The 72,089-nt window shown below is 46.8% G+C and overlaps 1 long non-coding RNA gene across 1 annotated transcript; it reads left to right on the forward strand.

Moving 5' to 3' along the window:
- Positions 1 to 18,242: 18,242 nt before the first annotated feature.
- Positions 18,243 to 55,462, forward strand: LOC142295763 (uncharacterized). Its single transcript, XR_012751546.1, has 3 exons — positions 18,243 to 18,311; positions 21,503 to 21,603; positions 55,403 to 55,462. It is a non-coding gene; the product is annotated as an uncharacterized LOC142295763 (long non-coding RNA).
- The last annotated feature ends 16,627 nt before the right edge of the window (positions 55,463 to 72,089 follow it).

Consider the following 72,089-nt stretch of genomic DNA (forward strand, 5'->3'; position numbering starts at 1 on the left):
ATCGCGGATTTGACGCGGATTTTGACGCGGATTTAGCGCGGATTTGCCGAAAATCTGCAGCACAGCTACTCCCCAGCCATTTCAATGGCATTTTGGAAATGCTGTGCCCATGCTGCGGATTTTTCCGCTGCGGATTTTGCCGCGGATTTTGATGCGGAACAAACTGCAGCATGTCAATTGTTTGGTGCGGATTTGGTGCGGATTTTCTGTTTTGAATGGGGAAAAAAAAATAAATAAAATCCGCATCAAAATCCGCGGCAAATCCGCGGTAAATCCGCGGTAAATCCGCGGCAAATCCGCGGGTGCGGATTTGCCGCGAAAGTTGCGGATTTTCAGGCAAAAAAATCCGCAGGGACCTTTTACTGTGGACACATAGCCTAATAGAAGCCTGCAGATGTCACTCTGCATAGGTTATTGTCACTGCTATCTGCAGGAGATAAGTGCTGATTGCACGGTCTCCTCAGCTTCCTGACTCCCCGTGTGTCTGCAGCAGTGAGAAGCCGCACACGGGGAGTCAGAGAACAGCTGCAGACAAACGCAGGCTCCGGGACTGGGGGGGTCGGCTCTGGTGCAGGGGGGGGGGGGGGGGCTCTGCTGCAGGGGGGTCGCTCTGGTGCAGGGGGGGTCGCTCTGCTGCAGGGGGTGATTCATACCTCAGCAGCAGTCACAGGAGTAGGTGCGCGCTCGGCTCTGTAATGAATAGTAGAAGGGAGAAACAGCGAGGCGGGGCTACAGTGGGTGGGTGGAGCCGGGATAAACAGCCTCACGGGCGGGACCCGGGATCAAAGGCTCAGAAGAGGGACTGTCCCGCTGTATCCGGGACGGTTGGGAGGTATGTGGAGGTGATATTGTGAGGTGACTGCAGCCTCCAGTGTAGACGGCTCTGTACTGAGGGGACTAGAATGGAGGTGATATTGTGAGGTGACTGCAGTCTCCAGTATAGACGGCTCTGTACTGAGGGGGCTAGAATGGAGGTGATATTGTGAGGTGACTGCAGCCTCCAGTGTAGACGGCTCTGTACTGAGGGGACTAGAATGGAGGTGATATTGTGAGGTGACTGCAGTCTCCAGTATAGACGGCTCTGTACTGAGGGGTCTAGAATGGAGGTGATATTGTGAGGTGACTGCAGCCTCCAGTGTAGACGGCTCTGTACTGAGGGGACTAGAATGGAGGTGATATTGTGAGATGACTGCAGTCTCCAGTGTAGACGGCTCTGTACTGAGGGGACTAGAATGGAGGTGATATTGTGAGGTGACTGCAGTCTCCAGTGTAGACGGCTCTGTACTGAGGAGACTAGAATGGAGGTGATATTGTGAGGTGACTGTGACTCGCCCACCCCAGGGCTCTGGGACACCCGGTGCCGGGCCGGACTAGTCCGGTGGTAGTCAGGGGTGGCTGGGCCCGGCTCCGTGGCCCTGGTGGGTGTCAGTAGAATATGTGGCTTGCTTGTTAATGGTTGTGTTCGTGACGCCACCTGTGGTATGCGGCTATTAAGCCGCCGCTGCTGTGTGAGGCCTCCGGGATGATGTTATGGCAGCAATGGTAGTACTGCTCCCCACAGGTGGAGCAATGCCCGGGGCACAGTTGGTGCTTGTGAGTGTCTATGCAGATGAAATAACAGAGGCGACTCCAAGGGTGCAGTTCAAGTTCTTTACTCACAGTTCTTGTCACAGCTGTAGGGACCCTCAGACTGCTGGGACCACTGTCAGGGACCTCCGCCGTTTCTGGGTGAATCTGAGAGTGAAAGCCGGTGCCCTTCTCTTGGTGTCTCTTTCTTCTGCTGTCTCCCTTAGCCTTGCCTTTGTTAGGGTGGACCTAGCTTGGCCTCCACTACAGCCTCCAGGCTGGGGGGTCACCTGTCGGCTGATTACCCCTTTTCTGAAGGTCTGCTATGGGTTCTGGCCCTGGGAGTTTACAACATTCCCTGGGCCTCGGTTTTTACTGTTTGGAGATTGTCTTTGCACTCCTCCAGTCTCTAGGGACCGTCCCCTGTCGCAGCTTAATCACTCCACCGATGTTAATGTGGAACAGGCCACCGCAGCCTGCAACTACCCGTGGCGCCTCTAGGCCCTCTCTTCGGTACCTAACAAGGACTGCTCGTGGTACCTCCAGGACTACCCGTGGCCCTGCGACTCCTTCTGTCTCTGCGTGGTGTCACCTGGACCTCTGGGTCCCAGGTTCTTCACCAGGAAGCGTCTCCTTCAGTTCCTCTGCTCCTGACTGACTTGGAGCCTTTCTTTCCTTCTTTCTTTCTTTCTTTCTTTTCTCCTCCTTGCCTGCCTCCAGCAGGCCTCCTCCTCCCTCCTTGCTCTCGTTCTTCTTCTCCAACTACATGCTGGCTCCTCACTCTTTCACTCCCTGAGGTAAAACTGAAACTAACTTGACCTTCCTTTCTCTATCCACTCTCTGGTGGCTCCTCCCACCTCCCCAGTTGCTAAGCTACCAGCCTATGGAAGCAGGGATGGGTCTTACAGCCCCTCTCAGCATGCAGCATGGGAGGGTTGCCTGCCACTTTCCCTGGTCCTGTGTGTCCCTAGCAATGGGTGTAGTGTGGATTTACCAGGGGACCGGAGTTCACTCTCTTCCTCTCCCAGAATGGGGCATCACACCGCTGATGGGGTGCAATGACCTGTGGCGACGGAAGCCTCAGGGGCGCCACAACTGCAGTCTCCAGTGTAGACGGCTCTGTACTGAGGGGACTAGAATGGAGGTGATATTGTGAGGTGACTGCAGTCTCCAGTGTAGACGGCTCTGTACTGAGGGGGCTAGAATGGAGGTGATATTGTGAGGTGACTGCAGTCTCCAGTGTAGACGGCTCTGTACTGAGGGGACTAGAATGGAGGTGATATTGTGAGGTGATTGCAGTCTCCAGTGTAGACGGCTCTGTACTGAGGGGACTAGAATGGAGGTGATATTGTGAGGTGACTGCAGTCTCCAGTGTAGACGGCTCTGTACTGAGGGGACTAGAATGGAGGTGATATTGTGAGGTGACTGCAGTCTCCAGTGTAGACGGCTCTGTACTGAGGGGGCTAGAATGGAGGTGATATTGTGAGGTGACTGCAGTCTCCAGTGTAGACGGCTCTGTACTGAGGGGACTAGAATGGAGGTGATATTGTGAGGTGATTGCAGTCTCCAGTGTAGACGGCTCTGTACTGAGGGGACTAGAATGGAGGTGATATTGTGAGGTGACTGCAGTCTCCAGTGTAGACGGCTCTGTACTGAGGGGACTAGAATGGAGGTGATATTGTGAGGTGACTGCAGTCTCCAGTGTAGACGGCTCTGTACTGAGGGGACTAGAATGGAGGTGATATTGTGAGGTGACTGCAGTCTCCAGTGTAGACGGCTCTGTACTGAGGGGACTAGAATGGAGGTGATATTGTGAGGTGATTGCAGTCTCCAGTGTAGACGGCTCTGTACTGAGGGGACTAGAATGGAGGTGATATTGTGAGGTGACTGCAGTCTCCAGTGTAGACGGCTCTGTACTGAGGGGACTAGAATGGAGGTGATATATTGAGGATCTCCCTCCATCAAAGAATCACCTCCAATCTAGACAGCGCCTCATAGACACCACTAGAGTGGAGTTTATTCCAGGAGATAGACACACACACACATACATACATATTATACATATATATATATATATATATATATATATATATATATATGTATATATATATATATATATATATATATATATATATATATATATATATATATATATATATATATATATATATATGTGTGTATATATTGTGAGACTGTTACCGGGGTTGTCTATGACGGCCGGTACGTCTCGCCCCGGTTGTGCTCCCTCCATGTATAGAAAGCAACTCCACTCCAGGGTTTATTGCTGTTTCCCTGCAGACTGAAAGGAGGGTTAAAAGTAAACAGGAACCTGGGTGTGGGGCCTAGTGTGAGGGAGTGAATACAACTCCCTAAGCTTCTGCCGAAGAAGCACATGTGAACCATTTCTGGAATCTGGCTTGTTGGTTCTGGAGGAGGATATTCCGGAACACGTGTTGTGTGCTGTTTTGGATTTTTGTTTGGACAATAAACCGCGTGCTGTGACCATTGGTGCCTGGAACCCGTGTCTTCTGCCGCGCAGCCGATCACGCTACCTCACATATGGTGGAGAACGTGGGCAGTCCAGCCCGGTGAGGTGTAGCATCCATCCCTGGTGACCCAGTAGCGCATGTCCTTGATTCGAGCGGCTACACTACAGCCCAAACCCGGCGGCACCATGGAGGACATACTAAAGCAGCTGGCTCAGGCTAATGCACAGCAACAACAGACCAATGCACACCTGCTCCGGTCGTTGGATCGTCAGCACCAACAGCACCAGCACTCCTTGCAATTGCAGGAACAAAGGCACCAAGAACAGATGGTCCTCCTGACCAAGTCGATCCATGCCGGACCGGCAGCCACAACCCCGGGACCGGGTGACGACAGCAGCGTCCGGAAGGCGGTAAGACAGGCGTTGCAAAAGATGACCCCGGGGGATGATGTGGAAGCGTTCCTGGCTGTCTTTGAGCGGGTGCCGAGCTGGAGAAGCTGCCGACTCCCCAGTGGGCTGAGGTATTGTCGCCCTATCTGACGGGGAAGCCCCAAAAAGCGTACCTGGACCTCTGTACCGAGGACGCCATAGAATGAGACCGTGAAAGCCGAAATCCTTGCTCGGTTGGGGGTGAATACTTATGTACGCGCTCAGCGGGTAAATCAGTGGTTCTATGAGGAAGTCAAACCCGTACGCTCCCAGGCCTATGACTTGTTGCATCTGGTAAAGAAGTGGTTGCAGCCTGACACTCTGACCCCTGCGCAAATGGTGGAGAGGGTAGTGGTTGATCGCTTTGTGCGCACTTTACCCGTCACCATTCAACGGTGGGTAGACAGGGCGACCCAAGTACCCTGGACCAATTAGTGTGCCTGGTGGAGCGGCATGTGGCTACGCAGGACTTGATACGGGACACTGAGACTTTGCATGCCGCCCGTCGGTCCGGCCCCTCCAAGCCTCGGGCCAAGGACCCACCGCTGCCACTGGTGCGGGAGTCCGCTACCGTCCCGCCTGAGGCCGCGCCCACCGTCCCTGAAGTCCGGAAGACTATGTACCTGTAAAATAGTGAGTTTATGGAGATTTGATTCATAAACTTGAATATACATATATTCATAAAATATGTGTATTTCGCCATTGCCTTTAAGGATGCCTGTGAGTTGGAAAATGCTAACCAAGGTTTTTGACATTGTAGAACCAAAGTCATCTGCTATTGTTCATCAAAGCTGTCAAAGAAGGGCTATATTCTGTTTGGAATTTTGGGCTAAGAACTGAAATAGCTATGAGAAACTTCTTTCTGTTACACTAAGGTCAAAGTTCAGCGAGCTTCAAAAGGGTTATATATAAGTTGAAGTAGGTCTAGTTACAAGTCTCTACTGCGCAAGTCACTTATTTCGCGGGGAAAACGAACCACGTGACATGACATAATGCTGGACTAAAATAAGGATAGTTACTTCTTGTAATACCATGTAAAGAGATAAGGACAATCAGGAGGAGGGGTTTGGGTTATAAAAGCAGACCAGACTTCAAAGGGTGAGCAGAAGGAGGGAGGAGAAAGACGGACTCACCAAACCCGACCAGACCATCCAGAGAGAGAGAGACGGCTTACACACACCACAGCGATGTAAGACAAATGAACTGTTATTTTTTCTCTCTGCTTATCTGTCTATCCATCTATTAACTCAAGCCAAGACAGTTACTTTTCTTTAATGACTGTAACTTCAAACTCTTATCTGAATAAATCCATAATATGTTTTTGCACCTATTCTCGCTCCAATCATTATATACTGGCTTTGCAGTTGTCGCCTTAAACCGGTTTTTTAACATTTGGCGAGCATCAGCCTGAATGATTGAGAGGCACAGCTGTTTTCTGTGAGAGGTGATTTTTTTCACGCTGCCTATTCACAGCGATTAGGACTCTTTTTTTCTCACGTCATTCCCTGCCCTTTGTCCGAGAAGGGGGGTCTGTGAGTTTTGTGAGTAATTTCTGTCCAAGCTGCAGGCAAACGACGATACACTGTGTCCACATCAGAACCTAAGAGAGGTTTAACGTGACAAAGCTGCACGGAGGTCGTATGTGTCAAAGCCATTCCAGGACCATCCATCCATAAGACGGTTGGAGCCATTCCAGGACCATCCATCCATAAGACGGTTGGAGCCATTCCAGGACCATCCATCCATAGACGGTTGGAGCCATTCGAGGACAAGCATCACATATTGGTGAGAAATGGATTTTATTCATGATTATTCTAGTAACTGTCATGTAGAGTATTCTTTTGACCATACACATAGTGACGCACAGTTATGGTCAAATCTGTACCGGCAATGTGAACTTGAGAATGCCAAGTTAGATAAGAAGTTTTTTACTGTGAATCGGTTACAGAAAAAGATACAGAATGTATTGGGTATGGTATATACTTACAACTCCATGGTGGGTGGGGCACAGCCATATGCACACACTATCTGCATGGTGACTGACACACCCATAACAACAGACACGCCCAATACAACAGACACACACGTCACAGATGCAGAAACAACAGATTGTCCAAATTGTTCGATATTAGCAGAACATATCGAACATCTGGAGGATCAGTTAGAAACAAGAGCAGATTTAATATCAAAACTACGGAAAGATATTAAATATGTATCTGTTATTACGAGACAGAACAAGACAGATGCTTCCCCGTCACATGCTTCAGGTTCAGACGTACCGGACGGGCTGAATACGGCCGAGGACGAGACTCTGAATGAGGAGGAACTTCGGAAAAAGAAGTTACATGATAAGGCCGCCCGTCTTAACATTAAAATCCATGACCAATTAATGAAAATCATTAAAGACATACCCAAATATGATGATAAAATGGACGCCTTCCATAATGCGGACATTTTTGAGTCACATTCCGATAAATATAATCTAACAAATGAACAGAGAAACAAGATTTTCAGGGTATGGCTTCCCTCCCACATGGCAAAAAGGTTACAAGCAACACCTAGGACAGACGAACACAATGACCTGATCCATGACACAAAGGAAGATAGGCTGAGACAGTTAATTCTCTTTACCACAGGAGAGTCTACCCCAACAGTCGAATTGTTAGAAAACCTTAAGACACACATACAGGAGGATCCATTTGTCTTCTTAGTCAAATTCGAACAGGCCTACAGAATGGTACTGGAAATCGGATCTGATCAAGAACCGCCTTCCATGGTCAAGGCCTTTGTTAAAAAGTTTAAATATTTGGACCCTGCTTCATTCGAAATAGCTTCTAGAATGGAAAATCTACAAGAGGCCACGTCATTTATTGATAGAATACGTAGACGAATGAAGCAAAATCAGGTAAAATCAAAAATAGCCATGATAGAAGGGAACACTGACACATTAGTATCCCAGGAAAAACAGATCAAAAACAACAAAAGACCGGTGTTGAATTCTAAAAACAAGAATTCAGGGGGGGTAACAGAAAGAGCACAATTCACTGCTTTTTCTGCGGCCTACCCGGACACCTGAAGTGGGAATGCAAGAAATTCCTGAGGGCGGGAGCTGAGGAAAGGCTGGGTAAGGAAAATGGACTGATGCCAAACACATCCAGTGCACCTCCCCCATCTTCAGCACCTCCACCTTCATATGCGCCCACTCATACTGACAACAGAAATAACCAATCACCATATACGCCCACTCATACTGACAACAGAAATAACCAATCACCATATGCACCTCTGACCAGACAGATAAGGGAAATGACCATACAGGGATTGGATGGAAGAGGCAAGACACCTGCTGCTCTTCTCCCTTCTCCATCCTCCTGACTGGCAAAGCCGGTCCCCAGGCTGCATCCACTGGAATTTGTCACTCGAGTTTCAATGGATAGCTGTGGTCGACCATTTTTAAAGGTAAATCTTGAAGGTCAGGAAGTAACATTTCTCCTTGATACAGGTGCGCAATTGAGTGTCACAAATGTTGATTTACATTTAAAGCCAGATTCCCCTGTATGTACAATTGTTGGTTTCAGTGGTAAAAATGGAACAAAGGTGACTTTAGCGCAGGATGTCTCTTTGGAAATACCTGGTTTTTTGAAAACGAAAATGGATATTTGGTGTTGTCAGGATACTGAGAATATAATTGGCACTGATTTTATGGAAAAGCATGGCTGGATTATTGATTTGGGTAACAAAACAGTTTGGAAAGACTCTAACGGTTGTAAGGCGGTAGTTATTGATCCAAATGAGTATAGTCATGTCGGGACCATTTGTTTGACCGATGTAGTGTCAGCAGATCATTTGTGGCCTGAAACTGGTGATGATGAAGTATTGACTGAGTTAGTACAGCGGTTTCCTTCTTTATGGGCTCAGTACAGGAATAAGGTTGGAACAATGAAGGATGTTGTTGTCAAAATTGAAGGCCGAGACCCACCTCCACAGCGTCAGTATAAGTTGCCTCCGGAGTCAGTTGCTCCGATGTCTAAGATTATACAGGAATTGTTGGCTCAAGGTGTGATACGTAAGGCAAATTCTGTCTGTAACAATCCATTGTGGTGTGTTCTGAAAAGCGATGGTAGCTATCGGATGTTGTTGGACTTGAGGATGTTCAATAAGTTTACTCCCAATGTTGCACCGATTGTAGCTGATACACATGACATGATGTCGAGATTGGATGCTAAGGCAAGGTATTTCTCAGTATTGGATATCAGTAATGGTTTTTTCAGTATACCGATTGAGCAAAGTTGCCAATATAGATTTGCATTCAACCACCTGGATCAACAATATGTATGCTGTAGGCTTCCTCAGGGGGCTAGTATGTCGCCAAGCATTTTTCATCAGGCGCTAGCGAACGTTTTGTCGAAATTTTCTCGTCCGGAATGTTTATTGCAATATGTGGACGATATCTTGTTGAGTACGGAGGATGAGAATTTGCATATTTCTCTACTGGCAGAATTGTTTGAGCTGCTGCATGATGCAGGTTTAAAACTGAATACCAAAAAGGTCAAGCTGATGCAGACTGAGGTCAGGTTTTTAGGAGTTCTGCTAAGTCCAGGTACACGGCGACCCCTACAGGACAGAATAGAGGCAATTGCATTTTTATTATTATTATTATTATTATTTATTTATAGAGCACCATTGATTCCATGGTGCTGTACATGAGAAGGGGGTTACATACAAAATACATGTACAAGTTACAGTAGACAGACTGGTACAGAGGGAAGAGGGCCCTGCCCTTGCGGGCTTACATTCTATAGGATTATGGGGAGGAGACAGTAGGTGGGGTGTAGGTGGGGCGGCAGCTCCGCACGGTGGTGGGGCGGCAGCTCCGCACGGTGGTGGGGCGGCAGCTCCGCACGGTGGTGGGGCGGCAGCTCCGCACGGTGGTGGGGCGGCAGCTCCGCACGGTGGTGGGGCGGCAGCTCCGCACGGTGGTGGGGCAGTGAGGTCATTCAAGGTTATAGGCATTTCTGAACAGATGAGTCTTTAGGTTCCGTTTGAAGTTTGCAAGTGTAGTAGCATCTCTTCCAATTCCAACATCACACAAGGCACTAAGACATTTTTTAGGACTTGTAAATTACTCAAGGGATTTCATTGAAAATTTTGCTGACAAAGCCAGACCTTTGTATGATCTTTTAAAAGGTGACAATGATGATTATTTTGGTCCCTGGTGTGTCGAACAGGAACAAGCCTTCACACAATTGAAACATGATCTACAACACGCACCTGCGTTAAGTATGGTGGAAAAGAACGCACCTTTTGCGCTTCAAGCACACACTTCAGAGACAAGTGTCTCTGTGGTTTTGCTGCAGCTGCAAGGGGGGGAATGGAGAATCTTGGGGTACTTCTCTAAGCTTCTCTCACCTGTTGAGAGGGGGTTTGAGGTGTGCGCAAGACACCTGGTGGGAGTGTATTTTGCGATAAAAATCACTCAACACATCATCGGGTTCCAAAAGGTTATTCTCCAAACGCCACATTCCACACTGAAACTTCTCTTTGAGAAAAATATCCCAGGTGTGTCAAATCAGAGATTTGCCCATTGGTTGCTCTCATTGTCTCCAAATCAAATTGAGGTAGATTATAAGGCCAAATATGTTCTTCCTCAATTGATGCAGTATGAAGGACAAACCCATGATTGCATAGAAACGTTCCATGAACCAAGTCCATCTCTCTTCAGACGACAGTCGGAAGACGCAGATGAACCTGTGTTTGTAGACGGTTCTAGATTTTTTCTGGAAGGACACTATCACACAGGATATGGAATTTTCTATTCCAAGCGAGGACAAGTGGTAAAACACAAGTTACCGAGTCATTTCTCAGCTCAAAGGGCAGAGATAGAAGCGGTAAGAATGGTCCTTCAGCTGAATGAAGCTGATGATCAAACTCCAATGGTAATCTACAGTGATAGCTCCTATGTTGTCAGATCCCTAACCGATTACCTGCCTGTTTGGGAAAGGAGAGGCTATGTGGACTCGTCCAACAAAGCCTTGCTGCACCGCGAAACTCTAGAATCAATTTTTGAGATGGCATCTAGGGCCCCAAATAGATTTGCTATAGTGAAAGTCGCTGCACATCAAAGATCTGATGATGAGTTATCTGTAGGAAATGCAACCGCAGATGCTCTAGCCAAAGAAGCTGCCCTGACAGGAGAGGAAGTGTTTGACTCTGAACCTTCTGAGATGTCAGCGGTTCAAAGAGCAGACACGTACATACCTTCATTTGCAGAAGAACAGAGAAAAGATCCTTCTCTTGTTACTTCTCTGGATGATCCAAAACCTCCTTTTATCTGTGAAAATGGGGTTTTGTGTCACAGTTCAAATGGAGAATTGCGTCCAGTTGTACCAAAACATCTACAGGTAGAATTCACTCGATACAACCATGAGAGTTTAGGTCACTTGGGACAACAGAAATTGTTAGTCATTCTCAAGGAGAAATTTTATTGGGAAAAAATGGACGAAACAGTTCAAAGTGTTGTACTATCATGTCTCATTTGTGCCCAAATAAATCCAAGACCTAAAGGACAGAAGCCACCACTTCTACGAATCGCACCTGCAGATGGTCCATGGTCTACACTGCAGATAGACTATATTGGTCCTTTACCCTCAGGTAAACATGGTCTCAGGTATGCATTGATTGTGGTAGATGTGTTCTCAAAATGGGTAGAAATATTACCTGTTAGGAAAGATGATGCTTTGTCCACAGCAAGGGAATTGGTACAACATGTTTTTTGTACTTGGGGGATCCCAAGGATGATTACCTCCGATCGAGGTAGCCACTTCACAGGTAAAATCATGCAAACTGCTTGTGCTATTCTAGGGGCACGACAGCAATTTCATGTCCCCTATCATCCACAATCTGCGGGAATTGTGGAAAGAATGAATAGAACAATCAAGTCCAGAATTGCAAAGATGCTTTTGGACAAAGGTAACACTTGGGTTGACAAGGTACCTTTCATACTCATGAGTATAAGAGGTTCAATCTCTTCTACAACTCAATTCACTCCGTTTGAGTTGATGACGGGAAGAAAAATGCCATTGTGGTTTCCACATGAGCCATTTTTATCCACTCCACAAAAAGATGCTATCTCAAGGTCCCAATGGTTGAGATCGCTACAGGAGAACCTGAAAGCGATTCTGCCATATGCGGCATCGAGAATGCAGAAAATGGAGCCACCCTATGAGTCCAAATTCAAGAAAGGTGCTCTAGTGATGATCAAAACCTTTCGCAAGAGTGGTCCATGGGAGTGTAATTGGGAAGGTCCTTTTGAAGTCCTTGAGACTATGGGACAAGTCATGATTCTTGTGCACCGAGTGTCAAATGTGGTAAAAAAGACCCGGAAAACACAAAAAGTGTGGGTTCACGTTGACCAGTGCAAAATATTTGTGACAAAATAATGATACTGCATTTCTTTCCAGGAAGAAATGGATTCCGATAAGAACTGGAATAAAGAACCTGAAGACTTTGAAGGAAAGATGACATCAAGCCTTCTGGAGAAAGAACATCTTCCCAAGCTCAAGACAAGCTTCTACGTGATGGGATCTACTTTCCTGCTGCTTTGCTTTATTTTCGTCATTGTTTACATGTTACATCAAGGAACAATCGCCAATGATGTGAATGAGCGGACCAGAGAGATTCAACATTCACGAAGACCGAGAGGATCAGAGACACGGAACTTACTGACAGAGAACATCACGGATGATTCTGTGGAGATAACAGGAAATATCTGCATGGGATATGGAACAAAATGTTGCATTGAATTACATTTCGTACACGACACAGACATAATATTACATGCGATTGCAGGACCTAAAACTAGATTCACACAATTACAAGGAGAATATGTACACAATAATAAAACGGGTACATGGGAATGTTCTCCTACAGATGTACTATACTGGAACATAGAGATCAGAGGTGATGAACCTGCTGTATGGTCCGGTGATATTACAAATGACATGATTGCAAAGGGAAAGTTTGGAAGATCCAAAACAGAAATTTTGTTAAAAACTCAGGTTTTTGGGAAAATTCTGGATCCTTCTTTACTCTCCATTACAGAAGGAGATAAAGATTGGGTCAAAACATGGAATTTCCAGATAACACGGGAACCTGTGCAAGTTCAGGTATCTGTAGTGTTTACCGTTACTAACACTATAGTTCCGGAAATAAGGGTTTCACCACAGACAGTACATAACAAAGTAAATACATTACCCATAATGTTAAAATGTAACACAAGGTTGAAATTGCCTTCTGAGTCTTTGTTGACATGGACCAAAAATTCATCATTTTTGGGAAGTTTTTTCAGGTCAGATTGGTAATATCAGATGGATGATAATTTCATTTTTTCCATAGAGAATCCATCTTCCAGGGACTCTGGAATTTACCAGTGTTGCGTTGAAACAAAGACACATTACAGACATTGTAAAGACGTTAGTGTGAATATTTGGTCAGCAGCAGATAGTGCATGCACAGACACGAGGTTCATGCCGTCTACTCCTTTCCAAATTAATCAATTTCAGTCCAAGTCCTTATTAAGGGATGGAGAATTTATGACAATGGTGTGGACTTTCAATATGTCTCATTGGAAGATCTCTACTAGGTTTCCTCAGTGTCAATCACATCTCATAAACATGGAGATGGGGATAGAACAATGGTTTGGGAAAAGAACAGCTCAGACTAGGAGTAAGAGAGGAGTGTTAGAAGGAATTCTGGGAGGAATTGGGACAGTGGGAAGTCTGACTAATGCCATGAATATACAGACACTTAAGTCAGATTTGGATAATATTGGTTTTATTGGAGGAAAAGGTGTAAAGGTTCAGAAGAGTCTGAATCAACTTCTTGAAAAGATGGTAATGAATACAGCTGCTGTACTAGGCTCTTCCGTGTCACATCTACAGGATGCTACATTAGCTCTCGTGGAAAGCACACACGAAACACAAGTAGCTAAAGCGTGCCTGGAGATACAGGTAGAGTACTCTTCTAATTTGAAGCTGATTGCACAAGCTTTACAGAGTGGAATTACTCCACTGGGAATACTGCGAAATTTACCTGTAGAGTATGATTTTGCATTGAATCATACGGATTTGTGGGTAAATAAGTGGTTAGGATGTGAACGAAACATTTGTGTTGGCACATCACTAATCCCGGTGATTGGAAGAGAGGGGACTATTGTTCCTGTTACAGTTTTGGGTATACCTGTGAGTAACACACAACAAGTGTTCTATCAACTGCAGTACACAGATTTTGCATTTGATGGAGTGAACACTGAACAAGTAGACATTTCTTCATGTTTGCATTTTGTTTCTAAGGTGATGTGTTTACCTGGACAGGATAAGGTGATTTATCATTCATGTTTTCATAATCATTCTTCTTGTCATGCGAGAATAGAGACTGTACAGACACTACATGATCTGGTGACTCCAGTAAGTCCAACTAAGATTTGTTTTCAGGTCATGTCTGAGACAGAGAAGGTTTCTGTTTTCTATTCTACTTGTGTACATAAGGAAAACCTACCTATGGGTTTGTATTGTATAGAAGGAAATGTGAGATCTCTTTCAAAGAAGGAAGGAAGTTTTAATATCACTTCTATAGGAAAGAGAAACTTAACGGCATTTCCCATACAATTCAATTTATCACAGATAAATGATTTTCCTTGGGATATGTGGACAAGTGAAATAAAGAAAGATAAGGGTTTGTTAGATTTATTAACGAAACAGTTAAAGGAAGCAGAAATTATATTCAGACATGAACAAGGTGAATTAAGTGATATTGAACACGAATGGAATGGAATGTCAGGTAGAACTTGGTGGAAGAGTTTTAGCAAATCGGTACATACCTGGTCTCAGTCATCTTTTCAGTCAGCGGTTGGAAATGTTTTATTTAATCCCATCATAATCATATTTGTATTAGTTTTGATGTGTATTATATATCAAGTTTTTGTGATGTGTAGAATTCAGAAGATATATAGGAACATAAAAATAGAAATGAAAAAGGAAGATAACATTCTTAGGGGAATGTTAAATCGCAAGATGACTTTCTGACAGAAAGTTGCAGATTGGTTTATCAAGTCAAATATTGGTCTAGAATTTCCAACAAGAATGTATGTGATACGAATGATGACACGATTGAGTTAGGGTTTCCCGGGGTTCATCAAACTTCCATATAAGGGGGAACTGTAAAATAGTGAGTTTATGGAGATTTGATTCATAAACTTGAATATACATATATTCATAAAATATGTGTATTTCGCCATCCCCTTTAAGAGTGTCTTTGTGAGCTGGAAATACTGACCAAGAGTCTGACATGGTAGAACCAAGGCCATCTGCCATTGTTCATCAAAGCTGTCAGCATACTGCTATATTCTGTTTGGAATTTTGGGCTAAGAACTGAAATAGCTTTGAGAATGCTCTTTTTGTTACACTAAGGTCAGAGTAAAGCGAGCTTCAAAGGAGTTATATATGTTTTACATTCTATGTAAGTGGTCTAGTTACAAGTCTCTACTGCGCAAGTCATTTATTTTCGCGGGTAAAACGAACCACGTGACATGACATAATGCTAGGACTAAAATAGGGATAGTTACTTTTTGTAATACCATGTAAAGAGATAAGGACAATCAGGAGGAGGGGTTTGGAAGCCCACACTTCAAAGGGAGAGGCAGAAGGAGGGAGGAGAAAGACGGACTCATCAAGCCCGACCAGACCATCCAGAGAGAGACGGCTTACACACACCACAGCGATGTAAGACAAATGAACTGTTATTTTTTCTCTCTGCTTATCTGTCTATCCATCTATTAACTCAAGCCAAGACAGTTACTTCTCTCTAATGACTGTAACTTCACCTCCTATCTGAATAAATCCATAATATGTTTTGCACCAATTCTCGCTCCAGTCATTATATACTGGCTCTGCATTTGTCGCCTAAACCCAGTTTTTAACAACCACACAGAATTTGCTGCCTGCGTTATTCCCTGCGGGATTTCATAATTAACATTGGAGTCAATGGAGTGAAATCCCGCAGCGATGTGCGGAAAAGAAGTGACATGCACTTGTTTTTGCTGCGGGATTCCCGCAGCAAAACATGCAGCTGTCAAATTCCGCCCAGTGCGCACAGGATTTTTTTTCTCCATAGGATTTGCTGGTGATTCACTGCAGAGATGTTATGAACATTTTCTGCAGCGAAACATGCAGCAAATCCGCGAAAAATCCGCGGCAAAATCCGGTAAGTGCGCACATAGCCTTAGTCCTTCTTTTGGGATGTCTTTGTAGAGGTCTCTGAAGTACTGGAGCCAGATGTTACCATTTTGGATATGGATGTTGTTGGTTTTCTTGCTCTTTGTGTCCATGTGACTCCATAGTTCCCAGAAGGAGTTGTCTTGGAGGGCGTCTTGGCGTTGGCTAAGTTTGGTAGAGATGTAGCTCTGCTTCTTCCTCCTGAGGATGGTTTTGTGCTGCCTTTGTATGGTGTCATAGGCTTCCCTCAGGCTCGGGTGGTTGGGGGGTCTCTGTGTTTATTGTTTGAGGCTGTTTTCAGGGTCTTTCGTACGGCTTTACATTCTCTGTCAAACCATCCATTGATCTGCTCTTCTTTTGGTCTTTTGTAGATGACTTGTGTAAGGTTGGACAATTTGGCCATGGTGTAGAATGTTTTGTTTAGGTCTTTTGCAGCTTAACTCGCTCCTTCTGGGTTAGACTTGTAGCTGTAGAAGTTATGGAGCATCTCTTGGATTTCGGGCCTGTTCGGAGCCTCTTTATATTTTATTGCTGACTGTGGTTTTCTGCCAGGTCACTCGGGTCAATGAGGTTACCTGCAATCACCGGTGGAGGATTGTGGGAGCTGTAACCTGAGTGATGTCATCACAGCTCAGTCATTCTCTGCCTGAGGCTGGAGTCACACTTGCGTATGAAAAGTCGGTCCGATTCTCATGCCGGAGATTAGGACAATTTTTTGTCACTTGTCATCCTTGTGCTGTCCGTGTGCAATCTGCTTTTTTTTTTTTAGCAGCTTTTAGTCTTTTACAGGACCTTTTACAGGAGCATTAAGGCCTTGTGCGCACACTGCGTTTTTTCCCTTTCAGGTTCTGCTGCAGAATTTCTGCAGCAATAAGAATGTGCATGTCACTCCTTTTCCGCAGGTTCCTGCGGTTTTTTCCATAGATAATGGTAAAAAAAAAAGCAGGGAACAATCTGCGGAAAATTCGCAGCCAAACTGTGGTTAAACCGCATGCGGTTTTCGTTTGCGGTTTGCTGCTTTTTTTTCCCGCAGGTGCGGTAATCTTTCACAGGGTTTGGAATTTTCTTAAGAATATTCCATTTTCTAGTGCGCACAGGGCAGTGTTTTCTGCTACATGATAGAATTGTATCCATAAAAACGGATGTCACTAGGAGGGTCCGTTTGACATCGTTTTTTCTCTCACACATATAGACTTGCAATGGCGAATCTCGCACGAGATACCTGTGCAGTCGCAGTTTTCTGTCATTTTTTTTATTTATTTTTTTCCTCAGCCCGACTGGAGCTGAGAAAAAAACGCAGATCGGAGCTGCCTCATTGATTAACTTTGTTTTGAGGCCAATGCGAAATTTTCTCACATTGCACTCGTGCGAGTCATACACAAGTGTGACTCCAGCCTGAAGCCATGTTCTATGGCCACACGCTGTGATTTCAGATGGAGTAGAGCTGCAATCGTCGTGGGACCTTGTGTGGATTATGTCGGTCCTGGGTGTTTTGGGGGTTAATAAAGGGGTGCTTTTTTGTATTTTATTTCAGATAAAGGATTTTTTTGGTGTTTGTGTTTATTTTCACCTACATATTATTAATGAGGGGTCTCATAAACACCTCCCCATTAGTAATCCGGGGCTTATTGGCAGCTCTGTGCTGCCGTTAACTCCTTATTACCTCGATTGTCACCGCACTACGGCAATCAGGATGAGATGGGTAAAGTGCTGGGACGAGAGCATCTAATTCATGCAGCAATTCCAGGTGGCTACAGGCTATATTTAGGCTGAGGGGGCCCAATAATTATGAGTCTCCTTAGTTTGAGAATACCAGCTCCCAGCTGCGAGCTTTATCATGGCTGGGTATCAAAATTGGGGGGAGGGGGCAATCAGATTTTTATTTTTAAATTATATAATTTTAACAGAGCTGCATGCGGTTCTTATTTTTTGATACACAGCCAAGGTAAGGGTACGGCTGGGGGCTGCAGCCTGTAGCTATATGATTTATCTGTGCTGGGTTTCATAATACGGGGGATGCTACACCAATATTTTTAATTTATTTTTATATTTTTACAGCAATAGAGATGCACACACAGCGCCTCTGGTTGCAGTCAGACACGCTGTTATACAGGCTGGGGCGCGTCTGACTGCAACATCTGCAATGAGTTTGTATGTTCTCCCTGTGTTTGTGTGGGTTTCCTTGGGGTACTCTGGTTTCTTCCCACACTCCAAAGACATACAGATAGGGACTCTAGATTGTGAGCCCCAATGGGGACAGTGTTGCCAATGTATGTAAAGCGCTATGGAATTAATAGTGCCATATCAATGAATAAATATATATTATATTATCTTTTATATATATCCATCTTTCTACTATCTATCATCTATGTATCTGTATTATCTATCACATATCCATCATCGATCTGTCTATCTCTATTAACTATTATCTAATTATCTGTCTATTTTCTATCCAAATCTATCACTATTAACTTTCCATCTAATTTATCTATCAGACAGCTGGTATAAATCCGTGAGGAGGACGAGGCCGAAGATCAGCGCAGAACACAGGAGAAAGGGTCAGTGCAGTGATCTATCTATTATCTGTCTGTATTATCTATCACATATCTATCTATTATCTATTTATCACTATTATCTGTCTATCTATATATCTATCTATTATATATCTATTGACTTCCACTATAGTCAGTAAACAAGTCGATCCCGTCCGAGCATCAAAATGCTTGTACCGAGCACCGGAGCATGGTCGCACTCGCCGGAGTCTATGAAGCGGTGTGTGCACATATGAGGTCTACACTGATGGACAAATAATCACAATACAGAGCCCAGTGTATTATATCAGCGAGCAGAGGATCTCAGGACTAGAGATGAGCGAACCCGATGTTCAGTGTTAGTTTTTTTTCGAGCCAAATGCCAACTTTCAAAAAAACAGAGTTCGGATGCTTTACATAAGCTGAGCAATGGCGCCAGCATCGCTGTGCTCAGGTACGCTCGGTGCTCAGCCCGGTGCGAGCTTCTTGCAGTGATTAAACTGCTCACACTGGGGGTAACAACAGCATGATCACATGTAATGTGCAACCCCCCCCCAAAAAAAAAGGAAAAACTCCGCCCACCCTCTCACGGAAGTATTCTGCTTATGGCTGGCTGCATGTGGGCGGAGACTTGAACTGCCAATCAGTGACTTCCATTGGGGTTCGGGTCAATTTCCATCTAGTGGAGGTACGACTGCTGCCGCCGAACCGAACTTTCACAGGTTCCCTCATCTCTACTCAACTCCCCAATCTGGGAGAAAAGAAAGTGAATAAGAAGATCAAAAAGGTTTTCTATAAATCAAAAAAATGTTTCATACAAAAAATCCAAAGAGAATATAAAAAATTATACATTTGAAACAGCTTTTTGATGTTTTTGCAGCCGCCCAGTGTGGTGTAACATAAAACAAAGCAGAGATCCGGGGGGGGGGGGGGGTGATGTCAGCGCTGGCACCGCTCGTTCCCCTGCTCAGCATTGCAGATGTCACCACAGTTGAAAGCAATGATGAAAGATGGAACTCTCTGCTTCCTCCTCCATCGTTCTGCTTCGGTGTCTGAGATCTGACGTCTCAGCACAGGGGGGCGCGATGACGTCACTACTGTGTGCCCGCTGTGCCGAGATGTGCAGAGCTGCAGAACACGCACCAATGTTTACTGATGGCCAATGGCCATAATACTATGTGGAGGACTATGGGGGTGCATCATAATATATGGAGGACTATGGGGTGTGCACTATGCTATATGGAGGACTATTGGGGTGCATTATACAATATGAAAGACTTTGGGGGGTGCATTTTAGTATATGGATGACTATACGGTGTGCATTATATTATATGGAGGCCTATGGGCTCTTCATTATACTATATGGAGGACTATGGTGGTTGTATTACACGATATGGAGGTTGCATTATATTATATGGAGGACTATAGGGATGCATTAAAATATATGGAAAGTGCATTGTAGTATATGGAGGACTATGAGGGCTAAAGTATACTATATCGAGGACTATGGGGTGTATTACAATATATGAAGGAATATGAGTATGTATTATAATATATGGAGGACTATGGGGTGCATTATATTATATAGTAATATGTGGAAGGCAATGTGAAGCCCATCATACTAACTGGAGAGCTATGGGGGGGTTATTTTTTTTATATATATTATATTATAATATATATATATATATTTTATTTATTATATATATAAAGGAATATGGGGGTTGCATTCATGGCCGGCTTTAGCTTTGTGCGACTGGTGCGGTCAAATAGGGCGCCAGCCGGCAGGCAGTACAGGGGCGCCTGAGGGAGCAGCAATTCACTTTCATTTGCTGCTCCTGTGGTGCACAGGCTTCAGCAGAGGGCGCCCTCCCCTCCTGTGTGCGCTCTGCGTCCTGTCTTCTCCCGTCTTCACCAGAGAGGGGGCGTAGAGCCGTCTGCACTGCTGCAGCTGGAGAAGCTGCTTCTAAAGACCCTCTGAACTCCAGGAGGCCAGGAAGGAGGTGAGTATAATGTGAATCATGTATTATGTGCTGTCTGTATGTGTCATGTATAAGATAGGTTTGTCCTGTATATTGCTATATGTAGCTGTATCCCTGAATCTTCTGCGACCATCGCATTGAATTGTTTCGGCCTCACATTGCCCCCGTTACAGTTCAATCCTGTAACAGAGCAAAAATTCCATGCTCTATTATTGCCCGTCTCCTAAGCTGCAGTCCACTAGGTCTATGGCTTAGGAGATGTCATCGTGCCACTAGGGCAGCGCAGTGAAGTTATCGCATAGCACTGCCTCTGCAGGCCGCCATAGAAGAGGAGACTGAGGCTTCGGGATTAGGTGAATGTAATGCTTTTTTGTATTTCTATATGGGATCTGTGGGGCCCCTGCTGTATATAGGCTCCTGCTGTGTATAGGAGGCTGTGTGGGGGTCCTGTTTTGCGTAGGAGGTTGTATGAGGGCTCCTGTTGTGAATAGGAGGCTGTGTGGGGGCTCCTGCTGTGCAGAGGAGGCTGTGTAAGGGCTCCTGCAGGTATTTGTATATAGTTGTATTGTGAACCCTAGAGTTAACTCCTCCTTTGGACCCCAGACACCCCAACCTGACCCTGAATTCATCTATCTATCTTTTATACAGTATCTGTGTGTGTCATGTATATAGTGTAATTTATGCAGAGATACAACGACCAGGCCTGTGAGTGATGGGAGCCATTACTGTATCCTCGAATCCATGGTTAAACACCATTGAGGAGCAGATGGCCACTGGTTCCCTGTTAGTTCAATTTTTTTTTTGGGGGGGGTGGGGGTACCAATTAAAACTTCTGCTATGGGGTCCCATGATTTCTATGTACGCCTCTGTCCACCCCCTTAAAGAAAAAAATTGAATAAAAATAATGTATCTCAAAAATAAATCTTTCAAGAATACAACATTGTTGACTAAAACAATTCTCAAATGATGGAAAAATAAGCATTAGGGCGTCCAAACTGTGAAGACAAAACAATGAAGGAAATCCCAATGTCATAATGTACCACACTAAGTGGACCCTGCCACGTCTGCTTCTATCCCTGCTGAACTGACTCTAGGGCAGCACGGGGGATATAGGAGGCGTAGAGGCCATGCATGGATTGGTCTCAGGGGCCACACGGCTCTGGTAGCAGAAGCGTCCATCTAGAACCTTCCACATGACTTTTCCTTCTGTCCGTGACTTTTACATTATTTATTTTACAGCTTTGAAATTCAGGGAAAAGATATGCAGAACGCTGCAGACACAATGGAAAAAGGAGAAATGGATGTGCGGAGTGATGAACGGAGTAGAGACCTTTCCACAGGTAACCCTCCTCAGTGAAGAGTCACCATTAAATAACAGAGAACAGTCACATTCCCAGCTGCAAGGAGAAAATGAAGTTACATTCTCCCTGCTGCCGCTCGTATACAGTCACCGATGCAGTGCGGGAAACAGTAACACTTACCGCTCACAGGATGTCAGCCAAGGAACAAGAGGGTTGATTACTGTGCACCCACTATGTAGTGAGTGGTGACTGTTTCAGCCTCTCCCACTGTGCTGGTGACTGGAAGTGAGCCGCTGCTGGGAGAATGTAACTGCATTTTCTCCTTGCAGTTACTGTGTCACAATCTCTCCACTATAATAAAGATAATAAGCTGCACACTAACCACTATAAAAGTATAAACATGGATAATGGTAAAGCACTACTGCTATATGTTACGGAAATAACGATCTCAGTCTCCCAAGGATCAGACGTCAGACTTTCTTAGGTGAAAGAAAGAAAGATTTATTGCATATGCAAGAGCTCTGATTGGATCACAGAACTGACTCCATATTGCCGGAGTAGCCTTTTTATACAAAATTGAAATAGGGAGTTACATATGATATAGCCAATACAGTAAAACATATTAACATATAACCAATCACATAAAAGTACTTAGTTAAAGAATTATTAAAGTATATTTGTGCCAAAGCTGACTCGCGCGATTTCATGTCCTCGGGTGTCCGGGGACCGAGTGACCTGCGTGATACAGGTCAGAGCTGTAGTGTAAATAAGCCATCTTTGTTTTGTGTCTACTTATTAATTAGGTTGCGTATTCTGAGACCATTGAAAATCCCCTAATAAAGAGAATTTTAGATTTACTGGCTATATCTTAAAGGGACTTAAGCTGGGTTTACACACTGAGACTTTCTAGCGATCCAACCTGCGATCTCAACCTACCCGGGATCGCTACAAAGTCTCTGGTGAGCTGTCAAACAGGCAAACCTGGCCAACGACCTAACAGCGATCCGGACCTGCAGAGCAACTAGCTGGTCGTTGGGGACGTGTCAGGTGAACTTCACCCGACTTCATTTAATGCCGCGCGGCTCTGTCTGTGTGCCGTGTAAATAAATAAATAATTAAAAAATCCGGCGTGCGGTCCCCCCCTATTTTAATACCAGCCAGATAAAGCCATACGGCTGCAGGCTGGTATTCTCAGGATGGGGAGCCCCCCAGCCTAACAATATCAGCCAGCAGACGCCCAGAATTGCCGCATACATTAGATGCGACAGATCTGGGACTGTACCCGGCTCTTCCCGATTTGCCCTGGTGCGTTGGCAAATCGGGGTAATAAGGAGTTAATGGCAGCCCATAGCTGCCAATAAGTCCTAGATTAATCATGTCAGGCGTCTCCCCGAGATACCTTCCATGATTAATCTGTAAATTACAGTTAAAAAACACACACCTGAAAAATCCTTTATTACAAATAAAAAACACTAACACATTCCCTCATTACCAATTTATTACCCACAACAAAGCCCTCCTTGTCCGGCGTAATCCACGGTCCTCCAGCGTCGCGTCCAGCTCTGCTGCATGCAGGTGACAGGAGCAGCAGAAGACACAGCCGCTCCTGTCACCTGCACGCAGCTAATGAAGAGAGCCGTGTGATCGGCTGAGCTGTCACTGAGGTTACCTGGATCTAGCGGTGGATCCAGCGGTGGCCGCGGGTAACCTCAGTGACAGCTCAGCTGATCGCGCTACTCACCTCATTTGCTGCGTGGAGCTGACCGGAGCGGCGGTGAGTAGCGCGATCAGCTGAGCTGTCACTGAGGTTACCCGCGGCCACCGCTGCATCCACCGCTGGATCCAGGTAACCAGAACTGTCGCATCTAATGTATGCGGCAATTCTGGGCGGCTGCTGACTGATATTGTTAGGCTGGGGGGCTCCCCATAACGTGGAGCTCCCCATCCTGAGAATACCAGCCTTCAGCCATATGGCTTTATCTGGCTGGTATTAAAATTGGGGGGGACCGCACGCCGGATTTTTTTAATTATTTATTTATTTATTTTACTGCACAGTATAGACACGCCCACCGGCTGCTGTGATTGGGTGCAGTGACACAGCTGTCACTAAGCGTGTGGGCGTGTCTCACTGCAACCAATCATATTTGCCGGTGGGCGGGGAAAAGCAGGGAATACGAGATTGTTTAATGAGCGGCCGGCTGTTTCAAAAAAGGAAAAGCCGCTGGAGCAGAGTGAATGCCGTGCAGCGCCGGTGATCGGGGATCGGTGAGTATGAGAGAGGGGGGGACACTTCAGTCACTCGGGGGATAGCGGTCACCGGTGAATCCTTCACAGGTGACCGCTAATCAGGACGCTACACAGACAGAGCCGCGCAGTCGCTGTAAAGTCCCCTTTACACACTGAAACTTTCTAGCGATGCATGCTGCACAGCAGGAAACAAAGGACCTAGGAATGGTCCTGAACGATTTGTAGCGATCACAACTTCACAGCAGGGGCCAGGTCGCTGATAGGTTTCACACACTGCAATGTCGCTGGGGAGGTCGCTGTAACGTCACAACACCGGTGACGTTACAGCGATGTCGTTTGTGATGTTGCAGTTGTCGCGGGCGGGGAGGAGGGTGTCAGCACACCGCGCTCACCCCTTCTGCTCGGGTCCGGCAGTTGCTCCTGGTGGCTCGAGCTGTGGGCCGGATCCCGGGGTGTCTCGAGCGACACTCCTCGCCCGTGAGTGAAAGGGGGTGTTTGTTGGGTGTGGGGATTGTTATAGTTCGTGACGCCACCCACGGTTGTGGTGATTGCACCACCGCTGCTCAGTATGGGGGTCCCGGGGATGGTGATGCGGAGCAGCCAGGTGTTGTGTTGCCCCTCCGTGGGTAGGGGTTGGTGATCCCGGGGCCCAGTGAAGAGATGTAAAGTGTAGGGCCCGGTGGGCGCAGGGACGCGGGGGCAGCGCTGTGCCTTGCGGCACTGTGGTACTCACTCAGCCTGAGACACGGACACAGTTTGTACGGTAAACCAACGGCTGGTAGGACGGTCCCACAGACGGCTGCACCTGCACTCCCGGTAGGTGACGGTGACGTCTCTCTTCCTTGCACCTGTGTTGTCTGATGGTAGCGGTGGATTCCCTCCGGTTACCCGCTCCCCGACTGCAATCTGGGCCGGAGGAGCTCTACACTTTGCCCGCAGGCGCTGGCCCTGGGGAAACTGGTGCCCTGGCGGTGGCGGTGTCTCCCCTGTAATGGTTGGGCTGTTGCCGTCAATCGGGACTTGGTTGTTGGGGGATCTACGTCCCCTTCACTGACGGATTCGGCAAATCTGGCGACTCCTAGCCTTGCCGGGGTCCGAGAGGCCCCTGTCCTGGTGCTGACTGTCCTTCGGAACACTGCTCCAGACCACCGGGCACACAGCCAACGGGGTCCTTCCAGGAACTTCCAAACGGTCCCCCTCCGGACAGTCACCGCCGTCGCTGACCTTGCTGTTCTGGCCCTACACAGAGCTGGACCTTCCAGGCTTTCCTTTCTTCTTGTTTACTCCTTTACTTTCCTAACTGAACTCCTCTCTCAAGCTCTCCCTGAGCTCTTCACACTTGCCCTGCCTGGGCTTCACTTCTCTCCTTCCACTTCCTCCTCCCTGACAGAACTGCCTGGTTTCTTCCTGCCTCCAGAGTTGTGAGCTCCTCGGTGGGCGGAGCCAACCGCCTGGCCCACCCCCTTGTGTGCATCAACAAACTCCTGGAGGAAGGCAACAAGGATTTCTGGTTAGCAGATGTGCCTACCTGGAGTGTGGGGTGTGGTGGTGTTGTGACCCGTGTCCCCTGGCTTGCCCAGGGCGACACACAGTGTGTAAACCCAGCTTTAGTTAATAAAGGGATTATTGAGATCCAACTAAAAGGCAAACAGTTATAGCTAAATTAAATGGGTATATAGAAAGGGAAATCTATATGATAAGGGGAATTCCTCATCATTCCTCTCTCTGATAATTAATATTATCATTCTAGCACACTTCTTCTACGAAAAAGTAGTATCGATGAGTCTCTCCTGTACTAGGAGAAGGAGGAGGGCTGGTGTATGGTGGAGGAGTTCTATATATGGGGGGAGAAAGAAGGGGCATGCCTACCCCTTCTTCCACGTGATGTACTTGAACACTAAGGATATTCCTAGGATTAGCTCGACGTAGTTTCAACGTCCACCATTTGATCAGTTTTATTATACACACTAGAATAATGAGTATGAGGAAAATCTGCAAAAATAGGTGCCCTAATCCAGTTATCCAACCTCCTATTCCTTTGAACCAATTAGCAGGGTTTAGCCATGAAAACCAACTATCTAATTGGTCATTGTCATCTATTGAGTATTGTACTCGGAAGACTTCTTTATCGTGTTGGGCCTTTGAAATGTGTCTTCCTACTATGATGGAGAAGTTTGCATCCACATAATTACAGCAAGCTGGTCCGATTATTTGACACATACCACCTTGACTGGCTGTCAGGAAGTCTAAAACTAGTGTGTGCTGATTGAGTACCTTTGCATGAAATCTAGTCTGATTATTTATGATGTAGTGAGCATCAAAAACTTCATCTGTCACATTGTCAAATAAATCTGCAAAGGATTCAATGATGCGGGAATTATGTATAGGTGAGCTGGAAAAAAATGAATGAAAGTCCAACTTTAAAATACCAAGGTTTGGCACTTGCTCCTCTCTTTTGCAGCATATGTCTTGGTACCTGATCAAGATCTACCTCATCATGTGAGATGGTCCATGCAGCCATGGTCAACCTGGCCAGGGTACGTTTACCAACTCCATCATGCGGCAGAAACTTGTAAGCAAATGTTCCACACTGAAAATTAACCTTTAATTAGTCTCTTTAAAAAGAGGATTCATCATACCCCTATAAAATCAGTATCTGCCACAGAAAATGTCGTACTATGATACCCACTTTTCCCAGAGGGATCCAAGCACTCTGCCGCAGAAAGTAAATATATATATAAAAAGTGACCACCAAGCCACAGATTAAGTGCTGTTCTCTTCACTGACAACACACTAGGGAAAAGAATAAGCTACCCCCACCAATGTGTTGTTTCATAAATATATGCATCAGTCCTTGATTAGGGGACAAAGCATTTATTTTTAACAGTTCTTCTAGTGGTTGTTTTTTGTTTGTGTCCCCAAGGATCGTGTTTTGAAACACACCTCCCCCCCCCTTCCCTTCCCCTCCCCCCCCTCTTTTCCTACCCCCTTTTTTGTACTCTCTGGGATGGTATTTCTATTGAGATCTAGCTTTGGAACTGTGGAAACGCCTATAAGGATTAGAAACTGTCCGCTGGATGATTGTGGAAAGTGAATGCACCAGCAGTGGTGAGATTGTTCCATTTATCTACATGTATTATTGCCCCAGTGAATCTTGATGTTTGGAGGCATTGACATGTTCTTTTGAACCACTGACGCCTATTGGTCAGAAAGGTAATGATTATTACCTGATCAACAGGTTGTGTACTTATTTGCTTTGTCCCCTAATCAAGGACTGATGCATATATTTATGAAACAACACATTGGTGGGGGTAGCTTATTCTTTTCCCTAGTGTGTTGTCAGTGAAGAGAACAGCACTTAATCTGTGGCTTGGTGGTCACTTTTTATATATATATTTACTTTCTGCGGCAGAGTGCTTGGATCCCTCTGGGAAAAGTGGGTATCATAGTACGGCATTTTCTGTGGCAGATACTGATTTTATAGGGGTATGATGAATCCTCTTTTTAAAGAGACTAATTAAAGGTTAATTTTTAAGTATATTTTTTTGCTGTATACAGATTTAATGATCCATTAATACCATACCAGTAGCTATATTGATTGTTTGAAGTGATATGGCCGGTTTTTTGACCGCAGGCATTGATACTAACAGCTGGATCTCAGAAGACAAGGAGGTCTTCTCAGAGAGAAGTTTTGTTCAAAAAAAGTATACCCCAACTCTTAATGGTGCTTTCAGTGATTTGACTAAAATTTATAAGGAGCGAACTATTTCCTGGTGGGAGGTGCAGTCGCTCGAGAACTATCTTAGGGACAGAATAGTCCCTAGATATTTGAGGATTTCACTGACACCGGGTTTCAGATATAAGAATTCGGATCTGGCCCTAAAGTGGGAGAAGGAGGTTACAGATTGCTCACTTAGACTGATGACATTGCTGCTGGAAGAGGAAAGGAAAAATTTAGCGGGTCTCGAAGCAGGATTGAAGGAACAAATTGAGATAACAAAGAAATTTTCAAACGATAAGGAGTTTGCAGTGAAGGAGGTGACTCTGCAAAATACTATCGAAAAATTCCAATATCATCTTAAAGAAAAAAAGCATACGTTTTATGTACGAGACTTACAGGAATTTAGAGATAACAAAGCCTATACTTTCTTCTCCAGCAGACCCATCAGACAGAGTGAGCCGGAAAGTACCTCCACTGATACAGAAGCTTCCGACTTAGAAGGTAGAGGTACGGCCTTTCGAGGGAAAGGGAAGAATAAAGGAAGGGGGAGGGGTAAAGGTCGTTTTTTAGAGCAAACGAATTATTTCCTAAGAAACAGACAGCGGCAACACAACACCCCCCTACAGGCAGGTCAGCCCAAGTAATTAATTTATCAAAGCATACCCTCACAGACACAGAGATGTCAGTTTTAAGTAAAGGCCTGGGTTTTGTACCGACTACCGACTTTGATCCATTTGACGGTGTGAAGGATCTAAATCTTTTCACAAGGAAGCTAAAATGGAAAAAAAATTTTTGTAAGAGAGAATAGAAAACAGAGCACTGAGTTGGGTATACCAGAAGATATCCTTGGGGACGTAAGACTTCTTTACAGTATTGGAGAAACTGATCCTAACATGAATGGCTTGGGACCATTTACACAACTGAAGGTAAAAAGTGACAAAATGCCACCATCAATGGGTGACGTAGGTTCCATAGATATTTTTTGTAACTTGGTCACCAGGGATCTTGAAAAAATCCGTGGGGGTCGCTCGGTTGATTTCAATCTCACCAAGACCGAAATGGCGAGCTTGATATCTCTTGAGCACTCTTCTGATCTAATTATAAAGAAATCTGATAAAGGTGGCAACATTGTTTTAATGGATGTGGATAACTACAAGGACATGTGCCTGAATATTTTGGGTGACAGTGATGGTTATGGTAGACTTGCGGCCAATCCCACAAAATTGTTCCATCGTGAGCTGAAAGACATTCTATTGAAAGCCAAGGATAAGAACCTGATAGACAAAGGCGAGTTTGATTTTTTACTCCCTAGATTCCCGGTGACTGCCACCTTCTATTGTCTCCCTAAGATACATAAGGGGATTAACCCGCTTAAAGGGAGACCAATAGTATCAGGGGTAGGGAGTCTCACTCAGAATCTAGGTGTGTATATTGATGAACTTTTGAAGCCCTTTGTCGTGTCGCTCAATTCACACCTTAGAGACACCTCAGATCTGTTGAAAAAACTTGATGGTATTGCTATTGAGAGTGATGTAATACTAGCTAGTATTGACGTTGAATCTTTGTATTCTTCAATTAGACACGAGGTAGGGTTAAAAGCTGTTGCACACTTCCTGAATAGCAGAGGTAGGCAATTTAGTGAACATAACGCCTTCCTCCTGGAGATCTTGGAGTTTTGCCTCACACGGAACATCTTCACTTTTGGAAACCAGCTTTACCACCAGCTCAGGGGCACCGCGATGGGCAGCCCTTGTGCGCCATCGTACGCTAATTTGCTCCTGGGCTGGTGGGAGGAAGCGTTGGTGTTCGGTGATGAGTCCACTCTGCCCATAGACAAGATTCTGCTATGGTGCAGATTTATTGACGACATCTTCATCTTATGGAGGGGCTCAGAGGTAGAATTGGCTCAAATGGTACAAGAACTTAATAGCAATAATTTGGGTCTATTCTTTACATTTGAGGTGAACAGTTCGAGGTTACCCTTTTTGGATGTCCTTATTGAAAAAACTAGTGAGGGAAATATTATCACCAGTACCCATCGGAAGGAGACGGCGACTAACTCACTGCTGCGGTGGGAAAGTGGTCATCCGATAGCATTGAAAAAGGGCATCCCTAAAGGTCAGTTCTCTAGAATCAAGAGAAACTGCTCGGATACAGCGAAGTGTGCATCTCAGTTTGATGACCTTGAAGACAGATTTAGAGAAAGGGGTTATCCCAATAAGATCATCAAGAAAGCACGGGATGAGATCAGCAAAATTGATAGACCAAAGTTACTATTCCCTCCTCTTGAAAAGAGGAATGCGGATGAAATAATACGTTTTGTCACAACCTTCAACAATGGTTCAAAAGCCATGAGAGAAATACTGGAGAGGCATTGGTCCATCTTGAAAATGGACTCCGATATTGGTAAACTTATTCCTGACAAACCCCAAATCACGTTCAGGAAAGCGAGATCACTACATGATAGGTTGGTGCACAGCCACTTTATTGAAGGTGGTGGTGCGGGGTGTGAGTGGTTGAAAAACAACCTGAAAGGATGCTTTCGGTGTAGTGGCTGCCTAGCGTGCAGTGTTATAAAGGTAGGGAAAAAGTTCCTGAGCAATAACACTGGTAAAGAATTTGATATTCGCTGCTTTGTCAACTGCAGAACTAAGGGGGTCATATATAAAGCCACATGCTCTTGTGGGAAGGAATATATAGGCAAGACCAGGAGGGAATTCAGACGGAGGATAGGTGAGCATTTGAGGGACATAAGACTGAGAAACGACACCCCGCTGGCCAACCATGTTAACAGTGTCCATGGAGGGGCCGGGGGTCATGTGACCTTTCAGGGAATAGACATTGTCCCCCCACTTAAACGAGGCGGTGATTGGGATAAAAAAATCCTGCAAAAGGAATCAAGATGGATATTTAGGTTAAAAACGGTCTATCCCCTTGGCCTAAATGAGACCCTTTCCTTTGCACCGTTTCTTTAGGTGTAGGATCAGTGGTAGTTAGGAGGGAGAGCCATCGCACGAGCGGGGGCGCCACACACCATTTCTTTAGGGTGCCAACCTCCGCGGTCAGGTAGGGCAAGCTGGTTTTAAGAAAGAATAGTTGGTGGTGGAGTTGGTAGAGTGACTGTTCCTTCTTGCCTCTTTTTAGTTTAATTAGGGGTCTCATTGTCAGCCTCTGGGTTCCTTCCTGGTCGTAAGCCTTTTTTCCTCTAGTATTTTTAACAGTTCTTCTAGTGGTTGTTTTTTGTTTGTGTCCCCAAGGATCGTGTTTTGAAACACACCTCCCCCCCCCTTCCCTTCCCCTCCCCCCCCCTCTTTTCCTACCCCCTTTTTTGTACTCTCTGGGATGGTATTTCTATTGAGATCTAGCTTTATTTGATAAGCCCTGGTTTTTAATAATCAGCACATATTATCTGGTAGCAACTTCGCCCCCATTCTTCTATTTTCCGCTTATTAATAGGGCGGTTTTTGTAACGTGGATGGCAGCGTTCATTTGTATAAAGGGCATCACGCATGCGCAGTGGAATGCTGGCTAAGCGTGGCTGCTAATCTATGAATGGGGCAGACCTTGGAGACGCATGAGCGTGTCATAGTGACGTCCTGGCTCTGTTTGCATAATGGGGGCGGACACTGTGGACGCTTTTGCGCTCGGCTCAGACGTGTGGGTAAGGAAACGTCATTGGAGCGCCAGGATAGTGATCATCACTTCCGGAGGGACCTTGCGTTCCATGGTGCGTTCCACGGTTTAACATAGAGACCGGGAGCGCATGTGCGGATGTGAGGTCACACGCTGGCATAGGAGCGGTGACTATTTAAACATGGCGATTATAGAGAAGTGGTGTGCAGCCTGGATGATGTATGCTGTCACCACTAGGTAAGTCGACCGCTCTTGTATACCTTTACTTGGCAAGTTTGCTGTAAGAGGAGTTTATTTATGCTTGCATCCTCTGTTCATTCCCTATGGTTTTTGTTTTGCTTTTAGTAAACCCTGGTAAGGTTTCATAACTGGAACCTAATTCTCCGCTTTCAAGCCTCCCCTGATGATTATGGGACATATGAAACGCGTCGGGAGAAGGAGAACTTGGGAAGGACAGTAACTTATAATCCAGAGGGATCCCAGATCTTAGTTTAAAGGAACTGTGGAAACGCCTATAAGGATTAGAAACTGTCCGCTGGATGATTGTGGAAAGTGAATGCACCAGCAGTGGTGAGATTGTTCCATTTATCTACATGTATTATTGCCCCAGTGAATCTTGATGTTTGGGAGCATTGACATGTTCTTTTGAACCACTGACGCCTATTGGTCAGAAAGGTAATGATTATTACCTGATCAACAGGTTGTGTACTTATTTGCTTTGTCCCCTAATCAAGGACTGATGCATATATTTATGAAACAACACATTGGTGGGGGTAGCTTATTCTTTTCCCTAGTGTGTTGTCAGTGAAGAGAACAGCACTTAATCTGTGGCTTGGTGGTCACTTTTTATATATATATTTACTTTCTGCGGCAGAGTGCTTGGATCCCTCTGGGAAAAGTGGGTATCATAGTACGGCATTTTCTGTGGCAGATACTGATTTTATAGGGGTATGATGAATCCTCTTTTTAAAGAGACTAATTAAAGGTTAATTTTTAAGTATATTTTTTTGCTGTATACAGATTTAATGATCCATTAATACCATACCAGTAGCTATATTGATCAAATGTTCCACACACATAATACATGTTTTCTGGGAAAACAATATGATTACCTTCTAAATGCGACAATAATCTATAAGATATTTCAGATGCATACTATATTAGTGGCTGCAACCTTGGGGCACCAGGGATACCTCAATATACCTTTTACAGTTTCATTGCACTTGTTTTCTTCTGGGGCATACTCAGAACCGTTAATCAATGAATGTAATAGATCAGAGGTTTTGTCTGTTAACCTGTATGTCAATCCCCCAAATATTGTTGCATTGGTTTTATTGTTACCGTATGTGATGCTACTAGGGGGCAAATACTACCTCTACTGTATCTAAGTATGTGGGAATGGACCCAAATGATTGCCTGATGAATTCATCCTGCTACATGTTACGCTAGTAGATCCAGGACCACATACAGCTATATTATGTGGGGAATATAGAGACAAATCTCTTCTAGCTACCCACCATGGTGATGTAGTCCATCCAGCTATAGGAAGTGCCACCTGTGTATTGTTGTATCTAGAGGCACTAATGTTCACAGGGAATTCGAATGTTTCATTTGGCATGAGTGTAAGTTCTATAGGAACAGGAGTGGCTAGAAAAGGCATAGACTTTGAAGAGATGGGGGAATGTGTGCAAATCCAACAATCTTTTACTCCTGTTCGTTTGGCTATGGTGTCATACATATTTATCAACCTATTATCCCATGGGTCTCGTAAATATTCATGTAAATCTCTTTTACCTCTTAGAAATTCATTTTCATCATAACACCATAGTATACATCTAGCCTCGTAGTGATTAGGTTTGCAGTAATATTCAGTGCAATCGTGTATATCAGGTACACTTCTCTTAACTCTACCATCTAGAGGAAGCAAGTTCGGGTACTCATCACAGCCCGGAATCCCCCGGTAATAACGACCAGTCTCACACACACACACACACACACACACCTATCATCAAGAGGCACCAAGCAGTCATTATCGCCCCCCAGAGCGATTTACTCGGACTTGGTCCAAATAACCGATCATAAAGAGACATTTCTCTTCTTTGTCCTCTTCACGCGATGAAAGAACAGCACTGGTCCAGATCTTCAGCTGTTTCAGTGGCGGCTTAGGTGGCAGCCTGAGGGAAGCGTAATTCTGCTTCGTCTCAGACCACTTACTTATGGGTGCAGCTCAGGACGTGTGGTACTGATGATATCGGCAGGTTCCTCGGGGTTACGGCTGTCGATGTCATCTCGGTAGTGGTTGTCACCTTATTACAATGGGACGCGTGGATCCACGAACCTCTGCCCTCTACTTTGACGCTTGTAGGCGTGGTCAACAGGACTTGCTATGGACCTTCCCACCGTTCTGTGAGAGAACCTGACCTCTGGAAATTTTCTTACCAACACTAAGTCTCCTGGCTGCACCTTGTGACAAGACAAAGTAGTAGATGGTTGCTGTTGATGAACACCCTTGAAAATGTCTTTTAGCTGCTGTTGTAGTCTCAAAACGTAGTCCACATTAAGGGTGTCTTGTGTAACGTGAGCAGTCTCTGGGGCGAAAGTGGAGTGTTAGGAAGTTCAAAAGGTGACAGCTGTAACGGACCACGCGGTGTGGTTCGTATGTCCTTGAGTACCAAAGGAAGAGCATCTGGCCATTTCATCCCTGTTTCTTTGCAACACTTGGCCAACTTTTCCTTAATGGATCGATTATATCGTTCCACTTTGCCACTAGCCTCTGGATGGTAAGGGGAATGCAATTGTCTTTTTACCCCTATCATTGAACACACTTTTTCAAACATTTTACCTGTGAAGGCAGGCTCTTGATCACTGGAGATAACCTGTGGAATACCGTATCTGCACACAAATTCCTTAAATATTTTTAAAGCTGTTACCTCTGCTGTTTGTGAAGTCGTAGGATAGGCTTCTACCCAACCTGAGAATTGATCAACACATACCAAGACATATTGCAATCTGCCAACCTTTGATAGTTGTGTGAAGCCCCGCAAACGCTGTGTCGGTGCATTACCTTCAGGGACTCCACGTAGCTGGATCTTGTCACAGGTAGGAGATCTTCTTCTTGTCGTGACGCCACTCTCAGTATTGCGGCCAGTAGGGACCGCCACTGCAGGTTGAGGGTCGCCTGGGGCTGATGGTGTGTGCAGTTAGTTGGAATAGCCTCCTGAGAGTGAGGCAAGCCCCAGGGCCCGGTGTAGGTGCGTAGTACCACAAGGCGCAGAATAACTCCACACAGGCAGAATGTCTTTCAGGGTTTTTACTCACTTCAGGTGGCAGGGTGAGTAACCCGGGCGTAGCTGGGATGAACCAGGCGGGAACCAGGTGTCCTTCAGGCTGACTTGTGAGGGTGACTACTAACTCGCCTTCCTTAGCCCTTGGTGGTTTGGGGTGACCCCGACTTTGAGTCCCTATGGGGGTCACCCAGGGAAGATGCTGCAGCCTCTCTCCCCTTCGTTCGCCGTGTGCTTGTCGCCTGGGCCAGATCACTCCAGCTTCTTGCCTCCTGTGAGCTATGGGCCCTAACTGTGGCTACGTGGCTGCGGCTTTTTGTGGTGTTGTGGCGTGGGCTTTGAGAGCCCCACACCGGCAGGTTTAGCAAAAGAAAGCTGGATCTATCTCCGCTTCGGGATCTGCCGCCCGTTTGGGCCTGGTGCTCTCTAGCAGTCTCCTTACTTCCCACTCCGTTGCTCTCTCTCTAGCTGAAGATGGATTTCGGGTAGCACTCCTAGTTGACCGTTCTCCCCCGTCAGTAGCCACTGCGCGGGCGCTGTTAGACAGCAACAGCCCCACAGGTCTGCTCCTCACTGAGCCCTATGGAGTTCTGCTCTAACTGACTCACTGCCCCTCCTCTCCTGTTCTTGCCTACGCCACCTAGCAACCAAACTCTCTTACCACACCCCTTGAGAGGAGATGGAGGCTTTTGGCCCCCTCCACTATTCCAGTGAAGGTCAAGGCTTTTCCCCCTCCTGGGATCCCCAGGGGTCCTCTCATGGGTACATGTGTGAGAGCTGATTACTATGCGCCTGTGTACCACACCCCTGTCAGCCTTCTGGATTACCTGTATTGTACTGTCCCCAGCATGGGTGCAGTACTCAGTGGTGCCTGACCAGGTCAGGGGCGCCACATTCCCCCTTAGTTATCACCAGCACGTCCTCGGGCTGCAAGACAACATTTTAAAATGCATAAAACATTAAAACATGTAAAACATTTTTAAAAGCACCAGGTACCATACATCACCACCCTCCACCCACAAGTCCGTTAACCCACCCAAAACCCTCTCACGTTGGCCGCGGCTTCAGCCACTTCTGGCAGGATGTAGAGGCGGCTTACATGGGCTGGTGGTTTCAGGGTATACCTGGCCTGGTGGATCCGCGCCTTCAGCCTCTTCTGGCAGGATGCAGAGGCGGCCTCCACAGTTGGTGCTGACCAGGTACCCTCTTTGTGGTGGAGAGCCAGGCCCCATAAACAGGCATGCTCTCTGGTTGCAGGTAAGCCAAGGCCCTATATACGGACGGGCCCCCTGGTTGCAGACGAGCCAAGCCCCTAAACAGGCTGACTCTGGTGGTGGTGGTGCCCTTTTGGTGTAACTATTTACACTGCGAGAGTTTGTGGCTATAGCCAGTTCATAGCCTTAAGGTTTATGGTTTTCTCACAATAGTTTTTGTGGGCACATGCTTAAACGTAAACGTTGCAAAACAAACTTTTCAAAACTTCAACTGGTAACTTCTTTCTTTACTTTACTTTTCTCTACTCCTCCATACCAGGGCTTTGGCCTGTTGGGCTGCGGCACCTGCTGCTTTCTTGCTCTTTGTCGTCGTCTGAGGTAGTTTCATCTGTAGGTTCCTTGTCTTTTCTTTCTTGATCTTCATCTGTTTCTTTATCTCTGTCTTTTCTTTCTTCTTTGGGACATGGTGCTACATCAAGCGCATACAATCCTCTTTCGCCTTCATGCATAGTGAATTGTACTGTATTTCCCATCTTTAAGTTTCTGCCAGGGTGTCCTCTAGGCAGATGAGCGTTCACATCTCTTCTGTTGACAAATATCCCTTCTTTGATACCAGGGGCTACAATGAATCCATATCCACTTTTCAAATTGAAATCCTCCACTACTCCTCTGCAAAGGGGTCCTCTGACCTGGGCTTTGGCTCTTCTCAGGAACCTTTTCTCCTGTAGGTCTCTGGCTGTGACTTCTCTCTGCTCTGGAGACTGTGGTGCAGGGGACAGCGTTGTTCTGTTGAGACGCCTGGTCTTGCGGGCTGGGTTCTGCTGGGCTGTTACCTCAATGCCTGCAGGGCCCCAGGTGAGGTTTCTGGGCTGGTCTTCATCAGCAGACGGTGTCAAGTCCTCCTCATCCCAGCGGGAATAGGGCAACATCTCCGGCTCTGAGTATTGCTCCACTGCCGGTGGCTCCGGAGTCAGCTCCTCAGCTTCCTGGCCTCCTCTCCCCCTTAGTTCTTCTTGGCACTCCTTTGGTGGCAGTGCTGGGGATGGGCTTTCTTCAGCAGGCTCAGGCAGGGGACTCTTTGGCGTGGTTGCTGCAGGGGTTGCCGGAACCCTCTTGGGGGTGTGCGGAGGGAGCAGATACCGATCCACCATCTCTTGTGGGAACTGGGCCTCTAGGTCAGCCTTCAGCTTCCAGTATTCGGGGTCCTCTCCTATCAGGGACTTCCTAGCAGGGACCTCTTTGGACTGGGGAGCGGTGTCTGCTCTGGCCTTGCAGGCCGGGGTAAATGGTGATGCAATCTCTTTGCGGGCCGCGCCCTGTATGGCGGCGGCCTGGTCTTGGCGGGCCGCGCCCGGCATGGCGGCGGCCTGGTCTTGGCGGGCCGCGCCCGGCATGGCGGCGGCCTGGTCTTGGCGGGCCGCGCCCTGTTTGGCGGCGGCCTGGTCTTGGCGGGCCGCGCCCGGCATGGCGGCGGCCTGGTCTTGGCGGGCCGCGCCCTGTTTGGCGGCGGCCTGGTCTTGGCGGGCCGCGCCCTGTATGGCGGCGGCCTGGATCGGCGTCGCAGCTGCGATGGGATCTGTGCAGGCTGGGCTGGGCGTCGCTGCAGGGACCGGGTCTTGGTGGGCCGAGCAGGGCATCGCTGCGGCGGCCGGGGCTTGGCGGGCCGAGCAGGGCATCGCTGCGGCGGCCGGGGCTTGGCGGGCCGAGCAGGGCATCGCTGTGGCGGCCGGGGCTTGGCGGGCCGAGCAGGGCATCGCTGCGGCGGCCGGGGCTTGGCGGGCCGAGCAGGGCATCGCTGCGGCGGCCGGGGCTTGACGGGCCGAGCAGGGCATCGCTGCGGCGGCCTGGGCTTGGCGGGCCGCACCTGGCGTGGCTGCGGCCTGGCTCAGCGTCGCCGCGCCGGGCGCCTCTTCAGGGACCGCGGGCGTGGCAGCAGGGGTCGGGGCATCCGGGCCGGCAGGGGTAATACTGGACTCACCCATCGGTGGCAGCATCGGGGTCTGAGTCGTCGCCGTCCGGTCTGGCACTCGTCGTGCGGTTCCCCTCTCATAGGCCTGAACCGCGGCAGCCATCTCCAGAAGTTCCATGCGTTCTTCTCTGATCTGCTCCACGACCCGGGTCTCCAGTCGGTCGCAGAACTGGGCCAGCTCCCGATACCACCAGGCAGCGGAGCCCGGTTCTGGATTTCTGCGGTCAGACGCCATTTCTTCTGCGCCCTCTTCTGCACGATTCTCCAGCTGTGGACTCGCCGTTGCCTCTAATTGCAAGCTGTTCAGTTTCTGCTCTGCCTCTTTCAGCAGCTCCTCTCCCAGCAGCAGGCTTGTGGCTCTCTTTCTGTCCCGACGTCTCTGGACGCTTCCGCTCTCTTCACGAGCGAGGTCAGAACTCTGCAGGGGATCTCTGGGTAGCCACACCTCTTCGTGGGCGGTAACTTCTTCCAGCGCGGGCTGCTGTTGTTTTTCAGCGCGCTTTTCATGGTGGCAATATGGCGGCGCTTCCAATTTTTCAAGCGGACCGCCCAGGCACATGGTCACCTGTCTGAACAGGTCTAGTCCTTATCCTGTTCGTGACGCCAGATGTGAAGCCCCGCAAACGCTGTGTCGGTGCATTACCTTCAGGGACTCCACGTAGCTGGATCTTGTCACAGGTAGGAGATCTTCTTCTTGTCGTGACGCCACTCTCAGTATTGCGGCCAGTAGGGACCGCCACTGCAGGTTGAGGGTCGCCTGGGGCTGATGGTGTGTGCAGTTAGTTGGAATAGCCTCCTGAGAGTGAGGCAAGCCCCAGGGCCCGGTGTAGGTGCGTAGTACCACAAGGCGCAGAATAACTCCACACAGGCAGAATGTCTTTCAGGGTTTTTACTCACTTCAGGTGGCAGGGTGAGTAACCCGGGCGTAGCTGGGATGAACCAGGCGGGAACCAGGTGTCCTTCAGGCTGACTTGTGAGGGTGACTACTAACTCGCCTTCCTTAGCCCTTGGTGGTTTGGGGTGACCCCGACTTTGAGTCCCTATGGGGGTCACCCAGGGAAGATGCTGCAGCCTCTCTCCCCTTCGTTCGCCGTGTGCTTGTCGCCTGGGCCAGATCACTCCAGCTTCTTGCCTCCTGTGAGCTATGGGCCCTAACTGTGGCTACGTAGCTGCGGCTTTTTGTGGTGTTGTGGCGTGGGCTTTGAGAGCCCCACACCGGCAGGTTTAGCAAAAGAAAGCTGGATCTATCTCCGCTTCGGGATCTGCCGCCCGTTTGGGCCTGGTGCTCTCTAGCAGTCTCCTTACTTCCCACTCCGTTGCTCTCTCTCTAGCTGAAGATGGATTTCGGGTAGCACTCCTAGTTGACCGTTCTCCCCCGTCAGTAGCCACTGCGCGGGCGCTGTTAGACAGCAACAGCCCCACAGGTCTGCTCCTCACTGAGCCCTATGGAGTTCTGCTCTAACTGACTCACTGCCCCTCCTCTCCTGTTCTTGCCTACGCCACCTAGCAACCAAACTCTCTTACCACACCCCTTGAGAGGAGATGGAGGCTTTTGGCCCCCTCCACTATTCCAGTGAAGGTCAAGGCTTTTCCCCCTCCTGGGATCCCCAGGGGTCCTCTCATGGGTACATGTGTGAGAGCTGATTACTATGCGCCTGTGTACCACACCCCTGTCAGCCTTCTGGATTACCTGTATTGTACTGTCCCCAGCATGGGTGCAGTACTCAGTGGTGCCTGACCAGGTCAGGGGCGCCACAGTTGAATGTGATCAACCTGAATTATTTGGAATGGGCCAGTTGTTGATGGAAGGTGTGAAGGAGGGGCTTTCACAGCTCCCCCAGCATTTTGCTGGAGGCATGCTTGACAAAACAAACACTTTCTTTTTGCAACTGTAATGACCAGAGGTCCTATTAAGATCCAGTGAGTCACAGACCGAGACTGAGGCAGAAATGAACAACAGTATTTTACTGAAATGGGGATCAAATTACGGTGAAATGTAGAATATAATAAGCTCAAAATCCCCTTAAAAACATTACCATTAATAATTTCACACACTAAGCGCTAGCCGAAAATCAATGCACCGAGCTCAGAGATCCCAGGATATGTAAATCACATTTATGACCCGGAACAAATTTACCTACACGTTAAACTTATCAAACTGGAAAGACGATGTAAATCAGATGAGGGTGATCTGATGGAAATCTGAGATGGCGCACTGAGTATAACTTATCTCAGATAATAATACAATACACTAAATGAACGATGACTATACACTTATCACAGGGATACCCGGGTATCTCACAACCTATGGTACAATTAAACTCCAATGTAACTTTACACCGGTGTGTTTCCACGTGGGCTGCAGCAAGTCCAGAAAAATAAAAATAAAAATAAAACTTTGGCGCCAAAAATAAGCACTTATTGCAAAAATGAAAACAAAGTTTGGCAGGTATCAGCCAATGCCAGAGTCACCTGTCCAGCACTTTAATTCTGTAGCCTCAGGACGCAGTCTGGGGATCACTCCTCTCCAGGGCTTGTCAGAATCCTTCCAATGGGGATGGCACCGGACGCCGTCTCTCTTGTCGCAGTCACTCACGGCCTTACTGGACATCAATCACTTGCTCTGTCAAGGGGGGAAACATCTCCTCAGCTTCTCCTCAGACGCCCTTTCAGTTGGACCCAGGTCCGCACAACTGGATCGCTTATCACACAGTGATGTGGTATTGTCTTCGCAATTTCTGTTTCCCTTCACTCTCCTCAGATGCTGTCACTGGCTCTGTTCACCAACAAGTCTCTTGTTCACCAACCGGGGCTTACAACCAACTTTTTAAGGCCCATATTGCTTCACCTGCTCTGTTGACAAACCCGTTGCCATGGACACCACCCTCCCTCTCCCTATTTCCTGGATCTCCACAACTACTTCCTGTTTATCGCTCAGACAGACAGGCAGACTCTGCAGGGTCCTAATGCTCGCCCTGTATTGTCATAGTTCACTCTCTTACATGCCACCCCACTAGAGGTTGGCGTCCTCGACATACCTCCCCACTCAAAATCATCCTGTGCGTAGCGCTGAGGGGGTATTCCTGCCGTAGGTCGAGTGGTTCTCCGAAGGTCCTTCCCAACGGATTCTGTCCCCGAAGGGGCAGGAGTCCCTTCAGAAGTGTCATCAGAGGAAAGGCGTGACGCTGCCTCCTCATGAAGTGCGACACCCCGTGACCCATTATTCATGTCAGGTGGCTGACTCAAGCCCTCACCCTCGGAAGGACATACCACCGGCTCAACACTCTTTCCACACAGGTGCAGATCATTCACAGGGGGCAGATAAACAGGCGCAGAGGAGGGCTCATCATCAAACTCAAAAACATCAGGAGTACCTGACCCTTGGGACACAGCCTCTGGTTCCGTAGAAACGGGAGCCACGTCCTCAAACCAGCACTGTTGTAGCATGTTACGGTGAAGATTACGAGTGAGCCCCCCTGTCCCCACGGGCTCGACCTCATAGACTGGAATCTCAGGGTTCACTCGTCTCTTTATCAGGTATGGGGTCGCCTCCCATCGATCGGCCAGTTTCCCTGTCGGTCGTTTGACCCTTACCAACACTCTATCCCCTGGGGAGAAAGGTTCCGTCTGCACAGGCCTCGTGTCCCTATGAGACACCTGATTGAGTCTATTACCCACCACCTGATGCACCACTCTCAGTCGCCGCTGGTGTTCCCGAACCCACTCAGATGCAGTCCTAGGGGAATCAGAGGAGGGATCTGGCATGTTCAAATCTTCAATATCCCTCCCGGGTCTCCCAAACATCAACATGTGTGGCGAATAGCCCGTAGTGCTGTGCAATCGATTGTTGTAGGCCCACATTAGTTCAGGGAGGTACTCAGGCCAGTGGCCCTGCTGCCCTTCCTCTAATGTTCTCATCATCTGTATCAAGGTACGATTGAAACGTTCACAGGCCCCATTTCCTTGGGGATGGTAAGGTGTCGTTCTTGAATGCGCTATGCCATACAGCTGGCGTAGCTCTTCCATTAGTGTCCCCTGGAAACATGCCCCCTGGTCTGAGTGTATCCTTTGCGGACACCCAAACACTTGGAGAAAATGACGACACACAGCCTTAGCCGCCGACTCCGCTGTCTGATCTCTTGTCGGCACTGCCACAGCATATTTAGTGAAGTGGTCTGTCATTACCAAGCAATAGAAGCACCCAGACGTCGAGTATCCTATCAGGACATAATCAATCATGAGCAATTCCAAGGGGGCAGACGTTTTAATGGTTTGAGTAGGAGCCCGCTGCTCAGGACTCTTACTGAGCCCACAGACCCGACATTGCCGACATGCCTCCGCTACCATCCCTCCCAAGTCAGGGCAATAGAGGATTCGCTGTAACCACTGGAGTGTCTTTTCACTACCAAAGTGGGCTCCCTTCTCATGTGCCTCGCGGGCAACCACCGGACCCATCCCTACAGGGATTACCAGTTGGTACCGGTGTTGCAGCTCAGATGGCAGATACACCTTACGATACAAAAGATCCTGTTCCACACACAACTTATCCCACTGTCGCAATAGTTTAATTCCTTCTGCGGATAGTTGGGCCTTGTCCTCTGCACTCGGCCAAATCCCATTTTGTACCCAGGTGCGCACTCGCGAGATGTCTGGACACTAGTTCTGATCTTTTGCCCAATCTGATGGCGTTTTTCCCAGGACACACGGCATCCCTGATGCCACCCCACTTGAATGTACCACACTGCGGAAGATAGGTACCTGCCCCAAGTCAGGGGTCTCTGTGTCCTCGAGCTGGTCATCAATGCTTTCTCCCCTAAATCCAAGGGGTACCCTCGACAATGCGTCCGCATTACCGTTTTCTCGCCCCGAGCGAAACTTAATCTGATAATTAAACTTAGCAAGGCGAGCGACCCATCGCTGCTCCAACGCTCCCAGTTTCGCATTCTCTTAAGTGAGCAAGAGGGTTATTATCGGTCATGACCAACACCTCAGCTCCCGTTAGATACTCAGCAAAGCGCTCCGTCATTGCCCACACAAGGGCTAACAGCTCTAGGCGAAACGAACTATAATTAGCCGGATTGCGCTCAGTGTCCCTTAAAGACCTGCTGCCATAGGCAATGACCCGCTCCCGGCCATCCTGAATTTGGGCCAGTACCGCCCCCAACCCGTGAAGACTACCGTCAGTGTACAACAGGAAAGGGGTATCAAACCTGGCATATGCCAACAAAGGGGCACTTGTTAGGGCGGCTTTCACCTCGTCAAATGCTTTTTGCTGCTGAGGCCCCCATTGGATAGGGCGGTTGCGAGGACCCAGCGCCGACCCTCTTAAAAGTTCATTCAGGGGACCCACTACCTGTGAAAACCTGGGCACAAATCGTCGATAGTACCCTGCCAATCCCAAGAAAGCCCGCACCTCCCGTAGAGTCTGAGGAGGTGCCCACCCCTGTACCGCTAAGATCTTACTGACTGAGGGTAACACCCCATCGGGAGTCACCACATGGCCTAGATACTCTATGCGACTCTTGAACAGTTGACATTTCTTTGGTTTTATCTTTAAGCCATGGCGACTGAGACGTTGGAGCACTTGGCGCAACTTCTCAAGATGGTCTTCAAATGACGTTCCGAACACCACGATGTCATCTAGATATATCAATACCGATTCAAAATTCAGGTCGCCTAAACAGTGTTCCATAAGGCGTTGAAAGGTCCCCGGGGCATTACTGAGTCCGAACGGCATCCGGTTGAATTCATAGAGCCCCATTGGCAGAACAAATGCTGTCTTTGCCCGATCTTTCTCAGCCATTGGTACCTGCCAATATCCACTCGCCAGGTCCAACGTTGAAAAGTATTTGGCCCGTCCTAATGCAGACAGGGACTCCTCAATCCGAGGCAACGGGTATGCGTCTCGCACAGTGTGCGCGTTTAATTTCCGATAATCCACACAAAATCGGAGGGTCCCATCCTTCTTTCGCACAAGGACAACGGGGGCAGCCCAGGGACTTTGGCTCTCTCGTATTATTTGATTGTCGAGCATACTGGCGACCATGCCCTTCACCTCTTGATAAAGTGTCGGGGGAATCTGACGATAACGTTCTCTAATGGGAGGGGTGTCCCCCGTGGGGATCTCATGCTCAATCGTCGGTGAGCACCCAAAGTCTTCTTCATGTCGCGAGAAGGTCTCTTCATGTTCCCACACAACCCTCTCCAACTGCTCTAGTTGCACGAAAGTCAGTTCCTCCCGATCTACTCCCATTTGATCCATGATCACACGACCATTCCATTCTTCGGTAGGAGATTCAGCCCCTGCTACTTCGACCGCATATGTCCAGGATGACTGTGGGTCTGGCCGCAATTCAAACACCGCTTTGTCAGGCATCTTCCCCTCTGGCACGAACAGTTCAGCCAGGATGGTCCCAGCAGGAATGGTAATAGCCTCCTCCAACACGTTAATGCATCTGACTGGCACCCGTCCATTCTTCACAATCGTCAGAGACCGGGCCACATGCACCTTGGCACAAGAGGACTTCTCTGGGGCTGGCTCAAGTAATACCTCAAGTCCATTCAGCCTCTGCGCCGCCCCCACTGGCAACATCAAAAGTTCCTCCTGTCGGGGCGCCAGTGAAATCGTGGTCCGTGATGGCACTCGGACAAGGCCCACCCGGCCCCCAGGGACTGCACTTTTCAGCAGATCACAGTTCAACACTAGGCAGTGTAACATTCTCTGTGTCGGTCGGTGACCTGTAGCACGAGTCCAGTAACGGGGTCCCTCACGGGCATACATCTGATGATTTAGATCTCGCAGAATGTTCATTCCCAGTGTCACTTCCATCCCTCTTCTAGGGGGGTGGTCCACCAGCACTACCCCTTTCTGACCCAGCTCTTGACCAAACATTTTCAGTCTCATCCACACGATCCCTTTCACCGTCAGCTGGCCATTGTTAGCGGCAGTAAGTCTTATCATTCGACCATCTTCGGGAACCACTAGTTGACTGAAGTATTTCTCGAAAACTTCTAGAGGCATAATGGTACATTCAGATCCCGTATCAACCAAGCAATTCATCTTCCGTCCTTCAAATTCTGCTTCTAAAACTGGACTCCATGCAAACAAATCTTGCTCATTCCGTTGGGGGCTTTGTGAGGGGGGGGGGGGCCGCTGCGAATTGCCCCCTCAAGGCAGCGGCTGGGAGTTTAACGTCGGCGGAGGAGTCTCGGGGACTGTGGACATCCGGCAGTATCGTGAGATGTGTCCCCGGCGGCCGCACCTCCAGCAGGTGACTGCTCCCCGTGGACGGGGGCTTGAGTCATTCAAACAGGGCGGTCTGGCTGTCGGTGAAATCACCATCCCAGAGGGTGTAGCTGGTGGCCTCTCCAGGGGAGTAGGGGACGACCCAGCTCTGATTTTAGACACTTCCAGCTTTAGCTCCTTCAACTCAGCATGCAGAGCTTGTACAACATCTACCAGTCCTTCCGCTCCTGACAATTGCATTCCGCCTCCCTCCAGCCGTGTACTGTCCACAGTTCCTTGAACTACCAGAGTGGACTCTGCTTCCCTTTCTACCGCGGCCTGGTAAATCTGCCAGAAAGATATTTCTGGGGTAGCCTGGGCCACCTCATACAGTTTATCCCGAAGGAGCCTGTTAGCTAACCCTGTGATGAATTGGTCCCGGAGCAAGTGGTCTACCTCCCGGAACGCTCCCAGGGCCCCTGGGTCTAGTCGCTGCACTTCATTCAATGTTTCCTGTAGCGTATTAGAGTACTGCATCAGAGACTCACTTTCCTTTTGAGGGCGGTTAAAGAAAAATGATCGAAGCTTGGTCACACGGGCCCGGCCCCCAGAACTCCCTTCTAACAGTACCAAAATTTTCTCTAACGTACTTCTCTCAGCCTCAGGTCGTACCATCACCGTCCGCCTAGCGTCGCCTTCTAGTGCATTCAATGCCAGTTCTGCTCGTAATGCGGGAGTCAGATTACACATCCGCAGAATACTCTGGACCCTCTCCGCCCAATCCTGCAACGCCATGTTACGCCCGTCGTATTTCGGCATGTGCTGGAGTAAAGCTCCTACCGGTACATGCCCTCCTCCATTCGCCGCGGCTGCCAAAAGATCCGCACCCAGCAGCGGGGCTGCTGATGCGGTGGGATCATTTCTTCCCTCGCCGCCTCCGTCCATGACAAACACTGGATCCTGCCGACTACGCCAAAAATGTAATGACCAGAGGTCCTATTAAGATCCAGTGAGTCACAGACCGAGACTGAGGCAGAAATGAACAACAGTATTTTACTGAAATGGGGATCAAATTACGGTGAAATGTAGAATATAATAAGCTCAAAATCCCCTTAAAAACATTACCATTAATAATTTCACACACTAAGCGTTAGCCGAAAATCAATGCACCGAGCTCAGAGATCCCAGGATATGTAAATCACATTTATGACCCGGAACAAATTTACCTACACGTTAAACTTATCAAACTGGAAAGACGATGTAAATCAGATGAGGGTGATCTGATGGAAATCTGAGATGGCGCACTGAGTATAACTTATCACAGATAATAATACAATACACTAAATGAACGATGACTATACACTTATCACAGGGATACCCGGGTATCTCACAACCTATGGTACCATTAAACTCCAATGTAACTCTACACCGGTGTGTTTCCACGTGGGCTGCAGCAAGTCCAGAAAAATAAAAATAAAAATAAAACTTTGGCGCCAAAAATAAGCACTTATTGCAAAAATGAAAACAAAGTTTGGCAGGTATCAGCCAATGCCAGAGTCACCTGTCCAGCACTTTAATTCTGTAGCCTCAGGACGCAGTCTGGGGATCACTCCTCTCCAGGGCTTGTCAGAATCCTTCCAATGGGGATGGCACCGGACGCCGTCTCTCTTGTCGCAGTCACTCACGGCCTTACTGGACATCAATCACTTGCTCTGTCAAGGGGGGAAACATCTCCTCAGCTTCTCCTCAGACGCCCTTTCAGTTGGACCCAGGTCCGCACAACTGGATCGCTTATCACACAGTGATGTGGTATTGTCTTCGCAATTTCTGTTTCCCTTCACTCTCCTCAGATGCCGTCACTGGCTCTGTTCACCAACAAGTCTCTTGTTCACCAACCGGGGCTTACAACCAACTTTTTAAGGCCCATATTGCTTCAACTGCTCTGTTGACAAACCCGTTGCCATGGACACCACCCTCCCTCTCCCTATTTCCTGGATCTCCACAACTACTTCCTGTTTATCGCTCAGACAGACAGGCAGACTCTGCAGGGTCCTAATGCTCGCCCTGTATTGTCATAGTTCACTCTCTTACACAACTACTGTGAATCCCGGTGTACGCCAGTATGCGTAGACCAAATTTCGCATTGCAATTTTACCTCCATGGGTTAGACCATGAGCGGCATCAACTAGCGCAGTGAGCAGCGATTTTGGGGCCACTGGTTTACCTTCACCATCTCTCCAGAGGCCCTCGGGGTCCTGGGTGCACCCAATATCCTTCCATCGGGCCTGTTCCTGTGGAGAACAATGTTTTTGCATGTTTTTCAATTTTTTCCAATCGGGTATAACATTTAAGTTCATCTGAGGGAAAATTTTCTTACTTTTACTAGCAGCTACTTTTGCTGCTGCATCTGCTCTATGATTACCCTTGGCGATAGGGTCTTGCCCATATGTATGTGCTTGACATTTGATGACAGAAATCTCTTTGGGAAGATGTATAGCATCCAGTAACCTTGTAATCTCTTGTGCACGACTTTTCCCAAGTACCACTAACCGTTAGGAAATTTCTCATTTTCCAAAGTGTGCAAAGTCATGGATTACACCAAATGCATATCTTGAGTCTGTGTATATGTTCACTCGTTTGTCTTCTGCTAACTAACATGCTTTTGTGAGTGCGACTAATTCTGCTCTGTGTGCTGAGTGTGGTGAATCCAAAGATTCCGCATGAATCACCTCATGATCATCTACTACTGCAAATCCAGAGGTTAACTCACCAGTGTCAGTTTGCCTGTGACAACTTCCATCTACATATAGCACTAGCTCTGGATTGTCAAGTGGTTCTTTGTGTAGATCTAACCTGGGCAATGTCAATGTTTGCGTGTGAAGTATGCAATCGTGCATGTCCTCTTGTGCTGTACCTTGCGAGTGGGCTTCAATGTCGTTTGCTTGTTCACCAATCTCTTCTTCTCTCTGAGACAAACTTGTCTCATAGGGAAGCAAAGTTGCCGGGTTCAATTTGGAACACCGCCGTAGTGTGATGTGACTTGGTTGTAGGAGTGCCACTTCCCATCGAGAGAGCCTGGCTTGGGTCACATGTTTTGTCCTTTGACAGTTGAGCAGAGCATAGACAGAGTGTGGAACCCACACGGTCAGAGGATGCATGAGCACCAGATCTGCTGACCTGTCCACGGCATATGCTGCTGCTGCAACGGCCTTAAGACACGCATGCATGCAACGAGCCACAGGGTCTAATTCAGTTAATTCAGTGCTGTAGTATGCAATGGGTCGTGTTGCATCATTGTGTTGTTGGGCTAAAACAGCTTGTGCATGGCCCTGCACTTTATGACAGAAAAGTTGTAAAGGGTAGTCTAGTTAGGTAGCCCAAGTGCAGGGGCTGTTTGTAATGCCTGTTTGAGTTCTGCAAAAGCGGTTTGGGTTTCCTCTGTGTGCTCAAAAGGTTCTGTTACCGTGTCTTTTGTAAGCGCGTAGAGTGGAGTAGCATACAGAGAAAAACATGGGATCCACTGTCTACAATACCCTACCATTCCCAAAAATATCTCATTTGTTTTTTTTGTTCAGGGGAATGGAGAGTCTTTGTATGGCTTCGACTCTATCAGTCAAAAGGTGTCTTTGGCCTTGTGTAAGACAATATCCGATGTATGTAACCTTAGGCTGACACAGTTGCAATTTGGCTTTTGCTGCTTTGTGCCCATTCTCAGCAAGAAAGCACAGAAGGGTTTCCGTGTCTTTTAAGCTGTTCTCCTTTGAGAGGAGGAACACAACAAAAGGTCATCCACATACTGGATCAGAATCGATCTGCATGGGAACTGCAAATCTGCCAAATTGTTACTGAGTGCCTGACTGAAAATGGTGGGAGGGTTGAGGAACCCCTGGGGAAGCCTTGTCCATGTGTACTGCTGTCCCCTGTATGTGAAAGCAAAAAGATACTGCGAATCAGGATGTATTGGAAAGGAAAATATAATTCCTCTAGTAATGCTGGAAAAGCCTGGTGTTTCCAGGCAGGTGATTTAGTCATTAACCTGGTTTTCAATACATCATGCAACCCTTGTACAAATGCTTGAACCAAAATTATTCTTACCTCAGGTATCTCGAATAAATTTGCATCTGTACTTTGATCCTTTACCAATTGAGTAAATCTATGATATTGGTGGGGCAGAGGTTTGTGTACCCCTGATCAATCAATATTAACTTTTGTAGTCAGGGCTTAAGGCTGCTTTACACCAGACAATCTATCGTGCGATAGATCGTCGGGGTCACGTTTTTTGTGACGCACATCCGGCATCGCTGGCGATGCCGGCCTGTGTGACACCTCCTAGCGACGCAGTATCGCTCACAAATCGTGAGTCGGGTACTGCTCGCTAGGTTCCATATCGTTTATTTTAGTTGACCATCGTTTCCGTGGTAGCACACGCCGCTCCGTGTGACACCACGGGAACGATGAGCAGCTCACCTGCCTCCCGCGGCCGCCGCCGGCTCTATGTGGAAGGAAGGAGGTGGGCAGGATGTTTACGTCCCGCTCATCTCCGCCCCTCCGCTTCTATTGGCCGGCGGCCGTGTGACGTCGCTGTGACGCCGAACGTCCCTCCCACTCCAGGAAGTGGACGTTCGCCGCCCACAGCGAGGTCGCACGAGAGGTAAGTATGTGTGACGGGGTTTACTGACTTTGTGCGACACGGGCAGCGATTTGCCCGTGACGCAAAAAGGACGGGGGCGGGTACGATCGATTGTGAAATCGCACAATCGGTCGTACCGTGTAAAGCAGGCTTTAAGTCTGGGCTCCGTATACTAGCTGTCGGGTCGGGATATTGAGGAGGAGCCACACTAACCAGAGCCCCTTCTCCCTTCTTATCCACAGAATACGACTGGGGGCTGGTTTTTACCACCTCCCTGTCAGCCTCACTCAGAGGCGCAGTGGCCTCTGTACCTCAGGACTCAGGCTGTTGTATGCGGGCTCTATGGGCTTGTTCTAACAAACCTTGAGCTATACAAGCTATCATTGACCATCATCATCACAGTTCAACATATTTAACATATTAGGCTTTGAATTGGCATATGATGATGTTGTAATAGGGGACATTGCTGCAGCTTTTTCTAAACAGGCATGGTGCATATCTGTTGCTTCTTCATTTATACAACAAGGGTATATATACTGTAGATTTTAATTAAGTTACATCTAACGTGCCCTTCATTGGTAGGTCTGGAACCACAGACCTCCACCTATTCCATATAGCATAAGCAGGCTGACCATATGTATCTAACATATGAATCATCGGACTCCCTGCTGAAAATTGTACACACTTGGTTTCCTTTATGGGTACCTTGCCACACTTGGCACAGTTGCCTACTGTGTTCCCCATAATCCCGTGGGAGTCTCTATTGAAACACAAAATGTGGGTCTCGTCAGACCAACTCGCTCCTTTATGAGTTCAACAATTATCAGATACTTATCTTAAGATATTCTTAAACTTATCAGCATATAACTCTACTAATTCTATATAAACTTTTATGGTACCTTTATAATTTGTATTATTATACAGCAGAAATTATATGTAGACAAGTATCTATTTACTTATGCACTATACCACACAATGAAATACAACCTTTTCAGAAGCTCAGGAAAGCTGTGTGAGTTCTGTTTACCTTGGCTCTAAACAGACGGTTCAAAGGTCTATGAAAACGCTGTAAGGCCATGTGTCCACGCTGCGGAAAATGCGCGGATTTTGCCGCGGATTTCCCGAAAATCTGCTGCAGCGGCACTTCCAAGCCATTTCAATGGCATTTTGGAAATGCTGTGTCCATGCTGCGGATTTTTCCGCGGCGGATTTGCCGCGGATTTTGATCCGGATTTTGGCTATAGAATGGGGGGGGGGGGGAAAAATCCGCGGCAATTCCGCGGTAAATCCGCGGCAAATCCGCGGCAAAAAAAAGGTGCGGATTTGCCGCGAAAGTCGCGGATTTTCATGCAGAAAAATCCGCAGCAACATTCTACCATGGACACATAGCCTAACTGTCAGTTATTGATTTTTCAAAGCACAGTGCAGAACATAAGGATGTTACCAAGAAAGAGTTTTGCAAGCAACAGATAGTAATTCTACTATTAGTAAACTTACACTTAACACTATATAATATATACTTATTCCTTACACACAGTATTACATATATGTGTTCTTAATACTTTATAATAACACAAATATCCATTGGGAGAGTGGATAACTATATAAACAAAAAGAGTACCTTGCCACCGCAAGACAGGACTTCAAGTGAATTACTGGTAGAAAAAGTGGATTGCTACCCTTGACAGGGATAAAGCTCACCCGTACAGCGCTGTTTGTAGGTACCGAATCCACGTTCCTCTACAAGTCCTTCACTTGGCTTGTCTCCCGTCTGGCAGGTGGAGAGGAACCGGGCAGAAACACCAAATGTTACGGAAATAACGATCTCAGTCTCCCAAGGATCAGACGTCAGACTTTCTTAGGTGAAAGAAAGAAAGATTTATTGCATATGCAAGAGCTCTGATTGGATCACAGAACTGACTCCATATTGCCGGAGTAGCCTTTTTATACAAAATTGAAATAGGGAGTTACATATGATATAGCCAATACAGTAAAACATATTAACATATAACCAATCACATAAAAGTACTTAGTTAAAGAATTATTAAAGTATATTTGTGCCAAAGCTGACTCGCGCGATTTCATGTCCTCGGGTGTCCGGGGACCGAGTGACCTGCGTGATACAGGTCAGAGCTGTAGTGTAAATAAGCCATCTTTGTTTTGTGTCTACTTATTAATTAGGTTGTGTATTCTGAGACCATTGAAAATCCCCTAATAAAGAGAATTTTAGATTTACTGGCTATATCTTAAAGGGACTTAGTTAATAAAGGGATTATTGAGATCCAACTAAAGGGCAAGCAGTTATAGCTAAATTAAATGGGTATATAGAAAGGGAAATCTATATGATAAGGGGAATTCCTCATCACTATAGGGATACTATGAACAATGAAAAATACCTTTAGCTATCTGGAAAAAATGAAATACATGAAAAATGGTATTGCAAAACTGCTATGAATATTTGAAAGTAGTAGAGATGTTTAGCAAATGTATTAATCAATGCAAATGAGCCCGAAAACCAACGACAAGGTAATCTCTAATTTTTCAGCAACCTAATCTGGTGGTAGGGCAGGGTTCTCAGTAAAGCTGGGTTTACACACTGAGACTTTCTAGCGATCCAACCTGCGATCTCAACCTAGCCGGGATCGCTACAAAGTCTCTGGTGAGCTGTCAAACAGGCAAACCTGGCCAACGACGCAACAGTGATCCGGACCTGCAGAGCGACCTAGCTGGTTGTTGGGGACGTGTCAAAGCTGCTATTTGAAAGGGAAGTCACTGTAAAGTCCCTTTTACACACTGAAACTTTCTAGCGATGCATGCTGCACAGCGGGAAACAAAGGACCTAGGAATGGTCCTGAACGATTTGTAGCGATCACAACTTCACAGCAGGGGCCAGGTCGCTGATAGGTTTCACACACTGCAATGTCGCTGGGGAGGTCGCTGTAACGTCACAAAACCGGTGACGTTACAGCGATGTCGTTTGCGATGTTGCAGTGTGTAAAGCCACCTTAAAGGTGCTAATCAGAAAAAAGACTGACTGGAACACCTATATGTGCATTATAGTATTATAGTCATGTATTTTTGAGCTAGCGCCTAATTCACACTCATAGGTGTTCCAGTCAGTCTTTTTTCTGATTAGCATGCAGTTTCTTCTGACTGAGAACCCCGCCCTATTACCAGACTCTATTCATGATCCTATATAGCCAGGAGCCTGTCTGCCCATACTTGCAGATTGCAGATTTTAATAGCACATAGAGAGGCATTGAAGTTAGGTTCCCGAAAAATTAGAGATTACCTTGACATTGGTTTCGGGCTCACTTGCATTGATCAATACACTTGCTAAACATCTCTCCTACCTTCAAATATTCATAGCAGTTTTGCAATACCATTTTTCATGTATTTCATTGTTTCCAGATAGCTAAATGTATTTTTCACTCTTCATAGTATCCCTATAGTAGTAATGCTTTACCATTTTCATGTTTACATTTTTATAGTGGTTAGTGTGCAGCTTATTATCTTTATTATAGTCATGTATTTCTGAGCTAGCACCTAATTCACACATATAGGTGTTCCAGTCAGTCTCTTTTTTATTTACTAACAATCTCTTCACTGTCTTAGACGCAGTGAGTGACAATTTTGCCTCCCTATGGAATCAGGGCCATGCCAAGCTGTTAGTTTGTTGAGCGACAGCTCAGCTGTCCCATCTGAAACTGGGAGGTGCTTGCTATCTTCGGGGCTCCCTGTTCTGAGTGATTGATCAGTTACTTAGCTGAGTAGTTGGTCCCAAAACCAGGGTATCACGGAGGTGTTGGGGTAACTGGAGCAGGGACCCCAGAAACTGGTCCTCAGACTAGGGACCTCTTGCTCTCTCTTATCCCAGAGGTAGGTTTGATGGTATCCAGGTCTGGACCGCCAGCAAAACCCTAACTCCTTTCCAAACCCTGATCTAACACCCCCTCTCCCCCTCATCGAGAGTGGAGATGCAAACACCACAAATACCACAGACACAGGAAAAAAACAAAACTCATACCCACTGCACACAAAGGAGAGACAATACATGTATGGGAGGGAATAAAGTATAAGGAAGGAAGTAAATGAACAACGGGGGAACTTCCACACCACTCAAACAGTAAACTACTGGTTACCAAGAATAGTATCGCCACAAAGACCGGAATCACAGGAGCATAAGCTGAAGGTATCATCTGCAGTAACAAACAGACTCACAAACCTTAAATACGGAGAAGACCGATGAATAGAAATTAGCCCCCTGAGTCTCAAGGAGCCACACACCACTCCACAAGAATTAACTCCTGCAGGACTGGAAAGCAGTGGAAAAGACTCAGCTGAGGCTGAGCAACTAAGATCAGGTTGCCTGTGAACAGAGTCCGCCGCAGCGGCATCCCGCGAATGTGGGCCTGAACACCACATGACACAGGGCCTTGGTTATCTGTGCTGTGTTCTGATCTATAGTTGCCAGACATTAGACCTCCTCTGACCATCCATTTTCCCTGATCCACTATCCTCCTGGTATTCTGACCCCAGAGCTGACTACGTCTTTGTCTTTCCCCTTAGTTCACGGCATGCTCTCTTTGTATCTGTCCCTGGAACATTTGATAACCCTGCCTCATGGCTTGTCCGTGCAGTGACTAGTATTACACACTGTTCCAATAAACCAAATAGATATTTAAATGCTAGGTACTCAGATTACCTCTATATCTGCAGATAAATAGTGTTATTGTAGCTGCCAAGTTTTCTTTAACCCCTTCTCAATATGGAACGTATTATAAAATCCTATTACTTTTTGTGGGCTCAGAAGCCGAGTCTCCATTATTGCCAGCTTATGATATCTGAGTTATTCAGTGGAGGTAAGCTTCACCCACTGCTGTTAACGTTTCGATCTTTGACCGCAGCATTCGCAGCACGCAGCCTGTGGGGCTCACATGGATTGGCCAATACATAAGCTAAGAATCTGACTTTGTAAATATCTCTAAGGCCTCCGTCACACATCCGTGTGTTCGGTACATGTGAGGTCCGTTTTCACACGTTCCCGGAGAGACTGACACACGTAGACTCATTATAATCAATGCGTTTGCGCACTCGGGCGTGTTTTAACATGAACCATGTGTCCATGTGGAGCATACGTGTGTCCATGTGCTCCACACGTTGACATATCCATTTCACTCCAGCAGCACGGGTGTCACACAGACCGCCGGATGTGCTCCGTATGACATCAGTGTGACACGTACTGGAGAAAAACACGTTTCTGTAAAATAAAATTAATTTCTACACTCACCTTCTCCAGCACTGATGTCTCTGCTGCTGCTGTCACGTGCTTCCGACCCCTGCTCATTATGCTCATTGTATATTCATTGCACCGAGGACCGGAAGCAACAGTGCGGGAGACAGCAGCGCTAGGGACAGGTGAGCGTAAAATTCCTGTATCACAGACAACACACAGAGAACATTCGTGTGCAGAAACCACGACACATGGAGGGTCATACGCACCTTTTACACGTCCGTGCAAGACGTACATGGTTTTGACGGATGTGTGAAAGAGGCCTAAAGCAGTAATGCAATAAATGAGTAATACGACATAGGTATTGCTATGTCGTATTACTCATTTGTCTCTATGTATGAATCCCTTTTTTTCTAATATTTCTCCAGCAGTAATGCCGGTATCCTTATATTATTGAGTGCCACTGGATATGCTTTTGTAGATATGTTTTATTGAATGTCGTTTTGAGCACTTCGAAGGGTGCAGTTTTTAAAATGTCATTTTGGGTATCTTCTATCACATAGGCCTTATAAAGTAGAACTTTGCTACACATTTTGGAATTTGTATGGATTTATGTGTGTCTTATGTGTATGTTTGAGGTTATATTTTTAAAAGCTTATAACATCAATTTTATTTATGACAGATGACGGTACCAGGAGTTCAACACAGAATGCTAAGGGAAGTGAAAGTCACAAAGGAGAGAAGCCATATTCTTGTGTAGAATGTGAGAAATGTTTTGCTCAGAAATCGCATCTCATTACATATGAGAGAATTCAGACAGGAGTGAAGCCATATTCATGTTCAGAATGTGAGAAATGTTGTGCTGACAAATCACATCTCATTACACATGAGAGAATTCACACAGGAGTAAAGCCATATTCATGTTCAGAATGTGAGAAATGTTTTGCTCAGAAATCAGTTCTTGTTAATCATGCGAGAATTCACACAGGAGTGAAGCCATATTCATGTTTAGAATGTGAGAAATGTTTTGCTCGGAAATCACATCTCATTATACATGAGAGAATTCACACAGGAGGGAAGCCATATTCATGTTCAGAATGTGAGAAATGTTTTGCTGACAAATCACATCTTATTATACATGAGAGCGTTCACACAGGAGTGAAGCCATATTCATGTTCAGAATGTGAGAAATGTTTTGCTGACAAATCACATCTTATTATACATGAGAGAATTCACACAGGGAACCCATATTCATGTTCACAATGTGAGAAATGTTTTGCTCGGAAATCACATCTCATTACACATGAGAGAATTCACACAGGAGAGAAGCCATATTCATGTTCAGAATGTGAGAAATGTTTTGCTCGGAAATCACATCTCATTATTCATGAGAGAATTCACACAGGCGGGAAGCCATATTCATGTTCAGAATGTGGGAAATGTTTTGCTGACAAATCAAATCTCATTACACATGAGAGAATTCACACAGGAGGGAAGCCATATTCATGTTCAGAATGTGGGAAATGTTTTGCTCGGAAATCGGGTCTTGTTAAACATTTAAGAATTCACACAGGAGGGAAGCCATATTCATGTTCAGAATGTAGGGAATGTTTTGCTCAGAAATCACATCTCATTACACATGAGAGAATTCACACAGGAGTGAAGCCATAGTCTTGAATAGAATGTCTGTTTTAGTAAATATTAAAAACTTTCAATATTTGTTAATAAAGACTTCATTTTATTTCATGGGTCATTACAGTTGTGTACTTTTTATGATGGATCATTTACAAACTTCAGTTTTTTACACTTTTCTTTTTCTATCTTGTGATTGGGAGAAAACGTTTCTGGGTTGTTGTTTTTTTTTTTAATATATAGCCAAGTTGTACCCTTTATTCGTCCATTTGTGTATTGCTTGAATGAGAGCAAAATCCATTTTGTTAAATCTTCACTTCATTTAGTCTTTGTAGAGTCTGTACAGTGTTTTCCCTGGTGTAATGCAGCAGAGACCTCTGTTTACTTTAGATAAGGACTTGTATAGTTAGGGGTGCTTAACACATAGCGAGATCGCTGCTGAGATCGCTGCTACGGCACGGTTTTGGTGACGCAACAGTGACCTCATTAGCGATCTCGCTGTGTGTGACACTGAGCAGCGATCTGGCCCCTGCAGTGAGATCGCTGCTCGTTACACACAGCCCTGGTTCTTTTTCTTCAAAGGCGCTCTCCCGCTGTGACACACAGATCGCTGTGTGTGACAGCGAGAGAGCGACGAAATGAAGCGAGCAGGGAGCAGGAGCCGGCGTCTGGCAGCTGTGGTAAGCTGTAACCAGGGTAAACATCGGGTAACCAAGGTGGTTACCCGATATTTACCTTAGTTACAAGCCTCCGCAGCTCTCACGCTGCCTGTGCTGCCGGCTCCTGCTCTCTGCACATGTAGCTGCAGTACACATCAGGTAATTAACCCGATGTGTACTGTAGCTAGGAGAGCAGGAAGCCAGCGCTAAGCAGTGTGCGCGGCTCCCTGCTCTCTGCACATGTAGCTGCAGTACACATCGGGTTAATTAACCCGATGTGTACTGTAGCTAGGAGAGCAAGGAGCCAGCGCTAAGCAGTGTGCGCGGCTCCCTGCTCTCGCGGTTATGATCGCTGCTTCGGCTGCTGTGTTTGACAGCTAAGCAGCGATCATAACAGCGACTTACAAGGTCGCTGTTACGTCACAGAAAATGGTGACGTAACAGCGACCTCGTTGTCGCTGTCGCTTAGTGTGAACCAGCCCTTAGTTTCTTTGTTAAAAGTGAAGTTTAGGAATATGAAACTAAAGGTACCGTCACACTAAGCAACATCGCTAGCAACATCGCTGCTGATGCACAACTTGCTAGTGATGTTGCTGTGTGTGACATCCAGCAACAACCTGGCCCCTGCTGTGAGGTCGTTGGTTGTTGCTGAATGTCCTGGGCCATTTTTTAGTTGTTGCTCTCCTGCTGTGAAGCACACATCGCTGTGTGTGACAGCGACAGAGCAACAACTAAATGTGCAGGCAGCAGGAGCCGGCATCTGCGGACACTGGTGGTAACCACGGTAAACATCGGGTAACCAAGAAGCCCTTACCTTGGTTACCCGATATTTACCTTTGTTACCAGCCTCCGCCGCTCTCAGCTGCCAGTGGCGGCTCCTGCTCTGTGCACATGTAGCTGCAGTACACATCGGGTAATTAACCCCATGTGTACTGTGGCTAGGAGAGCAGGGAGCCAGCGCTAAGCAGTGTGCGCGGCTCCCTGCTCTCTGCACATGTAGCTGCAGTACACATCGGGTAATTAACCCCATGTGTACTGTGGCTAGGTGTGCGCTGGTAACCAAGGTAAATATCGGGTTGGTTACCCGATATTTACCTGAGTTACCAAGCGCAGCATGCTTCCACGTGTAGTGACACTCCAGCGATCCCTGCCAGGTCAGGTTGCTGGTGGGATCGCTGGAGCATCGCTTAGTGTGACATCTCACCAGCGACCTCCTAGCAACTTACCAGCGATCCCTATCAGGTTGTATCGTTGTTGGGATCGCTGGTAAGTTATTTAGTGTGACTGGGCCTTAAGTTTATATAGTCCTATGTAAATGAGTGACGATATAATACTTTTTTTTTTTTTTTTTTTTGTTGGAGACAGAGAGGGCTACTTCTGATACTTTATTGTCTCAAAGTGGCGGCGTCTTTACAAACATACGTGAATCTCTATAATTTAATTAGGAACACACACACACTCACACTATCTTATATGTCCAATGCTGAATGGCGACAGCAAAACAAGGTGCCTGAACAGTGACCTACTATGCCTGAGAACCGCTGATCCAACCACCTTGTCTTCCTCAGAAAGGCAACTCAGGCTGTATCAAAAGGTAAGAAGCTTATTCTTACAAAATTCGAATTTGATACACGTCCAATTTTGCTAATTTCCCACCTGCAAAGAAATAGAGAGGGCTGTAATTTTTATTGTATGTAACTTCAACTGTGACAGAATATAAAAATAAATACAGAAAATTACATTGAATGATTTTAATAATGAATTTACATTTTATTACGTGAAATTAGTATTTGATACAATGGAAATATAGAATTTGGCATTTGGTACAGAGACCTTTGTTTGCAGTTACAGAGGTCAGACGTTTCCTACAGTTCTTGACCCAGTTTGCATACCCTGCAGCAGGGATTTTGGTTCACTTCTCCATATAGATCTCCAGATATTTCAGGTTTCTGGGCTGTCAACTGGGCTGCATTGAGTTTCAGTTACATCCAAAGATTTTCTATTTGGAAATGCTTTATATGAAGCCGCTCCTTAGTTGCCCTGTCTGTGTGTTTCAGGTCATTGTCATGCTGGAAGACCCAGCCATGACCCATCTTCAATGCTCTAATACCAAAAAGTTCTATTTTGGTCTCTCTTGACCACATGACCTTCTCTCATGCCTCTTCTGGATCATCCAGATAGTCATTGGCAAGATTCAAATGAGCCTGGATGTGCTAGCATGAGCAGGGGGACCTTACGTGCCCTGCAGAATTTTAATTCATGACGGCATAGTGCGTCACGGCAATATTTGAGAATGTGGTCCCAGCTCTATTCAGGTCATTGACCAGGTCCTCCTGTGTAATTCTGGGCTGATTTTTGACCTTTCTCAAAATTATACTTAACCCCATCTTGCATGGAGTCCCAGACAAAGTAAGATTGACAGTCATCTTCTGTTTCTTCCATTTTCCACTAACTGCAACAACAGTTGTTGCCTTTTCACCAAGCTGCTTGCCTATTGTCCTGTACCCTATCCCAGCTTTGTGAACAGGGCCGGACTGGGACTAAAATTAAGCCCTGGCATTTGGGGGTGCACAGGCCCACTTGTCGCGTGGTGAATGTGTGATATCTCTGTGCACTTGTAGATTGTGTAACACGACCATATAACATGTAGTCACGGCTGCGTCCAGTATTACAGCTCAGGCCTATTTATTGCTCTTAGTAGCAGGATCTGGTGAAGCCGCTATTTTCCCTACAGAGCTGGGTCTCGCATATAATGAAGAGGACGCTGCTCTCCACATAATGCGGTCACATAGCTGATGGGCAGGGATACAAAATCACATCCCCCCTGAACTAATATTGATGACCTATTCTACAGAGAGGTGATCAGGGAAGCTGCTGTTGGAACTGGTGATAATTTTGGACACATACCACTTAGGGTATGTGCAATGACATTTTTTGGGGGCAGATCCCACCATGGAAAGCACTATGAAAAAATCCTCGAATGACCATCTGCCTCTCCTCGCTGTGCACAGGTTCAGGATTTTCAGCATCTTTTACCAACTTCAGGTTTCTAAAACCACCAAGTAATGAAAAGAAGCGACTGCTCCATTCTTCTGGTGTTTTCCACTCGGAAAACATTCTGTATTTTACAATGCAAATCAATGGGAAGGCTCAGAAGATGCCGGAATCTACAACTCCCAGCTTAACAATGGTGAGGAGATGCTGGGAGTTGTTATCAGACTCCGGACCATACAGGAACCACAATACTGATAACACGCAGGCAATATCACAAATAATCATTTACATCCAGGTAATTTTTATAGGTGACCTCTTCTGAGTTGTTCCCATCTTTTTTGTCTGCACGCAGTACAGACGCCATGATGAGGTTTCGTGCGCACCGCTCGTCTCTGAAGACATCCCTCTTTATTCTACAGCAGCACTTCCCCACACAGCACCTTTACAAATAAAAGTATCATTGTACTGCCCCATAAATATAAATATCTCCCATGCTGTGCCCCTGAATAAATAATCGCTATGCTTCCTTCACAAAATATCCCCCCCACACTGCCCTAATCCAAAATACCTCCCACACTGCCTCGCTCCTTAATATACCCCCATGCTGCCTCTTTCCATATTGTCCCCATACACAGCTTCTCTCCATAATGTCCCCTCCACACTACTCTGTTTATAATACACCCCACACTGCCTTTCTCCATTATATCCCCCCATATTGCCCCTTTTATTATTTATATATTCCCCCAAACTGCTGTTTTGAAATCCACACACACACACACGCACACGCACACACACACTGCACTCTCCATTTCCCCTCCCCCTCCACACACAATACAATGCACCCCCATTACCCCTCCCCCCACACAATACAATGCACCCTCCATTGCCCCTCCCCACACACTCACACTCGTACTACAATGCACCCCCATTAACTCCCACACACACACAAATACAATGCACCCCCCATCACCTCCTACACACAAATACAATGCACCCTCCATTATCCCCTCCCCACACACAAATACAATGCACCCCCCATTACCCCTCCCCTCACACACAAATACAATGCACCCTCCATTAACCCCTCCCCAGACATACACTACCCCATCACTACACACTCGTACTCCCCCTCTGCCTGTCACAAAGCTGTGTTCCTTCACAAATGTTCCCCGTTGTGTCCTCAGCCCCTCCGCACTCATTCCCATTAATTAAACCTGTCTCTTCATCTCTCCCACGGAGCACATACCACTGCCTGATGTATCCTGTGTGGCGCCCGTAGTACTGTGATGACGTCAGCAAGGTACTGATCTCATCACGTTGCTGCACGTCGGACAGGGCCTAGTCCCGGCGCACTTTTCAAATGTATTTACGTCTGAAAAACGCAAATACATTTGAATAGGAAGGAGGAAACTGCGGTCACCAGCATCGGCACCGCCGCGCTCCTCAGCAGTGTGTGCAGGCCGGGCACACTATCACACAGCAGAGCCGGCACAGCGCGCTGCCTCCTGGTCCTGCTGCAGCTAGTGTGCCTGATATGCACATACTGCTGAGGAGCGCGGCGGTGACTGCAGCGACTGACTACAGGCACAGGCATTTGCCAGAATTGCCATATGGTCAGTCCGGGCCTGCTTGTGAAGGTGTATAATTTTTTTTTATTTTTTTTTCTCTGGTGTGCTTAGATAGCTCTTTGGTCTTGGATGTAGTGGAGAGGTTGGAGTGTGATTGAGTGTGTGGACAGGTGTCTTTTATACAGTTAAGATGTTCAAACAGGTGCAATTAAAACAGATAATGAGTGCAGAGTACAAGGTGTTCTTATAGAAAAAATAGCAGCTCTGTGTAAGCCTGAATTCTTGCTGGTTGGAAGGTGATTAAATACTCATTTCATGCAATAAAATGTAAATTCTTAATTTAAAAATCATACAATGTGATTTTCTGGATTGTTTTTATTCTGTCACAGTTGAAGTTACCTACAACAAAATTTCACGTCTCCATTTGTGTAGGTTGGAAAACGTTTCATATCAGCAGTGTATCAAATACTTATTTTCCCTATCGTACCTCTTCATGTCACGATTTCACGACTTAGTGAGTAACAGCTCAGTTAACTTTCAGAACCTTTCAGATTCAGAGCTGTGCCGAGCTTTGAGTTTTGTTAGTGACAGCTCGACTGTCCTAACTGTTCCATGCTGATCTGTCAGTAATGTGAAAGACAGTTCAGTAGCCCAATCAGGGCAGGGGTGTGCTGAGTTTCGTCCAGGTGTCTCCTGTTCTGAGTGATTATCTGGCTATTTAGCTGGTTTGCCGCAAGAAACACCACATCCAAATCCAAAAAGGCAACATCTGGCTCTAGTTCTTTAGAGACCTCTACAAAGCCACCCCAAAAGAAGGACTAATCCATGTTTAGCCCCTAGGCTAGTCCTTCAACTCGAGACCCTGCCTACACTGTCCCTTATCTCAGAGGTAGGCTTCATGGTAGCCAGGTCCGAGGCCCCAGCGTGACCCTGACTCCTGGTTGAGACCTGATCTTACTCCCTCTCTCCCACACCCAAGGGGCAGGCCGGAAAACACAATGACAAAGTCCCACAAAACGACACCGAAAAGGGAGAATGAAAATTTGTACACACTGCACTCAAAACACACAAGAGAGACAATGTGTACAGGGGAAAAATGAATAAGGGAAGGAAGTAATGCACAACAGGGGAACACTCGCACCACTCAAAAACGCAACACGGATCACCAATAACAGGATAACCACCAAGACCGGGATCACTGGAACTTATGCGGAAGCTATAATTGGCACAAACTGGAGGGAAGCCATGCTCGAAATAGAGAGGAGACCGCTGCATGTGGCAACTAGTAACATGAGCTCTTAGATCCTGCTCACCAGTCTGCAGGAATTAACTACTGCAGAGCTGAAGACCAGTGACTCTGAACCAGCAGACGCCCGACTCTGGCTGAACAATCCAGAAGCCTCAGGTTGCTTGTCAGACTCTGTGGTGTGAACACAGTCAGATGACGTCATGCCAGCAGGTGCAGAGCCGAACATCGCATGACACTCCTACACCCAGAACCTCTGCAGAGTTTGTGTGAACGGTAGATGAACGGCTTATTTCCAACAGAGCTCCAGTCAAACAGTGGCTACAGCCTAAAGCCAATGCTGTTCAATATTTACATCAATGAGCAGCCACTGCTCTGAAATTTTCAAAAGCTCCAGGTCTCGCACTCCATGATACCCAGGTTAAATTTTTGCTCTATTCAGATGACCTATTGCTGCAGTCACCAAAACAGAAAGGCCTCCAAAACAACCTACAACTCTAGGAGAAATTCCGCTCCACATGGGCACTACCAATTAACCTAAAGAAGACCAAGATCAAGGTGTTCCAGAGGAGAAAGAGAAGAATGGACCAGCACCCTTTATTTGTCCTAAACAATTGCGCTCTTACAGGAATGGACAAATATACTTATCTGGGCCTGGAAATTCACCAGTCAGGGAGCTTCAAACAAGCAATAGAGACTCTGAAAGACAAGGCTTGCAAAACCTTCTATGCCATCCAAAATAAACTATAATCTGAAGCTATTAGGGAGGGTCTGGCTAAAATGTTCCATTTCATCATCACCCCGGTCCTTCTGTACATCAGAGAAGTCCGAGGCCCTCACACCCAGACTGGTCAAGGTGGCATTCCAGCCTAACAGAAATATTCCACCTGGAGTTCTGTAAGCACCTTCTCCAGGTATTGTACGCTCTACCCCAGCACATTAGATTCTCTCCTACCATGAAAAGCTTGAAGAGGAACCTGAAGACCCACCTCTTCCAACAAGCCTACAACCTACAATAGCCCTCAGTCCAGTACACCACTGCGCAACCAGCTCTGTCCTCACCTTTTGTACCCTCACCCATTCCCTGTAGACTGTGCCCTCGAGGGCAGGGTCCTCTCTCCTCCTGTACCAGTGTGTTTTGTACTGTTAATAATTGTTGTACTTGTTTTTATGTTTATACTCTTTTCACTTGTAAAACGCCATGGAATAAATGGCGCTATAATAATAAATAAAAAGAATTAGTGGTCCACAGTAATACAACAATAAAGCATTGTTTCGTCAACTTACATGTTGCAATTTCAAAGAAGAAATCGAATAAAGGCCCCCCTAATTAATACTTGGTTGTACCCCTAATTAAGACTTAGTTGCACACCTTTTGCCATTGATGATAGCCTCCAGATGTTTTTTGTAGCGATATATAAGCTTCTTGCACTTCTCCACTGGTATTTTCTCCCACTTTTCCTTTGCAGTTTGTTGAAGCTCTTGAATGTTTGCCGGGTTCTTTTTCCCAATGGCAGGTTTCAGCTCACCCCAGGGATTTTTAATGGGATTGATGTCAGGACTCATTGCTGGCCATTTTAAAACAGTACAGTTTTTCTTTTTTAACCATTCCTGTGTGCTTTTGGATATGTGCTTTGGGTGATTGTCTTGCCTATGATCTTCGACTCAAACAAAGTTTTCTTCCACTGGGTAGTACATTTTTCTCTAAAATCTCTTGATAATTATCTGATTTCAAGATCCTGTGGTACTGTCAAGGCCTCTAGTACCAAACGCAGAAAAGCAACCCCACAGGATTATTGATCCTCCACCATGCTTTACTGTTGGTAGGGTGTAGGGTGTTCTATTCCTTCTAAGCTTCATTTTGCTGTCTGTGAATAAACTGTTCTTTATTTTGTCAAAAAGGTCTATTTTCCCTTTCGCCCATGACAGCACCACCTGAGAGATAGGTTCCGCCCACATCAGGACAGGAAACCCACTGATAAAAAGGCGGTACCTCTCCTCCACATCAGTTTGGTTTCCTGTCCTGATGGGACAACCCACGGAATCTCCCAGGTCTGAACCGGTGTGGAAGTTTGGTTTCTTACCAAAAGCCGGCATTAGGACCTGGATGCACCTACCCAGGGCTTCGGCTGTCTGCGGTGGTGGGGCGTGGGCCTGGAGCAGGAGCTCAGCTCTGCGTCGCCCCAGGCTATGTGATCCTCACACAGAGCCCGCGAGACGGGCGCCCTGCTGACGGAACACCGAGGTGAAGAGGAAGCGACGCGGCACCGGAAGTTCATCACCTGTGCATGTGCAAGGTGTTCCAAGATGGCGGCGCCCAGTGAACGGATTTCAGGCGGGAAATTTGAACCAAGGAGGTATGAGGATTTACCTTCGCTGCATTCTGGTGAGTATGACTTCTCACCTATTCAGGGTGGAAGACAACTCTCCACCAGAGCAGGATGTGCTGGACCAGCATACAGATTCCCAGGGCAGCGAGGGGAGCGCTCCTCCGGCAGGGCTAGTCCGTCCAGTCCGGCAAGTCGACATTCCGGGGGGTCTGAGAAATCCAAATCTGGAAGTCATAAACTGCCTCCGAAACCGGTACCAGATCCGCCATCTTGGGGGGTGAGTGTCTGCTGCATCATTTCATTATTTTAAAAGTCTCCCCCCTATATTCCCTTCTTTCTTCAGGAACTACCTCTAAGAGGAATCATTGGAATTGTGGGGTTTACAAGGACAGTCTATCCTCAGATTACCAAGGGGGCCTTGTCCCACCTGTATCAAAGAGTTCTTCTGTTTTATTTAGATCATAATGTCAAAATTATATACAAAATTAAAAAACATGACCAAATCCTGACATGTTTCGGACTCTAGAACAGGGTCCTTATTCTTAGGTAACATGGACAGATATGTATGCTCAATTTATAAGAGGAAACATGAACATGTCTCAGTGAATCAGTGTCCAAGTGAGAACATCTGTTGTAGACTGATTGTTCATTTAAGACAAGACAGAGCAAAAAAAAAAAAAAAGAGGCTGCTGGGTGTTGTGGTGCACCTGTAACCCTGGCTATAGTGGGAGGCTTGGACTGTTGTATCACTTTTCCTTCTCAGTTCTGGTCCAGACTGGGCTGTGTGGATCAGGTGGTTACTGTCCTCTTCAAAAGGCTGAGTGGAAGCAGCTGACTGAGGATGGGGGGTGCCTGGCCAAAAAATCCCAAAGCAAATTACAGGCTCTGTTAAAAAAAAAATAATAAAATAAAATAAATTTTACCACGAAGGGCTTAGTATACAATTTTGACACTCTAGGTGTGAACAAAAATACATAGTTTATAATTATATCATTCCAGATATTGTAAAGTGTAAATAAGCGAATCCCTCAGCACCAGAAAAGACTGCTTCCATTGTTCTCTGTTGTCAGCCATTATAAACAACTGTTATTGGTATAGAAAGGCTGCAACTACTATCCTTTGTTGTCAATCTTTACAAGTCATAGAATAACTGTTATAATGTGGGAATGTAAGGGGTGGGCAGACCCCTTACAAGGAGGCACAGTATCCCCGGAAAGTTGTTAAGGCTGATGTTATTTTAATAAAACTGTTTTTACTGTTTTAGTGGGTTCCCCTAGTGGCCGGGTGGGACGGCTGTCCCCATAGAAACAGGCGGAAGGAGGAGCCGGCAAGAGCAGGAGTAAGAGGTGTGTGTGTGCTGAAGGCAGTTGGGTCCGGGACGGGAGAGGAGAAGCAGAAGGGGCAGAGTGTGGGAGCTGGGTGGACAGGAAAGCGAACGAAAAGAAGAGAAGACGTGTCCTCAAGTGTGAAGCAGCATTGGTGTGGGTCCAGTCTGTGTTAGCCGGAGTGGGAGCCTAGGCGAAGCAGAGTAGCCGGGCACATCCCCACTAGAGGAGACATCCAGAAAGGTTTTTCCCCAGCAGAAGTTGTGAAACCATCTGATTACTGCCTCTGTTACGAAGAAGTGTACAATAAACATGCCTCTTGGTTCAATCAACCTACGTCTGCAAAGTGTTTGTACCTCTGACGGCGTTATCTGCACCACCACACTCTGCCCCACCAAGACATCTCCTGTCCCAAAAGTGACGGCGGAACCAGGGGTAAGCCTGACACAAGAAGGGGCCACGACTACATCCCCTGAGGCACCCCTGGCACCCCGTTACAGGATTACTACTGCTTTTATTCTCTGTTGTCAGCTATTTCTAACCAAGAAAAGGCTGTTATAATATGGGGGAACCACATCCACTATTCTGTATTGTCACCCTTAGGGCTGGTTCACACTAAGCGACAGCGACAACGAGGTCGCTGTTACGTCACCATTTTCTGTGACGTAACAGCGACCTTGTAAGTCGCTGTTATGATCGCTGCTTAGCTGTCAAACACAGCAGCCGAAGCAGCGGTCATAACCGCGAGAGCAGGGAGCCACGCACACTGCTTAGCGCTGGCTCCTTGCTCTCCTAGCTACAGTACACATCGGGTTAATTAACCCGATGTGTACTGCAGCTACATGTGCAGAGAGCCGGAGCCGGCAGCACAGGCAGCGTGAGAGCTGCGGAGGCTGGTAACTAAGGTAAATATCGGGTAACCACCTTGGTTACCCGATGTTTACCCTGGTTACAGCTTAGCACAGCTGCCAGATGCCGGCTCCTGCTCCCTGCTCGCTTCATTTCGTCGCTCTCTCGCTGTCACAAACAGCGATCTGTGCGTCACAGCGGGAGAGCGCCTTTGAAGCAAACGAACCAGGGCTGTGTGTAACGAGCAGCGATCTCACTGCAGGGGCCAGATCGCTGCTCAGTGTCACACACAGCGAGATCGCTAATGAGGTCACTGTTGCGTCACCAAAACCGTGCCGTAGCAGCGATTTCGGTAGCGATCTCGCTATGTGTGAAGCACCCCTTAGCAGGCTAGGAAGGAAGCTATTGTAATATGGAAACTAACACCTATTATCAGCCATACAAGCTGAGCAAAAAAAAACCCGGGGTAATCTTAGTAGAAGGAAACTGCATCTATTACTCTTCTCTGGTCTTGGTTTTTGTACAGACGCCCCAAGCCTCAAGGCTGAGTTGAGAGATATTATCCGTGCTGAAGTCAGGGAAACATATAAACAATCTACTAGGTAAGATGGTGGAACTTCAGATAAATCAGGCGTCTCTGAACGGGGTTCCAGAAAATTGTCACCTGCCTCATCTTCCTCATCCTTGCACTCCTCATCTTCCTCAGACGTGGATGGCAGACTATGCTTCCCATCCTCTGAGGTGACACCCCTAGTGAAAGCTGTCCACTCCACTATGGGGCTGGTGGATGATAAAGATCCTGAATCCACACATTACCTCATGTTGGAGGCCTGGAATGCAGGTTCATGGTACCTGGAAGGCTGCAGCAGGGGCTCTTCGCCCGGCGGTGGCAGGTACATGTGTAACAAGGTCCATAATGGTTTGGGTCCTACAATTAGAAGACCAACTTAAAGGTAACGTGTCTAGTAAGGACATTATTTCCTCAATTCCACTTATACAGGGGGCGGCAGACTTCTAGCGGATGCTTCCATCGACTCGCTCAAATTATCTGCAAAGGTAGCAGCTCTTTCCAATTCAGCCAGAAGGGCCCTCTAGTTGCAATGCTAGAAGGGAGACGTACAGTCCAGGAACAGACTATGCAGGATACCTTGTGAAGGAGACTTTTTGTTTGGATCACAGCTGGATGACCTTCTGTCCAAAGCGGCAAACAAAAAAAAAGGATTTCCGGCTGTAGAAACTCCATTCCCTCGTAGTTGTCAGTTTCGGAGGAAGCAATTTTCCATAAGGAGCCTCCCAGAGACCAGGACTCCTGGAAGGATATAAGGAAGAGGTCCTCAGGATTATATTTGGTCCACCATCCTCTACCAAGCCACAAGGCCCTCAATGACGCCACCATCCCAGTGAAGGGGGTGGGGGGGAGCTCTCCCTCTTCCTTCCTGCATGGGAAAAGATTTCCTCCAGCCTGTGGATTCTACGGATCATTGCAAAAGGGCTGACATTACAACTGGAGTCGCCCCCTCGGGGGTATTTTATTTGCATTCTTTATATGCCCGGAGGGATTGTGCTGACCAGAATAAAGAAATTTCCTTTTCTGCAAGGTTGGTGATTTTCTGTTCCAGAGCTTTAGTGCTCATCAATGCAATCGAGTGCCCCGGGGACTGAGAGTTTTGAAGGCAATTTCTTTTTATCAGGAAGATATGAATTTTAAAAAGCTCTGGGAACAAGTGCAAACAGAAAGCTCCTTAGGGTATGTGCGCACGTTGCTTTTTACCTGCTTTTTTGCTGCTTTTTCTTCTGCGCTGTTTAATGCCAAAATGGATGTGTTCTTCTATTCAAGCAAAGTCTATGGGAATTTGGGTTTCTTGTTCACACTATGTTGTTCAAAATGCTGCCTTTTTGTGGCAGAACTTTGGTCAAAAACTCAGCTTTGCAGTGCAAAACCCAAATGGCAAAAACAATTGACATGTTGCTTCTTTGAAAAGCTGAGTTTTTGACCAAAGTTCTGCCACAAAAAGGCAGCATTTTGAACAACATAGTGTGAACAAGAAACCCAAATTCCCATAGACTTTGCTTGAATAGAAGAACACATCCATTTTGGCATTAAACAGCGCAGAAGAAAAAGCAGCAAAAAAGCAGGTAAAAAGCAACGTGCGCACATACCAATTCCTGGATATAGTCCTGCAGAAGAATGAACATGAGCATGAAGCGGTTACAGCTGAGCTCATAGGCTCAGGCAGGAACTAGAGTCCAGAATTACAAAAGAACAATGGAGCTTGTTCCTGAGCAACTAGGATAAAAAATTAATTCCCTTTTAAACAGTGGTTAAAGAACGCAAAAAGAAGAAATTTTTGCGAGATAAGGCCAACTCTGAGACCAACAATATTTTTACCTGGAATAGAAATCCGGACAATGCATCTTTTCTGAGGAAAAATAAATCTAGGAAGAGGTTTTCTAAATTTTCCACAAAAAAATGCTTACAAAATAACAGCTTGGACAACGGACTCAGATTCAAGTGGCCCTGATGAACCACCACCGCAAAAAAAGAGATTCAGTGAAGATGCCGCAACTAAAGAACAAATGCACCCTTTAGAAAACGCACGAGCAGAGGCCGGGGCAAGCACAAGCATCCCCTTGGCAGGGAAGAGAAAGAAAGTGGCTTGGAGAGCTTGACGGTACCGATAAAACAGAACGTGTACAACCTAACCAACCATATCTTGGACAATGACATGATGGCGGTACTGGAAAAGGGTCTCAATTTTTGCGTCCCTGAACCCTTCGATGTGGTGGACTTCGAGATTGATCTTTATAAAGCTTGTCGTAAACTCCATCTAAAAAAGTTTTTTTCCTCCAAGGAAACAGAAAGGAAAAGAGATGTTATTCCAGTGCGGTCAAGAGAAAGGCAATGTAGCAGTGACCCTATAGGTTTCTGTTACAATAATACACAATCAAAAATCTTAAAATCGGAAACAATGTTATTGCTAAGTTTAACAGATGATAACATAGACCATTCGACTGACCGCACTGACACAGAAATTTCTAATGAGACTCCTTCCTCTTCTTCTTTTTTTGCTGGAGGGGTAAAATCTACCTTTTTGCCTCCGGTTTCACAGGGCAATAATATTGACCTGTTCCAGGAGATTGTACTACGAGAAATTCGCTCTATTAAGTATCCCTCCCTACCAGATAGCTTGTCACCAGCTGAAAAAAAATACTCTTAAAAAAATACAGTCTCTAAAAAACCTCACGGTCAGAAGAGCAGATAAAGGGGGTGCTACTGTGTTGTTGAATTCAGATTATTACCTGAAGGAAGCGTTATCACAGTTAAACAACAGAGATGTACGGTATTTGTCGGACTATAAGACGCACCCTGGTTTTGGAGGAGGAAAATAGGAAAATAAAATTTTAAGCAAAAAATGTGGTCATGACACACTGTTATGGGGCGAGGATCTGCTGCTGACACTATTATGGGGGTAATGTCCCCAAATTCTCTACTAAGGTGCCGCATCCTGGTAATGATCCTCCTGCCTTGTATATACAGTATATGTCTCTCATCCTGCTATATACCGTCATCCTGCCATATGGCCGCATCCTGCTATATACTGGCATATGGCCGCATCCTGCTATATAACCCATCATGGCATATGGCCCAATCCTGCTATATACCCCCATCCTGCTCATATACCCCCATCCTGCTCATAATATACCCCCATCCGGCTCATAATATACCCCCATCCTGCTCATATGACCCCATCCTGCTCACATGACCCCATCCTGCTCACATGACCCCATCCTGCTCATATGACCCCATCCTGCTCACATGACCCCATCCTGCTCACATGACCCCATCCTGCTCACATGACCCCATCCTGCTCATAATATACCCCCATCCTGCTCATAATATACCCCCATCCGGCTCATAATATACCCCCATCCTGCTCATATGACCCCATCCTGCTCACATGACCCCATCCTGCTCACATGACCCCATCCTGCTCATATGCCCCCATCCTGCTCATATGCCCCCATCCTGCTCATATGCCCCACATCCTGCTCACATGACCCCATCCTGCTCACATGACCCCATCCTGCTCACATGACCCCATCTTGCTCACATGACCCCATCCTGCTCACATGACCCCATCCTGCTCATATGACCCCATCCTGCTCATATAACCCCATTCTGCTCATAATATACCCCCATCCTGGTGTATGGCCGCATCCTGTGGCATATAAAAAAAATAAACGTTCATACTCACCTCACCTTACCTCACTCCCTGCAGCATCGCTCCTCCTCCCGTCTGTGTCAGCGGCAGCGCCGCTGAGTGGAGCCGTCTCCGTTACCCTGCTGCATCGTGATCATCTCCTGTGTCTGTGCCGGCGGCTGCGTGTGGACGCGTGCGCACAGCGATGACGTCATCGCTGTGCGTGCCGCTAGTCTCCACCCAGCCGTCGTCACAGACACAGGAGATGATCACGATGCAGCAGGGTAACGGGGACGACTCTACTCAGCGGCGCTGCCGCTGACACAGACAGGAGGACGAGCGATGCTGCAGGGGAACAGTGAGTACTGTACACTGATTCACTGCTCCCTGCGCTGATGATGATGCGCGGGGAGCAGTGAATACAGCCGCACATGATCACTCCAGGCCGTAGTTGCCAGGGGTGATCATGCGGGCCAGCTGTTAGTTATGCGCGGATCCCCCGCCCATCATCTGGCCCACCTGTCAGTGCCTGCTTCAGCGCTGAGGGATGATAGGCGGGGGATG

This window comes from Anomaloglossus baeobatrachus, chromosome 3 (genome assembly GCF_048569485.1).
Source record: "Anomaloglossus baeobatrachus isolate aAnoBae1 chromosome 3, aAnoBae1.hap1, whole genome shotgun sequence".
Taxonomy (NCBI): Eukaryota; Metazoa; Chordata; class Amphibia; order Anura; family Aromobatidae; genus Anomaloglossus; species Anomaloglossus baeobatrachus.